We start from the raw sequence: 70,725 nt of genomic DNA, 5'->3' as shown, positions 1-70,725 counted from the left end.
AGCCGGGCTCACGTAGCAGTATTTTTGCCGATACATCTCCTAGGGCTAGAAAAACAAAGGAAAAATAAACAAGTGGGACTACATCAAACTAAAAAGTTTCTGCACAGCAAAACAAACCATCAACACAATGAAAAGGGAACCCACTGTGTGGGAGAACATATTTGCCAATGATACAACTGATAGGGGATTAATTTCCAAAAAATATAAAGAAATCATACAACTCAATTAAAAAATGGGCTGGGGACATTGGTAATACTGTCAACAATAAAATAAAATAAAAAGTCTTTTTTTATGCTGGCAAAGGACCTGAACAGACACTTCTCCAAAGAGGACATACAGATGGCCAATAGACATATGAAAAAATGCTCGGTGTCACTAATCATCAGGGAGATGCAAATTAAAACCCCAGCCCTAGCTGGTTTGGCTCAGTGATTAGAGGTCGGCCCAAGGCCTGAAGGGTGCCGGGTTCAGTTCCAGCCAAGGGAACGTACCTCAGTTGCAGGCTTCATCCCGGGCCCTGACTGGGGCTTGTGCAGGAGGCAACCAATCGATGTGTCTCTCACACTGATGCTTCTCTTTCTCTCTCCCCCTTCCACTCTCTCTGAAAAGCAATGGAAAACATATCCTTGGTGAGGATTAAAAATAAATAAATAAATAAAAATAAATAAAAATAAAACGACAATGAGGTAGCCCTGCCTGGTGCTGCTCGGTGGTTAGAGCATCAGCCTGTGGACTGAAGGATTTCCAGTTCAATTCCTGGCCCCAGTCAGGGCATGCTCGGGAGGCAGCCAATTGATGCAACCAATCAATGTGTCTCTTTCACATCGATGTTTCTCCCTCCCTCCCTCTCTCCCTCCCTCCCTTCTACTCTCTCTAAAAATCACTGGGAAAAATATCCTGCTTCAGGGAAGTAATTATCAAAAGAACAAAAGGGGCAAAGGTTAAATTTAAGGAACTGAAAAACAATATATCTCCTCAAATATTAGACTATCTATAGGTGTGTGTTATAGACGTGTAATATTTTTCTATCTCTGGATGGTATTGCCAAAATTAGTCTGTAAAAGAGCTGTATTAAATTGGGTTGAAGGGCCAAACTCTCAGAAATACAGAGACTTACCAAAACATTTTTTCAAATTCACGTGATTTAAAATAATCTCTTTAAAAAGTTGTTGTCAGCATTACGAATGGCCCTCATTTGACTCCGCTTTACCCCCCTTCACCTGGCCCTTGGCCCAACGAGGCTTTCACCATCCTGTCTGTCCATGAGCTATGCATATGTCTATATGTTCTTTGGTTAATCTCCTCCTGTTCCTCCGCCCCCTTCCCTCTGAGATCTGTCAGTCTGTTCCATGGCTCCATGGCTCTGTTTATTTTGTTCATTAGAGTCCACATATGAGTGAGATCATGTGATATTTGTCTTTCTCTGACTGGCTTGTTTTGCTTAGCATAATACTCTCCAGGTCCCTCTATACTGTCTCAAAGAGTAAGAGATCCTTCTTTTTACAGCTGCGTAGTATTCCACGGTGTGACTGTCCCACAGCTCTTTTACCCACTCATCTCCTGACGGGCGCTTGGGCTGTTTCCTGATCTTAGCTATTGTAAATCATGCTGCTATGAGCGTAGGGGTGCATCAGTTCTTTCTGATTAGTGTATCGGGTTTCTTAGGATATATTCCCAGAAGTGTGATCACTGGATCAAATGGCAGCTCCATTTTTAATTTTTTGAGGACCCTCCATACTCTTTTCCACAGTGGCTGCCCCAGTCTGCATTCCCACCAGCAGGGTACTAGGGCTCCCCTTTCTCCACCCCCTCGCCAGCATGTGTTTATTGATTTATTGATGGGGGCCACTCTGACGGGTGTGAGGTGAAACCTCATTGCAGTTTTCTTCTTTTCTTGTATTTTTTCTTTTCTTATATTTATTTTATTTAAAAATATGTTTTATTGATTTCAGAGAGAGGAGGGGAGAGGGAGAGAGAGATGGAAACATCAATGATGAGTCATTGATCAGCTGCCTCCTGCAAGCCTCTGACTGGGGATCGAGCCCAAAACCCAGGCAGGTGCCCTGACTGTGAATCGAATCGCAACCTTCTGGTTCATAGGTCGATGCTCAACCTCTGAGCCACACCAGTCCGGGTTGTGTCACATTTATAATCCAAAGGCATAGGGATAAAATGCAAGTTCCTTCAAGAAAGACCTTAGTTTCTCAAGGCCCACATATACAAGCCTTTTAAGATAAATGGTGGAGGTTTCTGGACTGGTAAAAAGGACTGGTGGACCTTGAATACTTTATGGAGCCATGCCTCTGGCCCTTTAAGACTAGATTTACAAAACAAAGAAGATTGTTTTCAATTTCTCAAAGAATTGAACTGCCACCCAAATATCAAAGGACTGACACTGCCATCCACCTACATCAGAATGTTTTCTTTTCCTCTGTGTACATTTAGCTTAGTGAAGAAGACCTGAAAAATCCAATTAAGCTTTGAATATCACCTTCCAATTTGGTCAAATAGATGACCAAGCCTTTGGAAGCCTCTGCATTCCAGTGTAAACAGGTGGCCCACTCTGCTTGTTGACTTAGTAGCGTTGCTTTTAAGTGCGCTACTTCTTTTGTTTTGTTTTTGTTTGTTTTTTATCCTTTCCGGTGGATATGTTTATTGATTTTAGAAGGAGAGGAAGGGGGAGAGAGAGAGAAATCTCCCGGCTGCCTCCTGCGCAGCTGGGAGACCTGCAGCCTAGGTGTGCCCTGGCCAGGAATCGAACCTGCAACCTTTGGTGTACGGATGACACTCCAACCAGCGGAGCCACCGGCCAGGGCTTAAGTCTGCTTCTCAAATGATCTCATCTATTTGGAATGTTCTTCATAATGGCCATGCTAATTCTAGGTTGTTTTTAGGAAAAGTTTGCCATTTTGCTAGGCCTCCGCAGCTTCCAGGAATACAGTTTTTAAGCATAAACAGGTGTGCTGGGGGTGGCACACACAACTCCCCGTAGATAAAGGATCCCATTTCTTTTAGATAGGCCTTTGAATTTCTCGGAGTCACACTAATAATATGGGGAGAGGGGAAAGGACTGAACCTGTAGACTCCGAAGAATGGGAACTGGGACTGATTCCAGACAAATGGGAACTGGAGCTGCCACCAGCAGTTCCCACTGTGGGATCTAGGGATCTAGGGATCTGGGGACAAAACCTGAAGGGCCAGGGCTTCCTGTTAGCTTCTGAGATGCCCACTTAGCAATAGCCTTTACTACACAAAACAAGACAAACATGCACACCTATGTATCAGCAATAACCAAGGGGTGTTACTGCATCCTGAGCACAAGAAACCTTGGGTGGGGAAAGAACTGGGTCAGTAAACCCCAAGGAATGGGGACTGCAGACTGATTCCAAACGAAGGAGGACTGCGGCTACACCATCAGCATTTCCCAGCACAGAATCCAGGGCCAGGGCTAAGGGCTGTGGTTTTCCACCCAGGCCGCTGCAGTCTCAGTGGCTAGGAGCCTGACTCCAGGATGGACTGTCAGCACAGCTGAGCTCAGGCAGAGATCTCTACCAACTCTGGCTCGCCTGCCTGTAAAGGAAAGCCAATTAAACGGAGAGACTGGACGCAAAAAGAGCGCACTCAACCGAGAGAAACTTACCAACGGTTCCTGGAAATGGTGGAAAAGACAGGAGACTGGGAGTGTTCATGGAAACCGCACCTGTGTTTCAGTTGTCACAGAAAGCTGTTCCAATCCCACTGCTGTCGCCAACCTGTTACAAAACAAAATTCGACCACATAAATTTGAATATTTAATTTAATTTATTAAATGACTCATGAATCACGAAGCATCTCAACTGCAAGCAGAAAGATACTCCAAGGAGTTCTATGAAATGGAAGGCTTTCATAGAAGGGGGGTAAGGAAGTCATTAGCAAAAGCATCATGAAAATTCACTGGAGGAAAGCAAGAGTTCAGGGTGATGGTGGCTGCTCACTGGCTGAGCTGTGGCATTTTGCATTGGCTGGGCTTGTTGTTGGGCAAGAAGAAAGTCTTTCTTCCTCTTGCCAGGGTAGTGAAGTAAATATACCTTCCTGTTGGGGACATAAAGTAGGTATATCGTTTCCTGTTTGGGATAATTGATGATGATTGGTAGGGAGCAAGAGCTCCCTCTGCAGGCCTTCTCGACTCCAATTGTAGTTGAGGTTTTCGTTATTTTCACATTTGGAAAAGTGGCACTGATGAAGAATGTGCACCATCACCATCTCTGGCCTGACCCCTTTAATCAGACATCCACATGGCTTAGCAAACAAGGCCAATGGATCTTGAGGCTGGTGCAGAGGGTCCATGGCCCTTGACTCCCTCAGGATCCTGGCAGCCTCTGCCTATCTCGGGCTCCCAAGAAGATTCACATGGCCATCACACATGCGCAGCTTCATCCTGGCCTCAGTGGGGCTGGGGCCTCTAACGGAGGGGGCTCTTCTTAGTGCTGTGATGGTCTCTCATGGCTGCTGAACACTCTGCATCCCTGACCTGACTGGTTCCACTGCCCTCCTCCTCGCCTGACCAGGGCTGAATGCTTCATCAGTGTTAGATTGTCAGCCTTCCCTCGGCCCTCTCCTCGGAGCTCCCAACCCCTGGCTCCTATGTCCTAAATATCCTGGGGGTGTTATCAGGAGAGGCCAGAGGCCGAGAGGGGAAATGTGGCAGCTTGGCCTACGCAACCTGTATTCCAGCTGCTTTCCATTCCAACATGTCAAATAGAAGGCTAGGAGCTACAGTTTCCAGCTCCCCTGCAGTTAGGGTAGCAAATGTGATTTAGGGTCACCAGGTTAGATGCACCTCCATAAGATCTGAATTTGGAGCTAAATTATGTGGGGAAAGAGGGTGTGGGACACCCATTTTCCAGGTGTGGATAGTTAACAGAAACAGCAACTGTAGCGGTTTCTTTTGAATTCAGCAGGTTGTTTCCTGACCTGTCAGTTTTCTTACTATGGCAGACGTGGTGTGGTTCTGGAACCAATGGCTGGGGGAAGCTTCCTGGTGGCGGGAAAGGCAACAGAACGGCAGTGACAGTCGCCCAGCTCTGCCTCAAGGCTTCTGGGATTGCTCCTGGAAGCTCAGCCTAGAGTCTATTTCATCAGTCCTCCCGACAATCTGTAAACTAATTCTGGTGGTAAATCCCTTTCTGCTTAAACGAGCTACAGAGAAGCCTGCTCTCTCCAGTGGCACCCTGGTTGAGGCAGGGAGCCATGCCTTCAGGTGGAGTATGCTCCTGCTTCTGGACCCTTAGCTGGAGGTGGCGGGAAGAGCTTCAGGAGCCCAGCACACAGGATTTTGGGGAGTCCTAAACGTCTGTGGTTCTCTGTAGGAGGTCTTTGTGCAGACAACTTACCGGTGGCAGGAGCTGTGAGCAAGCCCCTGCCTGGGGGAGGGAGCCGAGAGGGGCCTGTGGCAGCAGGAGCCCCGGACCAAGGGCCGGACAGAGAAAGGACTGAGCTCTGCTGAGCAGGGTCGGAAGGGCTTTTAGCTGCAGGTGGCAGAATCGTATGATTCTTGCTTAAGCAGAAAGAACTTATCGAGGGGCACAGATAGCGCACAAAAGCACTGGAAGATCCGAATAAGAAGTCTGGCTGAGCTTCTCAGAACAACTCCCAACATCACACCTCAGACCGGGCTGCCAGTGGAGCTGCTGCCTGTTGCTTCTGGAAGGTGCCAGGTCAGGAAGCTGCCATCAAATGACTGATGTCATGATCGACTCCCGTAAAGTGGACACCTCACGCCCTTCTTCCCTCCCCTCATAACTCTGTTCGAAATCGAAGTCTCATGTGAGTACATCAGACGGCAGGATCCCATCATATCTGGAACCCAAAGGAGTCTGGGAAATGTAGTTTGCAGCTTTCCAGCCTCCCAGTGCAGAAAAGAAAACACAGTGGAGAGTGGACATGGGGATCGAGCTAGCCAAGCCAATGTCCCCCACACATCCCTTCCACTGTCTCTTCATTCCCCGTCTGTCCTGTGGGGGGTTGTGAGTAGGGAGCAGGGTGCAGCTTCTCTGGCTGCTTCGTGTGATTTGAGCAGTGGCCCTGTGTACGTTGGTCATGTGATGAGGGCCTTGGGACCCCAGAGCCACTGCTAAGTAGTTTAAGCAGAAAGGCAACACATTATGGGATCACTGGTAAGTCGGAGTCACTGGGAGGACCAGGACCAGGTTTGACAGCTGTCCACAAGGAACATTGTCCAAAATCACTCTGCAAAGCAGAGACCCCTGCCATCACAGCAGCCCATCGACCCCCTCTGAGTATGTGACACCTTGGACCCTGGGAAACAGCTTTGCCTGCGGCTGCCGGCTCCCCAGCTGACTGCCCAGCTGCTGCCTCTCAGGTTGTACTTACGCTCAGTAGAATGTGGGTCACAGGACTGGGCCCTGGCTGCAAGGGAGTCTGGGAAAGCAAGTGTTGGGATTCCATCGTGGGAGACAGGGCGGGGGCGCCCCCAACTTCTTAGGGTCTGAGTGACCAAAGAAAATGACAAACATCACCTCCAAACCCCCAAAGTTTAGACCAGATGGGGGTTACACCAAGAAGCCTGGCCGCTGGGCGGGGGTGGCTCCTTTGCCCCTCCAGGCTGGCCTGTGGCCCTCCATCTTCCAGCCTCCTCTGCTCCCGGTGCCAGTGTATTGCCTGGCACGTCGTGGGTGTTGGCTAAATGTTTGTGAATGGAGCTGAATTCTGCGTGGTGAATCTGCCTGGCTCCTGTCAACACAACGCGGGCGTTTGCCTGGCGAGGGGGCCCAGCCTGTTTCCATCCAGACTCTGCGGAGAGTGAGATCTCGCATTTGCAAGCTTCTCACTGTCACCATGACCTTAAGACAAGGCGGCTCTTCAGGGAGAGGAGGGGAGGGGGAAACAGCGACACAGTACAAGAGCAGCGGAGGCCTATCAGGCACCCCACCGGCTGCGCGCACCCCTGGAGTCAGCGCCCCTCCGGAGCTCAGCCCTGGGCAAGCGCTCACCCTCGCTGTGCCTCAGTGTCCTCCCCGCGCCGTGTGGACCGCACAGCAGTGTGTGGGGCTTACTTAGGGCAAGAGGAGCCTTCGGGACCGCCCGGCTCTGAGAGAATAGGGGGCTGCCAAGGGCGTGGGCTCCTTTAACCCTCACCGGTGGGTGGGGTAAGTTTCATCATGAGCATCTCCCCTGCGTTGCCTGAGGTCAAAGGGTGAGTTAGTGGCAGAACCTGGGGTTAGGGGGCTGAACCAAGGTTTATCGATTCCAGAGGCTCTTACCCCGAAGCCAGAGAGAAAGGGGACAAGCTCAAGCTTGTGCCTGCTCCCCTGCCCATCGATGCCAAGGTACCTATGATGTGCTTGGCACCATGTGGGGGCCTGGCGGTCACAGGAAATGGGCTGCAGGCCACAGGAGGCAGCACAAGTGGGCATTTATACTTGTGGTAAGAGGTGAGCAGAGGTGGTCCAGGGACCTCCTGGAGCTGACCTCTGGGCACTTAGTCCAGCCTGGGCACCAGGATGGCTTTCTGGAGGTGAAGACACTGGACTGAGCTTTGGTTTAAATTTACTTTATTGGGGTTTAACTTATAAATGATTAAATGCACCCATTTTGAGTCAACAGTTCGATGAATTCTGACAAATGTATCTACCTGTGTAATCACCACCCACAGTCAAAATATAGAATATTGCCATCACCCCAGGAATTTCCCTCCTGCCCCTTTACAGCCAATATCTCCCACCCCACCCCAGGCAACCACTGCGGTTGAACTTTAAAAGTGAGTAGGAGGAAAAAAAGATGAGCAGGACCTTGCTAAGCGTGGGGGACAGCAAAGGCACAGAGCAGTACAGCGCCATCACAACTGCAGGGAGCTGCAGGCAGTCTCTTGTTAGAGTCAAAAGAGCAAACCCGGAGCAGCAGGTGATGAAGGCAGAGGTGTGAGGAGGGGCCTGGCATAGAAGGCCTGGCACACTCAGAAGAAGTTGGAGTTGGGCCTCATTCTCTGGACCAAGGATCACAAAACCCAAAAAACCCAAAGTAGTCATGTACAAAAGAGAAGAGAAAGCCTAGTGGTGCTAAGGGGCAAAAGGGAGTGGTGGGGACTGTGGCCCACTGAGAACACAGGCTCTAATGGGAGCCTCCCCTACTCAGTCCCTTTGCACAGTTGCCTGCAGAGATTTGGGCCCAATGGGGCTGCATCTGGTTTTGTTTTGTTTTTCAAGTAAAGCCAGAAACCAGATTCATGTGTGCAGCCTCCTGATTTAAAAGATGAACAATTTAAATTTCTCAGGAATACTGTGCAGGCCGGTGCTAAGAAGATCCTGACCAATCATGGCTGCGGCCTGTGTTCAACCTGTGGCCACCAGGTAAGGCTGTGCTGTGGGTGATGGAAGGGCTTTAACCAGGAGAGTAGAGGCTTCAACTTGTGTCTTATAAAGGGGGCTCTGGAAGCTGTAGGAATAGCTGGTTTAAGGGGTGCTGCCTGGTGGCTGGAGGTGCTGGAACACTCTAGCTGGGAGACAATAAAGATGTGACCAGTGGAGGCAGAGATGTAAGACGATGAGTCTGAATTTGGGGCTCACACCCCCATCCTGTGCTCGCAGGGACCTGCATCCTCCATTAGCCTCGGTGTGGGGACCACTACCCAGCACACGATCTGCCAGGTCATCCCCGGCTCCCGGTGTGAGATACCAGGCAGCGTGCAGCTCCTGAAGGGCAGGGGCCATGCTTCCCTCCCTGCTCTCAGGACCCCAGACAGGGCAGGCAGTAGCTGGCACACAATGCCTGGCACACAGTGGGCCTGCTCTAAACACAAGACTCAGGAGCAACTGCAGTAAATCCTGAGAGAGCCATACAGTCAGGCCGTTGACCGTGTGTGCCCAGAACCCCTCCTCTAGGCCAGGCTCTGGACTAGGCGCAGGGAACAGAGCAATGAAGACAACAGGTCCCAGGCCAGCCCCCAGAGCAGCCAGGAACGCGTAGTCCAGGTGAGGCGAGTGACTCGGTGGCCTGCCCGCCTGGAGCACGGGGGAGGGGAGAACTCGGGGCAGCAGATTCCTCAGACACAGAGGCGGGAGGGGTCAGCGCTACAGGAACGGAGTAGGTGGGACAGAGTTGGAGGCATCAGAGAAGCAGGAGGGCCTCCGAGAGCAGCCTGAAGGGACCCAGCCAGGGGGAAACTCAGGGGGAGAATGTCCCAGAGAGAGCGGCACCTTCAGAGTCCCAGCGTGGGAGTGTAGTTGGTGTGGTTGAGAAACAACAGGGGCGAGGGGGAGCAGGTCCTGAGGGGCCCTGGAGGCCAGGAGAAGGCCGACTTGGACTCCAGTGAGCGGGAGCACTGCAGGGTTTGGAGCGGGGAGTGGCATGATCGGGCTTGGTTGAGCACTCCGCTGAGTCAGGGCGAGGGCAGGAGCGGAGAGGCCACCTGCTGCAGTCCCCAGGGGAGACAGGGTGCAGCAGGACAGGGGGCGCAGTGGGGGTGCTGAGAGCTGGTCAGACCCCTTACCTTTTGAGCTGGAGCAGCGGGCTAGCAATTGATTGGGTGTGGAGTGAGAGGAGTCAAGGGCAGCTCCAAGGAGCAGGTCCAACTAGAAGGTGGAGCTGCCATTTAAGAAGAGGAAACTTAAGGTGGAGGGGGCTGTGGGGGCAGAGGGTGCAAGGACAGGGACAGTGATGACACTGGCAGGCAGGCACGGAGTACCGCATACACGTGAGGCCCACACCCGAGCCCTCTGCGTGCATCGTCTCATTTAATCCCAGCAACCTGAAGAGGAAGGTGCTGGTTTTGCTCCACATGGCAGGACGATTGCTTGGGATATTCTTCGGCATCCCTTCTGCCGGTCTTTACTCCCTACACACCCTTCCCACAAAGCAAAACAAAACAGGCAGCCTGATCCCAGGCAGTGGAGACAGAGAGCAGAAGCTGCCTGAAGGCCCAGCTTTTCCTGCCTTTTGTCAGAGCCCAGCTCAAAGAGGAGCTGGTGTCTGGTGGGGGTGGGGAGGGGACGCAGAGCCACTAGTCAGGCTGCAGAGGGGCTGGGAGAGGTTCACAGCCTCCCCTAGAGTCCCCAGAGCAGATCACAGCCGGGAGAAACCACAGGTTCCCCCACGTTCCAATGAATGGGGACACCAGACAATTGCACAGGCTTGGTGGGGAGCTCAAGCCTAACTGAGAAGGAAGTCCCATCTGAAACAGTGAGACTGGGTATGAAGGTCAGATAATTCTGATTACAAATGACAGAAAACCTGGACAGTGTGGCTTAAACCCAGCAGTGTGCAGGAGCTAGCCTACACGGATTTGTAAGAGCCAACTGTGTGCATCTCTTCCCAATTCCACGTTCAGTGGCATCCAGCTGGTAGCTTGAACCAGCCATGGTAGGAGTATTTACACTATGGGAATCGGCAAACACTGTACACCAGACTTTCCCCTGGAAAGCCTGTTGCTAAATATTTAGTAGCATACGATTGCTCAACACTTTTCCTCAAAGCATATTGTGACATTTACTAACTGACAGCACTGGGACATCCTGGGATAGGACTGACTGTGGGGCACCCAAATGTCATCATCAGGGTTCAGACTTCCTCTCCCCATATGTACCCAGGTCCTTTACCACCCAGGGTGGTAAATGGCTGCCAGATCCTAGAAGTCCCAGTTTAGGGTCCCTAGATGTCCCAGTAGAAGCCTGGTAACTGAGCCTCATGGGTTCTACTAGATTACATGCCCACCCTGACCCAATCACAATGACCAGGAAGGAGAACATGCTGATGGACCAGGCTTGGATCATGAGCCAGGTGTGTGTGTGTTGTGTAGGGGGACTCCTACACAAACTTACAAACTTAGAGAGGTAAGGGGCTGGTTCCTCAAAGGAAAACCTGCAGGTCGTGGAGGAAGGGGTATGGATGTATGCCCACTTTCCCTCTTGGGGGTTCTGGGCTGGCCACTGAGGTCCCTGTAGGACCAGAGCACAGGAAGGCTGCAGAGCTCTCGGGGCTGGGACCAGGGCAAGAAGTGCCTCTGCTGGAGTTTTCCAGAGGCCTCCCAAAGAGGTCCCAACCAGGATGAGGGCAGGAGTATGGGGCTTGGGGCTGAGGTTTGAGTCCCCACGCTGATTTTGGCAGAGGTTCACAAGCTCTGTACTGGGCACTCAAGAGTGGCTTAACTGAGACCTCTCCCAGGCAGCTGGGGACCAGGCTGCACCTTCCTCAAGCCTTGTTCCTGAGGCCAGCCTGGGTGTCTCAGGCCAAGACAAGGCTGAGGACAGAGGATGGTCAGTGGCATAGACACGATGCTGCATGGGGTCCCCAGTGGCAGGATCCATGTCCTTGTTGGGACACTGGGGAGGCTCTGGAGGAAGCAGTACAGGATCATTGAGCTCAGAGATGCTCGGGACCATCTCAGGCGGTATTTTCCAACTGTACATTGCCTCCAAGAATGGGAGAATTGGTTCATGGGTTACTACCAGCCATTTTTTAGAAATGAGAGAGAGAGAGAGAAAGCCCTGGCCAGGCAGTTCAGTTGGTTGGAGTGTTGTCCCATACACCAAAAGGTCCAATTCCTGGTCAGGGCACATTCCTAGGTTGTGGGTTCAATCCCCCATCTGGGCACATACAAGAGGCAACTGATCGATGTTTCTTCCTCTCTCTCTCTCCCTTCCTCTCTCTAAAATCAGTAAACATATCCTAGGGTGAGGATTGAAAAGAGACAGAGAGAGAGAGAACATAAAATATCGAGTAAAAGACATGTAGTAACAGAAAGCATCAGTTCAGAAAATTTTGGCTCAGTTTTAGGTTTTAAAAATACACATAACACGTGTATTTGGCTCAGAGGATGGGGTTGCTCAGACTGGGACAGGGTGGGGGGTTCCAGACACTGCCTCTCACTGCACACCCAGAAGGGCCTGGTCCCCTCACTCCCACCCTTGGCCCTGTCCTGAGCCCGGGGGTGCAAATTGGCCTGGCTTGTTGGGGGATGCTGGGCCCTCTCTTGCCCTCTCCAGTGCTGGAATACTTCTGGAATAGGTGGCTCCTACCTGGGGCGTCTACCAGGACCCAACCCTGTGTCATGTAGCCCAGGTGGGTGTGGGGGTGCAGGGATCAAGACCTGAGACACACAGGCAGCTGCAGATCCCCGCCACTGTGGGCTGGATGGCTGAGCCTGGGCACTGCCCTCTGACGAATGCCTGGGCATCCCCTCCCCACGGCACTGTCCCTGGCAGCTCCAGGGTCCCCTGAGGGCTCGGTGGGAGCAGAGGGAAAGCAAGTGTTGCTCCTATAACTTCGTCTTCCTCAACTGCCTCCTGAGCCTTCAGACCCTCTTGAGGGGACCCAGAGGCTCCTGTCAGCCACAGGTCCAGTTTACCCACCATAACAGCCACCTCCTTCCTGTGGCTTTCCAATGGGAGATGGAGTGGGCCGTGCGGGTGGGGGCAGCCTCCTGCTTCCCTGTGGGGCCCCATGCACACTTTTCTGTGCATTTCTGGCTGTGCCTGCTCCCAGAGCCGGGGCACCAGGCGCTCTAAGGATGCCCCAGATGCCCTGGAGCCAACCTGCTTCTCTGGAGATGGTCCCTCTGGCCCTGGAGGTCCAGGCTTGGCCCAGGGGCGGTCTGAAGTTTAGGCTACTCCTGCTCCTTCCCACCCCCACCCCCCACGCCCAAGCCCCAGAGCTCAGCTCCAGCCAGGCGAGCCTGCCCTTCCACAGCTCACAGCCGCAGGGATGCCTCTCTCCAACCACAGTGATCTCTCTCCAGCCTGCACCCGGCATCCTAGGGCTGCACTGGAAAGATGGGGGTGGGGGACCAAGAGGGAAATGTGAGCACAGGGCTCCGCATGGGGGCCAGGGAGGGGGTCTCCTACTCCTCCCTCCTGACCGCCTGGGCTACTGCCCTGTCACAGCCTCCCTAGACTACTAGGGAGCCAAGCAAAGCAAACTGGGTTGGGACTCCGAGACCTCAGAAATCTGCAATCCCTCTTCTGTACATCTGCAGGGAGTCTAGGGCTTCAAGGCATTTCTCATCCTTGATAACAGTTAACCCTCACAACAGGCTCCAAGGCCAATGGGGCAGGAGTGAACTAGCAACCTTCATTTACAGGAAACAGGCCCTGAGGGGAGACATTGGTGGCCTCTAGGCCCTTTCCTGACTCCCTGAGCACCTTCCCCCTCTGAGAGCTGCATCCTCCCAGCCCCTGCCAGCTGTGCTGCCTCAGGCAGGACTTCAGCCTCTCTGGGCATGTTCACTCCTGCCCCATTGGCCTTGGAGCCTGTTGTGAGGGTTAACTGTTATCAAGGATGGGAAATGCCTTGAAGCCCTAGACTCCCTGCAGATGTACAGAAGAGGGATTGCAGATTTCTCATTTCTGAGGTCTCAGAGTCCCAACCCAGTTTGCTTTGCTTGGCTGGCCCAGTGTAAGAACATGTTTGAGTGCCTTTAGGCAGAGCACTCGCCGCCCAGTCTGGCCCAGGCCTCCCCACCACCTCTCTTAGGCGGCCAGCTGTGTCCTATGGCTGACTTTGTGTCTGGCTCTGAGTCTGGTGGTATCAGAGTCCTTACTCCCAACTGGAAACTTCTGGGGGTCCTGCGGGTGCCACCCAGCAGGGAAACCAAACAGCTGAACCATGCAGCTGGCAGGGGGCCCAGCAGGCTGCCTCTGCTGCTTGCCCTCCCTGTATCCCCACCCCCTCCAATGCTTAGGTACCCAGCCTCCCGGGCCTGTGGCAGGAAGGGGCCACAAGTTTTGCCTCCAGCCACAGTTTATGACAAATTGCTCCCAGGGGTTCTGAAATGGCTGCACAGTTTTCCCCTTTTCCGCCTAGAAATTTGCCAAGTCTCCTCCAACCTGCCTCCCGCACTCCCTGCAGTCTATACCCTGCTGTGCTCCTCAGACCTTAGAGAATATTTAACCACCTGTTAAATGATTTATCCCATCGAGGCTCCAGAGCTCAGGGCATCTCGCAGGCCTCCACGAGAATTAACTAGAGCCATAAATCAAAGCGACATTTGAGAAATTTCCAGCCGCCCCAGACAGCAGTCAGTGGCTTGGGCCCAGACAGGGGAAATGGCATTTAGACAAGAATGGCACTCAGATGGAGAGACTAGAGCACTGGCTGGGAGTGCCCCAGGCCGGCTCAGAGGGAAGTGGTGGGCCAAGGACTTCTGCTTCTAGCAGGCTCTGTTGGGACTGCAGGAAAGTCCCCCTGGCTCTTTGTTAAGTGCAGGCAGCACCTTAACTCTGAGCACGTACAGTCGAAAAAAAGAGCTTTCCCACCTGTTGTGGGCTCTTGGAGTCATCCAACTTCAAAACAGCCCAAGGAGCCCAGCACCGGGAAGGAGTGCTGTTAGGCCACGTGGTGGGATTCACGGCACCTGCCAGCCAAGGCAGGGGTGGTCTTGACCTATGGAGCCCAACAGTGACAAGTACGGTGGGACACAGGGACCAGACAGTAAGTTGGGCTGAGGCATGCTGGCAAAAGAGGACCAAGCGAGGCTGTGTTCAGATTCTGGTTTGGGTTTGAGGAGGGGAGGGGAGGAGACGTCTCCCAGACTATGTCATCCCAAGAGCAGAACAAAAATCCCTTTTCAATTCATGAGTTTGTGATTTGAAAAATCTCAAATTTGGGAGGAGAGATGTAAAAAGTCTGCTGGAACCAGTGTGGCCTTCTGAAGGCCCCTGTCTGGCCACTCAGTGCAGGGGCTATGGGAAAGTGGCAAGGTAGGGCCAGGCACCCGCTGGTAAGGTGGCAGCCTCGCCCACCATATCTCCCCTCACCTTTTCTGAACCCCTTTGACCCTCAGGATCCTTTCTCCCCATCAGGAATGGTCTCTAGCTAGGGCCTCCAGACAGCTGGGATGAGCCAAGGTCCTTCCCGCAAGAGCTGTGGTGAGGTCCCTGCAGGTACAGAGACCCCACTGTCTTGCCTCCCACTCAGCAGCCTGACTAGTCATCCCACCTCCGCCTCACCCAAAAAGCAGAGCTTGGACATGCTCTTCCTCAATCTACCCCTTCCCAGAGTGTAAATTCTGCCAGGTTCACAAGGACACTGGCGCCCCCTAGTGTCTGCTCAGGGCACATCCCAGGCTCCCCAGGTTTGGAGCCACTCACCCTGGGGAAAAAGCACAAGAGACACCCCATGGGTCCCAAACACAGTGATGAGGAGAGTAGGGTATGTTCCCAACCCCACCTGCCCACCCTAATGCTGCCCTCTTACCAACCCCTGTCCCCTCTGAGCCCCAAACCTTCCACCCGACCACCCTCTCCCCTCCCCCATCAGATCCTTCTCATTCTGTGCCTCAGTTAATAGGCCAATCCTAGCTGGTCTTGACTCAGAATGTCAAGGCCAGAAGTGGCTCAGGGACTCAGGGACCCGTTGTCATTACAGATGTAAAGACTGAGGTGACTGCAAATGGCGCCAAGTTCTGCCTTCTTGGCACATGGCGAACGTTCAATGGCTGGCAGAGTCAGGGCTGCTTTCCAGAGACCCCCCTGCCGCTCTGCCCCCACCCCAGCCACCCCTGGTCCCCCAAAGGCCAAGGCGGCCTCGTGGATGTGGGGAGGCCGGCCTCTGCCTCTAAGGCCCCTGAGGGCCGAGTTGGGGATGGATGCGTGGGGGGTGGGGGGTGGAGGACAGCATTGCACCCGAGGAGCCCGTGTGCAACAAGCCTGGAAGCCGAGGTGCAGCGCATTCCAGGTCCACAGCTAGCCTCTCGGCAGGAGTGGGGGAGTGTGCTGGGCCTCAGAATGCGCTCTTGGAGTCACCACCCTGAATGACATTAGCAAAATGCTCCAATCAGACGGCAATGACTCAGAGACTTCCAGACAAGGGGAAAGGAAGGTCGTCCCCACACTAACCTGTGGGCCACATCGCCATGTCCCTGTCAGGAGAGGGGCAAGTCTAAAGCCTGGTGCAGAGGGGAATGGGGGCTGGGAGTAGGCATGATGCCCCTTAGACCTTGGACTCAAGGCCAACAAGAAAGAACCTGCCCCTCTTCATGGCTTCTGTCAGTGGAGCCCAGAGTCACCTGCCCCCAAGAGTGGCATTAAGAGGCTGACAGGCTGTGACACAGCTCAGCCGGCCTCTGGGTAACAGGCAGGTGCCATGAGCACGCCAGGAGCTGGAAGGGAGGAACAGGAGCCCAGCCCAGCCCCCGCACTCACTGCAGTCCACCATCCTGGGCCTGGAAGCCTCTCCAGCAGGGACAGCAGAGTGGCTGGGGTCACCCGCCCAACGCTTCCCAGGAAGAGCCAGGCTCTCCCAGTTGGACTCTGTGAAGGTCCCGTTTAACAGCTGCAGCAGGGCCTCTAGAGGCCCTGGGGGTGCCATGGAGCAGGGAGGTGGTGGTGGTCAGAGGGTGCTCCCCTCTGCCCCTCCAGAGACAGGGACTCAGAAAAGCTGGAGCAGCTGCAGAGCCTGCAACCTGAGTCTTGGGAGGACAAACTCCTGTGTTATTTGGGGGTGCAACTGGAGGGGCTGCGCCTCACAGAGCACAGGAGAAACTGATGCCTGACACAAATATAAGCCCCACATATTTTCTGGCTCAAGTGGCTTGTTGCTTGGTCACTGTGCACCGGCTCTCTCCTTTGCTTGTGGCAACTGAACAGAGTAACAGAACTATAGTGCAGAGTCACTCAAGGCAGGGCGGCTAGTAAGACCGCGGGGACACAGCACAGAGTGACGACCCTTGTTCCCAGATGAGAAGGCTGAGGCCGAGAGAGGCAAAATGACCAACCCAGGGCCCCACAGGGGGTCAGGGCGGAGCCAGGACCCGAGTCCAGACTCCTCACGCCCACTCTCCGTCCGTCCAGTGATGTCACAGCCCAGTCTTGGCCTTCACGCGGCAGTCTTTTCTCAGACCCCAAACAACCCCATCCCTGACCTCAGTCCTTGACCAAGCACCATTCAGAACACAAGTCCCAATCCTCCTAACTTTGAATTGACAGCAAGTTGGTTCCACTCAACCCCAAATCAAATTTCAGTCCCTAAAGCAACCCAAACCCTAGCCCTTACCAGTCCCAGCCCTGGCCCCAAGCACGTGAGTGTCCAACTGGTGCTCCATGCAAAGCCCTGCTGGGCTCTGCCTGGGTCCATCTCCACCCCTGCCCTTGGGCAGGCAGTGTGAGGTCCACAAGGTTAGGTCTAAGGTCATGCAGAGTGAGTGGCAGAGTTGAGCCTGGAGCCCAGGTCCCTGAGGCCCTGGAGTTTCCTGATGTGCGTGGATAACAGGAGTTCTGGAAGGTGTTTGGGGGGATGCACCTTAGGCCAGTGATATTGACAACCATCCACCCCATGCCTCTGACGGTGACCTCGTGGAGCCCCGCAGCATCTAGAGAAGTCAGCAGCCCAGTGATCATTAGTCTTTCCCAAGGGGAAAGCCCAAAGTCACCCACCAGGCCAGCGGCAGAGCAGGGCAAGAGCCCAAATTCCCTGACAGCCCACCCAGGTCCCCCACTGCCCCACACTCCCCTTTTCCCACTCTGTGGGGGCTGAACAGCAGAGACGGTATGGAGGAAGAAATAACACAGGAAACTGTACAAGATCACAGGTGGTGGACACCAGTTTCTGGTCCTCATACCTGGAGAAGAGCTGGAAATATTTCCCTGCCGCAGAACAGCCACTACAAATTCACAGGAGCCGTGGTTAACACTGATCAAATGAGCTAACCGCCTACACCTGCATTCCCACCTGTGCAATGGGACCACATAGCTACCTCAAGACATTGCATCCCTTTAGGATGGGGTGAGGGATGCCTGGCTCGGCGTAGGTGCACCCTGGCCTTTGTTCCCTCTTCTGTCTCTGCCACCCTGTCTCTCGGAAGTCACCTCGGGGCAGCCTCTCCCCACCTGCCTCTGTAGCCAGCAAACCCCTCAGGACCACGCACTCGGTTCTTGAATCTGGCCTGAGCAGGGGTCTCATTCACGCAGACAGTGGTGGGGGTGCCAATTGATACCCCGAGCCCTCAAGAATGACCAGAAGGCCCACCAATAGTGTTCAGCCCTGCCTACCTCTGGACCATTCTGGTGGACCCCTCAGGTGTAGCTGGCAAGGTCCCAGGGCCTTTGTGGAGACACCCAAAGCTAGAAGTAACCCTGAAGGCCAAAGAATGAGGAGTGACCCTGGGGCACAGGACCTGGCAAAGGGACCAAAGAGGAAGCCCCTAAGGGGGCGGGAGTAGAGGCCGAGGCCAGGAGCAGCCAGTCCCCAGGTGGCTGAGGGGATCCCGCCAGGAGAAGACAAACGGCCAGATGGCAGAGGGAAGGCACCGGCTGCAGCTTCCTCTGGGAAAATTAATTAAGCCTTCAATTAGCACAGGCCTGCCCTGTCTGCTCCAAAGGGCACCCAGGGCCCTGGCTGCCCTGCCCAAGCCAGAAGTTAATAACTCAGCCTCTAATGAACTCAGCAGAGAGACAGCCAGAACCACCCACCCACCCGCCTGCCTGCCAGGGCTCCAGGCAGGATGCAGGGTGGGGCTGCCTCTTTGGATCCCCTTATCCACCGAGAGTCAAGTCACATCATAGGCCAGCTGGAGACGGGGTGGCAGGGTGACGCTTTTGCCCCTGGGGACCTGTGTATCCTGGAACTATCCCTGGAAAGGAAGGCACTGGCACCCCAGCATGTCAGGGCAGAAGGCCCGAGAGGCTTCATTCTAACATATATTATGCCTGACACTGTGTGGTGCCAGGACAAAGGTAAGAGCTCAGCCCTGCCCTCCAGGAGCTCCTGAGGCTTTAAATGGGTGGGGAGTGGGGAGGAAACAGACCTGAGCCTCACCCTCACCAGAGCGTCCATGGGCTGTGCTGTCAACAGCAGCCCTTCCAAGAGGTTTGGGGATAGGGTCTCAACTCAGGGTTGGGCAGAGCTGCTCCGAGGTGGCCAGGTGAACAGAGAGATCTGAGTCATATAGTCTCACCCTTGGTTTTATGAGTGGGCAACCTAAGGCCCAGAAAGGCCAGGTGACTGGCCCAAGATCACACAATTATTCTGGGGCAGGACCAGAACTGGAACTCAGTCCCCCTGAGGCAGTAAACAATGTGACTCCCTACGCTGAACAAGGCAAACTGAGGCCCAGAGAGTCACGTAACTGGGACATCGAATGGAGCCCTCCTGACATCCACATCCCGCCCCAAGGAAGACTGTTCCCCCAGGGTCCTTTCACACGTCCCACCCTGGCCTGAGAGACCACACACTCCTTTCTACTGGGCGTGCTCTGGAGAGCAGCGGTTGCTCCAGCCTCCCTCTGTGCACATGCTTCCCCGACCCTTCCAGCCTGCCCTGCCTCCTCCCTGCCTCCTGCCCAGTCCCCTCAGCCATTCCCCCAGCACCTAAGGCTGACAGGCCGCCAAGAATGGCCAAGCGCCAGTTGACCCTCCCAGCGCTGGCCAAGGCCCTGCATAAAGCCTGCTGCTCAGACACAAACTGCCCCAGAATCACCCGGGGAGCTGGTTCATTTCAGACTCCCAGGCCCCCAGCGCCCCATGGTCAGAGTCCCTGGGAGTGGGTGATAGGAATCTGCATTTAAAATAAGCCATCGAGAGTGCTTTCCAAAACGTTACAAGTGGATACATGAACACAGAAAAGTGTACAAGCCATAAGCGAATTCCTCAATGCATTTTCACAAATCGCACATCTGTTCAAGATCGAGAAACAGAACATTAACAGGCCCCCAGAAACCCCTCACACCCCCTTCCCCAGAGGTGCCACTATCCTGACTTCTAACGGCTTAGGCCGTCTTGCCTGCTTTTGAACTTCACGCGTATGGAATTACACAGATCTCGCGTCTGGACTCTTCTGCTCAGCGTCGTCTGTGCGGTTCATTCACCATCGCTGTGAGCGGATGTGGTTTCTTTCCTCGCCGCGCCAAGTAGCATTCCAGCCCGTGACTAGCACAAGGGATCTGAATTGTACTGTTGCTGGGCACTGGGTTGTCTCCAGCTTTAGTACATCAAAAGAGGGCTGCTATGAAAATTCTGCTACATGAGTCTCCCGGACACTCTACGCATTTCTGAAGGGTGCATGTCTATGAGGGGACTGGCCCTTGTGTTCAGGTTCCACAGACACTGGGAGTGAACTTCCTTCCGAGGGGCTGCACAGTGAGACCACCGGCAGAGTCCGGCTGGTCCATTCCTCACCGGCAGCTGCTGCATTTCTCTTTTCATCCGAGCCGGTCTGGTGGCTGTGTAGTGGTATCATTTTATGCTTCAACTCGCATTTCCCTGATGACTAATGATGTTGAGCACATTTTCTTATGTTTATTGGCCATTTGGGCATCCGCATTTGTGAAGTGCCTCTTCAGATCTTTTGCCAATTTAAAAATCGAATTGTCTGTCTTTTCCTTATCGATTTATAGGAGTCCTGGGTATATTTTGGATTCCGGTGCTTTGTTGGATATATGAACTGCAAATATCTCCTTCAACTTGGTGTTCTGCCTTTTTACTCTACTGATGTCTTTTGGTGAACAGAGTTTTTCATTTGAATATAGTCCACATGATCATGTTTCCCCCTTTTGGGTAACACTTTTTGTGTCTGTGTCCAGGTGATTTTATGCACATGAAAGTTTGAGGGGTGGGAGTGAAGCTCTTCCAGATGGACAACAGTCCTTGTTCTTGCTAAACCACACTTTCTTCTCAGCCAGAGAGAGACACAGAATCCACTTAATGGTACCGGCAACACTTTCCAAGTACTTACCCTGCTTTCGGGCGCTGTACGTGTCCTAGCAGGCATCTCTGTCGGCGTCTGCTTGGCCTGTGTCCGCTGGACCATGTAATCTGAGAACTGCCCCTGGAGTAGATGGGCCATGGAGTGCAGCCATGGGTCAGGTTGGCACATGACCCCACTGCCCTGGCCAGATGATGGGACAGGAGCAAAAGCCACACTGAGCCGATCAGGATCTCTCTCCTGGGGGTCTGGAATCCGTCCCGAGGGGCACTACACTCAGTCCAGACTCAGGAGCTGAGGCTGCCATGGGCCTGGGGGAGGGCACATCTGGCCCCACCACCCTGGAAGCCACAAACACTGTCTGCAGAGAAGCAGGGGTGAAGGGTGGAGTGTGGACACTGCCAAGGTCACCCCTCACCTCCTGGTTCTTGGCCCTCGTGGTGCACTCCTGCCCTGGGGGTGTGCAGACCCCCAGCATCGTTCTAATAAATTCCCCTTTTTGTTTAACATGAATCCTGTCCTTGCTGCCAGAAGCGTATTCACTAAGATGTGACTATCATCTTGAATCCTCAGAGCAATGGACTCCTCCCTTTTTAGAGACAAAGAAACTGAGAACGAAAAAATGGCAAATTCCTTTCACCAAACCTTGCTGCCACTAAGAACCAGAGCCAAGACTCCAGCCTCTTCCACGGGGCTCAAAGCCTGCTCTTATTTCTCTACAGCACAGAGCCAGGAACGCTGGGCCTGAGATCAAAGTTTCGCAAAGTGTGTTCTGTGGACCCCCAGACTGAGGAAATAAGCCTGGGGTTCGGGGTGGGGTGTTTTGGTTCCCCGATCCAGCTTTGGGGACACATGTTGAACAGGCTGTTCTTCACTGCAGACCATCTCAGAGCCTTGGCTAGAAGGGAACATATTGGGAGTCTACCGAATGCTGAGTTTCTCTAACTCATATGACATTGGAACCCCCTTTTGTTAGGAACATTTCATGGGGTTAATGTTTTATGGAAAATGCTGCAAAGAACCAAATTTCTCCTCCCCATCCCGAGGTGGCCCCTGGAAGGGGTGTCCTGGGCAAATAATAGGACATACCCATCCCACTGGGTACGTGGCTTCACATCAGCTACACAGGGTCTACTTATAAGTCCACTTCCCGAGGGTTGGATGCGCCTGAAGCCACTTCCCTAGGCCTGCACACCCCTGGGCGAGCCAACAGTAACCGAACTTCTTCAAAATACTCCGAGTGGTCGGTGGGCCTCACCACACCCGCGGAGCCCAGGCCCCACCTACGGGCCGCTGCAGGTTCTACCCAGCCACCTCCTTCTCAGCAGGAACAAGCCCTGGGAGGGGCAAAAGGGAAAAGGGAGAGGAAGGGGACAGGACTAGAGAAAAGAGAAGAGGGCAGGAGAGGAAGTAAATGATGCACACGGCCCCTCAGACAGGGGATGCTCTGCCAAAGGTGCACACGGGGCCCTGGACAAAACCATCAAGGGTGGTGCCTAGCCGGGAGCTGGCAGCAGGGAGCCAGGAGAGCACGCCCAGAGCGGGTGGGCAGGAGGAGCTGCTCACAGGAGCCGGGAACACCGAGCGATTGTCCTCCCTCCCATCTCCTGCCATGACGGGTGGGGAGGGTGGGAGCAGGGCTGAGGAGCCGTTGGAGCTTGGCCGGTGCAGGGAGGCCTGGGAGCCTGGGAGCCAGCAGATGAAAACACAGGGCAGATCAAAAGGAGGGGCCTTGAAAGAAGGAAGAGGAGAGGGAAAGGAGCCTTTGAGGTGGAAGCAGCTTGGCTCAGCCCCTCCTAGAAGCATGGGGTCGTTGCCATGGTCCAAACCCCCAGATCTCTTAGTATCAGAACAGCCCACTCTGGGAGGCAGATGTGAGCGCAGCCCCACCCCCACCCCACCCCGAGGGACACGGCGGTGTCCTCCTGGCTCCCCCCGGCTCCCCCACACCCGGTGGGCCATCTGGTGGGCGGATGGTTCTCTGCTCAGCAGGCCCGCCTCTGATGTGCGCAGTCCTCCTTCCAGTGCCTGAAAGGTTGGGAACATAAATCAATGCCAGGCAAAGAACCCTCCTTGAAATTCACCAGGAAAACGCTTCACTGAGGATCCTAGAGTGACTTCCTCTCCACGGAGAACAATTGTCCCCCATTTGGTTTTTGTCTAAAAGCAGATGCTCAGACACAGAAGTGGTTGAAAGTGGACCTGCTCTGTCTAGAGGGTTCATCTGGGGACATTCTGGCCAGGCCGGACAGGTGATGCGATGGCCCTCTGCCTCGCTGGCCCTCACTCTCCCTCTCTGCTTCACCCTCCACGTCCTGGTGGCTCTGAGGAGGGGTGGGTCAGCACTGAGACCACTTGGGCTGCCAGTCGCCCAGCCCTGCCATCTGTGGGGCCCGACTCCCTCACCACCAGCTGCCTCCCTGGACCTGGCCAGGCAGGGACAGAGAGAAAGGCACCTTCCCCGTTCATTCCAAGCACAGAAGCACCAGCTCCTTTGGCAAGATGAAGCCAGTAGCACCGTGACCAGGCCAGGGAAAGTGATCTCCGAGGCCAGGAAATCCATCATGGAGAGAGGCAGCTGCCATAGATCAAAGCAGAGTCCTGGCTCTCTGTGCCTCTACATCATCATTAGCAGAGGGCAGGGGGGAGAGGCTGGGGGCAGGAGCGGGACTGGAGGAGAGACCTTTAAATCCACAGAGGCACCTGGTGGAGGTGAGGAGGCAGCTCCAATGCCCCTGAGCCTGGGGTGTGGGGGACCAAAGTATGGGCTCCAGGCCTAGGACTCATGCCAGGGAAGGCTTCTTGGAGGAGGAAGCATCTTGGCTGAGTCCTGAGGAGGCATTGCTGGCATCCAGGACATGCTTGGGTGGGCAGAAACCTATGGGGGAGCCTTTTCCTTTGGGGGCTGAACAGAAAAACAAGATGCCACTAGAATATTTGAATTCAGAGACCTTCGCCAAGTTCCCGTTGATGGGGTATATACAGGGTGGGATAAAAGTAGGGTTACAATAGTTCCATGAAAAATAACACAATAATTAATAAATAATAAAACAAGAACAAATTCTGTTTCGCATATACACAACTGTAAACCTCATTTCGCCCCACACTGTAGATGGGAAACCAAGGAAGGCTTACTGGAGGAGGTGAGCTTAAGCAGAGGTTTAAAGGAAGGGAGTGAAGGGAGATGGTAGGCCTGGCAGACCCCCGAGTCCATGCCCTCAGTGCTCCCGGGATCTTCCCTCCTCACCCATTGTGCCATGTGAGGGGCACATCCCTCTCACCGGTCACTCAGTGTCTGCCGTCCTCCCTGGACCGTGGTTTTGCCTCCACTGTAACCCAGTGAATGCTCAGTCAGCGTTTTCAGGATCCATGAATGAATGCACGGCCCGAGCTCTCATCACGGCCTGGGCGCGGAGCCAGTCTGTCCCAGGAAGAACCGAAGGCCGCAGAAGGCCCTGGAGGTTTCTAAGTATAAGTGGAGCAGGACGGTTGCGCTGGGCGGAGACAGCTGGGCCGGCAGCATAAGCCCAGGCTTGTGTACTTGTTTGGGGGGATGAAGGACGCCCGTGTAGGGAACTGGGCAGGGTGCGAGGTCAGGCCGGGGTAGAGAGCAGATCCTCTGGAGCCATAAGAATGGCTGGAGCTCACAGCAGGCGGGTGTGGAGGGAAGAGGGGGCCCCGGCATGGAGCCAAACCTTGTATCGTCGGCTCCCCAAGGCCCTCTCCCCAGCCCAGGATCCTCTGGGAGCCCCTGTGCCCTGCCTCCTGTCTCCCCGCCGCCTCCCTGTCTGATTGCACAGAGTGATTTGTGGCCCTGACAAGTTGAATTGTGGGTAAAGCGGCTGTCCAAATGGGGAGCAAATTGGAACTGCGGCTTCAGCCGGCGGGCCATTCATCACACGGAGAAAGGCTCCGTCAGCACCTCCCTGCCCCGGCCTGGCCGTCCCAGCTCCTCGCTGTGCCTGCCCAGGGGTGCCGGGGCTCTGCCTCCCTCCAATCAGGTCGGAGGGGACTGTGGGGGGAGGCCTGGGTTGGGGGCCCAGCTGGGGAGAGACAGGGAAGAGAAAGACTGAGATCACAGGGTTTACATTTACAGGGTCTCCTTCAGGCTTCTTCATAGCATTTTTAGGCTGATAAGTGTCACATAAGCCCCCTGAAGGTGTGTATATGCATAAATCAGGGAACTGAGGCACAGTGTACTCGGGTAAGAGGCCCAAACTCCCACAGCATTTAGCAGGAACTGGGGCATGAAATTTGCTGCTGGAATACCTGGAATTCTTAACAACACAGTTTCCTGCAACAGGGAAAAATTCAAGAGCAAATAAACATCCCATCTGGCAAAACCCCTAGTTCTTGGAGGTGATACGTCAGTGGCTCTACGATGGACCAACGAGGTAAAGGGACCACAAAAGCCCTCCAACCACAGGCCCTGCCTGGAAGGACCTGCGTCCCTGAGAGGAGCAGGATGCCCGGGACCGGGTGTGCCTGCCGTGGCCTCCCCTGTGCCTCCTTCCAAGCCTCCAATGCACGGCACCATGCCTCCTGCCACGGTCTCGACCAGGTGGTCACTGGAACCAAAGGCTGTCTCACAGGCTGGTCACTGACCTTGGCTTGGGGCCTGGCTGGAAAAGATGAGCTAAGCCAATCAGGTGGGAGGAATTTGGAACTGGGACTCAGCAACCCAACAGCAGCAGAATGAGCCAAGCTGAAAGGTCGCATGTGGCCTCGGGACTCAGCTGTCCATGTCCTGCTTACTCTCCCTCTGCCTCTCTCTCAGTCCGCGTCCAGAAAACTCTGGGTGTAGAGGGGAAGCGAGGAGGCGGTGGGAAGCTTGCTGTGTCATCCCACCTGCCCTGGCTCCTGCGCTGTTCAGCCACGTGAGTCACTTCTGTTTCCCCTGGAGGGCTGCGATTTTGGAACTCAAGAGCCGGGCCAGGACTGCGTGTTTCTCTTTTTATGCTGAGTCATCCCTTCCCTGAGACAACAGCTGTCCTGCGGCCTTCTGAATGAAACGGCCAAGGTCCGGGAGGGGTAGCACGGAATATGAATTAACGTTTCAATGTGTCATCCTGCCACAGGAGGCTATGTGTGGCCAGGGACCCTGAACACTGAAGCAGGAGGCAGGGAGGAAGTAGTGCCCCCTCTGCCTCCTCCCAGGGTGTGTGTGGGTGTGGGGGTGTGTGTGGGTGTGCACCCTTCTGCAGACTGTATTCCCAATTTCACTTTCTCTTGGTCCTTCCAGGCTGCCTTGGTCCTAGGGCCCCTCATGGCCTGTTAGCTTTGTGCCGAGGGTCTGACCTGTTAGCACAAAGTGCATTTGTGTCTGTCTCTCTCTGTGTGCAGTGCAGGAAGCAGAAGCCGTGCTGGGATTTTAAGTAGAGAGGGAATTAGGTGCTTACAAGATCATAGAACTGCATGAGGCAACAATACTGCTGAGCTGGCCGCCCCAAGAGGTGCTAATCTTGTGCAGCAGGAATCGAGGCCCCCGCTGGGACACAGGGCTGCAGCTGCAACCCCCGGGTCCGGAAGCTGCATCTGGGTCCTGCAAAGCTAATGAGTGGACATGAGAAGACTGCTGAGGGGAACATGTGTGCCATCAGCACATAGCCAAGAACCAGGAGGCTGGCTCCATTTCACCTCTGCTGTCCAGACCCCATGCAAGTGCATCCATTTAGCAGATCCTAACCCAGGAACTAACACTCTAGGTGCACGGGAGTCTGCGAAGCATAATCTTGAGCTTTGCAGCCTCTGCAGTACCAGAAGGAGTAGAATGGATGCTGAGTCCAAGCACATACCTGAGAGCCCAATTCCAGATGTCGCAGAAGCTGCACAGGGAGACGTGGCCCGTCTTTTACAGCCAGCAGGCTCTCTGCCTTTGGTTGAGGCCTGGCCCCAGGGGAAGCTATATAAACACTGGAAGGTTTATCTAGCAGCACAGGGTCAGGGCAAGGGACTGAAGAGCTAGGTGCACGTCTGTGAGCATGAGTGTGGGTGTGAGCGTGTTTGTGAGAGTGTGTGTCAGTGTGTGTGTGAGTGTGTGTGTACATGCATGCACACACCTGTCTAAGAAAGAGAGTAGAAAGCATCTCCTGGCCTGGGAGATGAAGCCTGGCTCCACCCATATTCTCAATGGGCCTCTGACTACTGAGCAGCCAAGGCAGTTAATTCAGGTATGGAAATCAGACGCAGGGCTGGATCGCATGCATTCCCAGGTCGTCCTCGAGCCCTGAGTCATTAGAGTCATATCTGCTAAGCTGACGTCTTTGTCTCTCCCTGAACTGCATTTGTTGGGGGTTCCAGCATCTCAAATTCAAAACCAGAGTGCCCAGAGTGTCCCTCTCTTCAAAATATAGTTGTGACACAAACATCCCAACCACAGATTTCCTAAAGGAACATATGCTGGGAGGAGGCACAGCAATATTGGTGCTCAGCACCCCTAACAGTGGCCACCTGTCTGCAGGCCCCAGGCCCATGGCTGTGAGGTGCCAGAGCCAGGAGCTGCACAGCCTCGAGTCAGCAGCCTCCTCTGCTGAAACCCTCAGCAGAACTGCTCTCTCTCCACACTCAGTGCCCCCAGAAAGGTGAAGGGGCCACTGCTCCAGAGGAGGGAGGTGTGCTCCAGGCTGAATGTAGGTTGCTGGAGGGAAGGGACAGCCCCCCAAGAATGGAACCTGCTATGAGGCAAACGGACCCTCGCTCTCTGCCCTCCACCCCTTGGGAAAGTGCTCCAGCCCATCTCACCACAGGGTGACCTATGAACAAGGAGAGACTCAGAGGTTAATGAAGGACTTCATCACCATCACCTCAACCCAGAAAATCCCACATGGAATAGCCCCTCCTACCTCTGCCCTCAAACTACCTCCTTCTCCCAACTGACTTGTCTCTATCCCAGGGACAACCAGGTTTGCAGTCTCTAAGACCTGCTGTTTTGTCCCCTGAGGTGTCTTTCAGATGTGAACCCTCCTTCTCACTCCACCCTTGGGCCCTCTTGCAGGCCCTCCACTCCATTGCTCCTATCATTGCATCAGCCAATTTGCCCAATCCTCCCTCAGCTCTCCTCTCTCCCATGCCCCTTAAAGCACTGTCTGGGTCAGGAATTACATTAAATTTATAAATTGCTTTGGGTAGTATAGACATTTTAATGATATTAATTCTTCCAATCCATGAGCATGGTAACTTCGTCCACTTGTTTAAATCTTCCTCTATTTCTTTTTTCAGTGTCACGTAGTTTTCTGCGTACAGGTCTTTTGCACCCTTGGTTAAGATTATTCCTAAGTATCTTATTTTTTTAGTTGCAATGGTAAATGGTATTCCTTTTTTAGTTTCTCTCTCTGAAAGTTCATTGTTGGTGTATAAGAATCCCATTGATTTCCAGATGTTGATTTTGTATCCAGCTACCTTGCCAAATTCATTTATCAAATCTAGTAGTACTTTGATGGAGTCTTTAGGGTTTTCTATGTACACTATCATGTCATCTGCAAATAATGATAGTTTTACTTCCTCCTTTCCAATTTGGATACCTTTTATGTTTTCTTCCTGTCTGATGACTATGGCGAGGACTTCCAGTACTATGCTAAATAAGAGTGGTGAAAGTGGACATTCCTGTCTTCTTCCGGTTTTTAATGGAAATGGTTTTAGTTTTTGCCCATTGAGTATGATGGTGGCTGTAGGTCTGTTATATATGGCCTTTATTATGTTGAGGTATGATCCCTTTATTCCCACTTTGCTGAGAGTTTTTATCAGAAATGAGTGCTGCATTTTGTCAAATGCTTTTTCTGCGTCTATTGATAAGATCATATGATTTTTGTCCTTCATTTTGTTTATGTGATGTATCACATTTATTGATTTGCGGTTGTTGTACCAGCCTTGGATCCCCGGAATAAATCCCACTTGGTCATGATGTATGATCTTTTTAATGTATTGCTGGATCCGGTTTGCTAGTATTTTAGTGAGGATTTTAGCATCGATGTTCATCAGCGATATTGGCCTGTAATTTTCTTTCTTTGTAGTATCTTTATCTGGTTTTGGGATTAGGGTGATGCTGGCCTCATAAAAAGAATTTGGGAGTTTTCCCTCCTCTTGAATTTTCTAGAATAGTTTGAATAGAATAGGTGTTAATTCTTCTCTGAATGTTTGGTAAAACTCGCCTGTAAATCCATCTGCTCCAGGACTTTCGTTTGCTGGGAGTTTTGTGATTACTGTTTCAATTTCATTAGTTGTTATCAGCCTATTCAGGTTTTCTGCCTCTTCTTAATTGAGCTTTGGAAGGTTATATGCTTCTAGGAACTTGTCCATTTCCCCTATGTTGTTCAATTTGTTGGCACATAGTTTCTCATAATATTTTCTTACAATCCTTTGTATTTCTGTTGGATCAGTTGTTATATCGCCTCTTTCTTTTCTGATTTTATTTATTTGGGTCCTCTCTCTTTGTTTCTTAGTGAGTCTGGCTAAAGGTGCATCAATCTTATTTACCTTTTCAAAGAACCAGCTCTTGGTTTCATTGATTTTTTGAATTGTTTTTTTAGTCTCTATGTCATTAATCTCTGCTCTGATTTTTATTATTTCCTTCCTTCTACTTCCTTGGGGCTTTTCTTGCTGTTTCCGTTCTAGTTCTTTTAGTTGTTGTGATAGATGGTTCATTAGATCTTTTCCTTGTTTCTTGAGATAGGCCTGTCATGCTATGAATTTTCCTCTCAGGACTGCTTTCGCTGTGTCCCATAGGTTTTGAGTTGTTGTCTGTTCATTTTCGTTACTTTCCATGAAGTGTTTGATTTCTTCCTTGATCTCCTTGGTAACCCATTCATTGTTTAATAACATGCTATTTAGCCTCCATGCGTTTGAATATTTTTGAGTTTTTTTATCATGGTTGATTTCTAGTTTCATGGCATTGTGATCCGAGAAGATGCTTGATATGATTTTAATCTTCTTATATTTGTAGAGACTTGCCTTGTGCCCTAACATGTGGCCTATTTTTGAGAATGTTCCATGTGCACTTGAGAAGAATGTGTATTCTGCTGCTTTGGGGTGAAATGTTCTATAAATGTCAATTAAATCCATTAGGACTGGTGATTCATTTAAGGTCTGCTTTTCCCCGTTGATTTTTTCTCTTGATGATCTGTCCAATGGTGACAGTGAGGTGTTAAATTCCCCCACTATGATTGTGTTGCTGTCAATCTCCCCTTTGAAGTCCCCAAGAAATTTTTTATGTATTTAGGTGCTCCTGTATTGGGTGCATAAATGTTCATAAGGGTTATTTCCTCCTGTTGGATTGATCCCTTTAGTAATATGGAGTGACCATCTTTGTCTCTTGTTATGGTCTTTATTTTGAAGTCTGTTTTATCAGAAATAAGAATTGCTATTCCAGCTTTCTTTTCCTTTCCATTTGCATGGAATATTTCACTCCATCCCTTCACTTTTAGCCTGTGTGAGTCTTTTGCTCTCAGGTGGGTCTCTTGTAGACAGCATATATTTGGGTCCTGTTTTCTTATCCATTCAGCTACCCTTTGTCTTCTGATTGGCCCATTTATTCCATCTACAGTTAAGGTTACTATTGATATCAACTTATTTAATGCTATTTTTCCCCTTTATGCTGATGTACCTTTCTCTCACTATTCCTTTTTTTCTTAAAGCAGTCGTTTTAGCATTTCTTGCAATGCTGGTTTGGTGGTACTGAACTCCTTTGGCCTTTTTTTGTCTGGGAAACTTTTTATTTCACCTTCAAATTTAAATGATAGCCTTGCTGGATGAAGCAATCTTGGTTGCATGTTCTTGCTTTTCATTATTTGGAGAACTTCATGCCACTCCCTTCTGGCCTGAAGAGTCTCTGTTGAGAAATCACCTGTCAGCCTTATGGGGGTTCCCTTGTAGGTCACTGCTTGTCTCTCTCTTGCAGCCCTTAATATTTTCTCTTTGTCCTTGACATTTGCCATTTTAATTATGATGTGTCTTGGAGTGGGTCTCTTTGGGTCCCTCTTGTTTGGAACCTTCTGTGCTTCCTGAACTTGTGTGGCTTTCTCCTTCGCCAGCCTAGGGAAGCTTTCTATCATTAGTTCTTCCACCAAGTTCTCCATACCTTGCTCTCTATCCTCCCCCTGTGGCACTCCTATAATGTGAATGTTGTTTTGCTTCATGTTGTCCCAAAGTTCCCTTAGACTGTCCTCATGCTTTTTAAGTGTGTTTGCTTTTTGCTGCTCTGATTGTGTGATTTTCTCTACCTTGTCTTCTAAGTCACTTATTCTATCCTCTGCTTCATTGAGCCTGCTTTTAATTCCTTCCAGTGCGTTGTTGATATCAGATACAGCATTCTTTATCTCTGCCTGAGTTTTATTTATGGTATGTATCTCTTTTTTCATGTTTTCACTAAGGTTCTCGATCTTATCATCTAGAGTCCTCTTAAGTTCCTTGAACATCTTCATCATCCATACTCTGAACTCCATTTCTGATAACTTGCTTAACTCCATCTCATCAACATCTTTTTCTGGCGATGTTTCCTTTTCTTTAATTTGGGAGTTGTTTCTTTGTCTCCCCATTTTGGTAGGTCTTAGTGCTTCTGTCTATATAGTAGATATATTTGCTGTCTCCCAGTCTTGTGGGTTGGGATTTCGTCTTGTGGGCCCAGTGGAGCCAAGAGGTGTGTTTTCCTTAGGCCTCTGAGCTCTTTGCTCTAGGCATATCCCTCTTGTGGGTGCTCCTTTTGTGGTTTCTTTATGTTCTCCTGTTGTGGTTGGGTCTAGATTGTTGTAGATCAGTTCTTGGGAGGACCCTCCTCTCAGGCTGGCTAACTGTGTCTCAGCCCCAACCTCAACATGTAAGCTGTTGTACAGGTGCTGGCAAGGCAGGACAATACACAACTAAAATTCCAGGAAACAAGAGGTATCTTACAAAATATCTTGACAGTCACAATGAAAACAACCCACGTGAAAATAGAACTGGGGGAGTGAAGAGAGAACACACACGCACACACACAAGAATGCTTAAAACAAAAGAAAGAGAGAACGAAAAGTAATGCTTAGAGAGAGAGATGTATATTGTTGACACTGGTGAAAATTTAGAAAATAATAATAAACTAAAATGTAAAAAATAGAGAAGCTGCTGGGAGATAACAGAAGCAGAGAAAAGATTCTGAAAGAAGGGACAGCAAAATTAAGGGAGAGAATAGGAATAGGATAATAGGTGAAAATGAGAAAACAAAAGTACAATAAAGAGAATAAGAGAAACTAACAATTGGACAGGAAGACAGAAAGGAGCATAATGAAAGAATGAAAGAAATGTAGAAAAAGAAAAAAAGAAAAAGAAGAAAAAAGTTATGCCAATGGACTGAGAGGAGAGAGAGAGATAAAGCCCAGGCAGGCAGGGAGTCTGATAAGAGATTTGGGGGAAACTATAGAGGAAAGCAGTAAACTTGGTTATAATGATAAAGTCCCAGTCGTCAAGCAGGGATATCAAGAATGTCTTGATAGTAGAAGCAAGGATAAAACAAAACAAAGCAAATAACCAAAACAAAACCAAGAACAAGCTAAGCAAGACAAAATTCTTTTATAAAAAAGAAGAAGAAAAATTTAGTTAAAAAAATGTTTTTTAAAAATTTTTTAAAAAATTATTATAAAATTTAAAAAAGAAGAAAAAACAAACTTTCTCCCCTATCTCTTCTTCCTAAGGAAAAAAGAGAAAAAATAAACAAACCCACACACACACACAAAAAAAAAATACCCCAAAAGCCAAAAAAAAAACAAAACAAAACAAAACAAAACAAAAAAACAGCAAAAAAAAAAAAGGTAGTCAATCAGGTGAGTTTTTTCTGGGCAACTTATGTTGTCTGAGGGTGACTGTTTTTTGCGATTTCAGTTCTCCTGGGAGGTGCTTGTGTATCACCCCAATGTGAGGAGCCGTCTAGGTCTGGCTCTGGTGTCCTTAAGTAGATGGTTGATCTGAGTCTCTCCGTGGGCCACCTCCTCTTGTCAGCTATTTTGCAACCTTGTAGTTGCCTGGTCTTGCTCCAGAGTCTTCTGTAGAGTCTTTAGGGTGCAGGGTGGCTAGTGTCGCTCAGGGTGTCACTCCCCTTACAGGTGTCGCTGTCAGGCGCTCACTCTGCGGGAGTTAGTCTCTGCTCGACAGCCAGCTCCTCAGTCCCTACCCTGTCCTCTGATTCTAGTTCCCCAGGCTCTGTCCTGCTGCAGCTTCAGATTGATTTCAGCCTGTTGCCTTTTCTGTCGGCCGTTTCAGCAGCCTGGGCCCAGTGGGTTCGAATCAGAACATGTTCCGGTGAGCCCTTTGCCTGCCCAGCCCCCAGGAGGGGTTTTCAGCTTTTCCTCCGGTTCCCAAACAACAGTCCCCAAGAGTCTTTTCTTGTAATATCCTCCTGTGAGCTGCTCTCCCTTCCCCCTCAGGACTGTGCCCTGCGGGGCTGTCTGGGGCTCATTGAGCCGACCCGCCCCTTTCCTTTTGGGGGCGGTGCTCCCAGCTGCAGGACAGGCCTGCGGGCTCCGCCCCTCCCTGCTCAGCTCTGGTTGGCTGGTCGCTCCAGGCCTGCCCCTCAGACCGTCTACTGCGCAGGCCCCAAGGGCAGCCCCAGCTGGTCTGTCCCCCAGTGCATGTGGGTAGGTGGGAGCCAGTTCCCAGATCAAACTTGAAAAAGCACAAAGCAACACACAGGCAGAGAGTCCGCCCTGCAGGGTCCAGCTGCCTGCATGCCACGGCCCCCAGAGGGAGGGGACCCAAAGTCAGCTCCACGCAGCTATACACACCGCTGGTCTGAGCAAAGCTGGGGCGGCTTCACAGGCCACCACGGGCCCCTCAGGGCTGGTCGCAGGTCCCAGATTCCCGGCTCCGGGGACGCAGGGCGGGAGGGCTCCTCCCCTCCCCCACGCCACGCAGATTCAGCGCTTTCTGGGGCTCAACACAATGCCGCACAGGGAGGCAGAGGGTCCCCGTGTCCAGGTGCTCAGCGCAGTCGTGTGGTCCCTCACCACTTGGGTGCCACAGGCCTTGGGACAGCCTTCCCTATGGTCGGCACGCCGAGCAACGAACACCGGTCGCAGCCGCCATTAGAGGCTTTGTTTCCTAGGAAGGCGCCGTCCCCTCCCGGACTCACCGCTCCCCTGGGTCCCTCTGCCCTGTGTGCAGGGCGCTCCTTCCCCTCTCTGCTCGGGGTGTGGGGTCCCCTCTATTGGATGCCTCCAGGCTCGGAGCCCAGCACAGGCTTCAGGGGGACTCCCCTTCCTCCGGCCCCCCTTTCTTACCAGACTCCGTGATGTATCTTCAGTGCTCCCCACTCGCACTTCGTCCACTCAGGTATGTTTCTCTGTTTTTTTCAAGCTGGTCACGCAGGATTTTAGGAGGAAATCAAGTCCGTGGCTGGGAGCGGGGGCGCTGCTGCTTCTCACAGGGCCGCCAGCTTCCCTCTCTCCCTATATACTTTTGTTACTGGTGCTTGAGCCTTCAAGTGACACGTGTCCTCTGCAGTCACCTAAGCGTCTCGGGAGCGCAGCGCCCTTCCCGCAGCCTCCGACCTGCCTGTCCAGAGGGGAAAGTGGCTGACGCCGAGACGACATCCTTTCCTGTCCCGGGTGTGACCCGCGACACTCACAGCCCCTTCCCGCAGCCAGAAGTAGTTTCAAAAATAATTTAACTCTTTTGCTCGCCTCTCTCAAAATATGAGCAAAACTTATTCAACTCACGATACTGAGCCACCTCCCATCCTACCCCCTTTCTTTCATCCTGCGGTGCATGTGACATTTCCCTTCCCATGTGCTCGGGGGACTGCTGAGCTCTTTCCCCGCAGCCCCTTTATTCCCTCCCTTGGCTGAAAGCCCCCAGCGGCCCCTGGAGTTCCAGGGACAGTGTCTCTGCTGTTTCTCTTATTTTCTGTCGCCGAGTCCAGGGACATGACTTCCTAAAGCTCCTCAGTCAGAAGCCCGGAGGGCGGGGCCCATGGCAGGAGGAACAAGGCGACAATTTCTTTCCAAGATGATCAGGTTCCCAGGCGGCACAGTGACGGCGGCCCCTCCGCAGGCCAAGCGGACAGCTGTGGTGCAGACAGTGACAGGGGACAGGGCCCAGCCTGTGACCTGTGAGCTCCAGTCCATGCAGGTAGACAAGCCAGCTCCGGCTCCCACGATGCCACCGGCACGTTAATTACTGTCACACGGATTCTGAAACACAGGCCTAGTTTCTTAGTTACATAAAGAAAGGGCATTAATTGACCAGGTTGTTAACTGAAATTCTTAAAGTATCACTTACAAAAAAGAGGGAGAAAGTCTGTTTGTGAACTGATGCCTCGTTTGGCAAGTCAGGCTACTTGAGGAAGTGATTGAACCACCAAGGGAAAGTCACCTTCTTCCTCCAACAGAGTTAAAATGAGTTTTTAACCTCACTTTTGGTGCTGAAACCATCAGTCACACCCATAAATATTTTTAGAATCTTTTATACTTTTATAACTTAACATTATTATTTTATTCTCCAAAGAGCAAATTATGAATTATAATACGGTGGTAAGCTCGTAAGACACATATTACTCATCACATATTAAGAGCAGAGACCATCGGGCAGAGGTCAAAGCCTGAAACGATAAAGACAATCTTATCTGTGTGGGCTGCTGCCTTACGGTTGGTACTGAACTGGTTCAAGCCATTCGATCTTTCCTGCTGGCAATATTCCAGCACTAGGGGAGGGGTCCACAGGGCCTAGAATGTGGGCAGGAAGCGCTGTAGGGAAGCGATGCAAACGTTTAACATCCCTGTTTTCACTTCTGCAAGTGTGGGAGCTCTGTCGACACTGTTTCTGTTATTTGGTGATCACTCTGGAAAAGGCACCATACATAAGTCCAAAGTGAATCAGTACCTTTGGGTAACACGGGGATCTTAGGATGATTTCACACTTACACTCTCTCTAATCATGTTCCTCTTTGCGGGTATTTGGTTGTGTATGACTTTCAAATCCCACAGGATAATCTTGGTATTTTTTTATAAGTTGATAAGTTTTAGAAGGGTCCACATATGTGCTACACCCAGGTTACGCGAGACTAATTCATACAGAGACCCAATTGCTTCTTTGGAGTTTTTATTATTATTAGCCAGCTGCTGGGAATGGGCTCTTGCCCTAAACAAGCTCGCAGCCCCGAACAGTTTTTGCAGGGAGAATATAAAGGCAGAAAAAACAAACAAACTACATTGTATTTGGTGAGGGGGGAGCAGTTCGGTCAAGGGGATGCAGGCGGTGCAACTAGACAAGCAGTAGACAGAGGCTAGGGTAAGCGTTCCTGAACTTTCTACAGCTGGCTGTCCTTGGCATTCTGTGGGCTGCCATCCTTCCCACAGCGCCGGGAAGGGAGGGGAGGTCATTGCTTCTACGTAATAAATGTGGTTGCTCCTGTTTATCTTAAAGTGGCGGTTGTAAGGGTAGAAGATGGGGTGCTGTACTTCATATGGACACGCTCTGTTCTTCATTTCTCATTTCACCCCAGGCTTTCTTCCTGGGGCGACTTTCCTTCTGCCTCAAGGGCATCCTTTAGAATTTCCTTCATTAAAATCGGCTGGTGACAAATGATTTTTATTTTTATCCATCTAAACACGTTTTCTTCATTCTTGAAAGATCTAGTCACTGAGTCTAAAATTCCAGGCAGACAGTTCTTTTCATTGGGCGCAAGGAAAGCATGGCAGGGTTCTGGTTCTCATTATTGCTTCCGAAGGTCAGCAGTTGGTCTTGTTTTCGCTCCTTGAAGACAATCTGCATTTTAAGCCCTCTGGCTGCTTTTAACATATTCTCTTTGTCCTACATGTTCTGCTGTTTCGCCGGGGTTTGTCTCGGGCTTTCCCTTTTGTTCGCACAGCTTGGGTATTTTGAGCTTCTCGAACAGGTGAACTGGTGTTTCATCAGTTCTGGAAGCTATTTTCAAGAAGAGGCGGCGGGGGCATCGTGAAGCGTTCTTCAGCATCTCGGTACCTGCCACCAGCATCGGTACCTGCCACCAGCATCGGTACCTGCCACCAGCATCTGGCTGGCGGGCCGGCTGTGACATAGCTTCCGTTTTCACTGGAGGGACGGTGACCCCTAACCAGCTCGTGGCTACCGTGTTACTCCAGCGGATCTCTGTCCCTGCTGGCGGGTGACGATTTCACGTGGCCGTAGGCTCTCTGCGCAGCAGGTTCTCAGGCCTCGGGGATGGCTCCTGCCTCCTGGGTGGAGGGGGTGCTGCAGGGGTTAATGGCACACAGCAGCCCTTCGGGATAATGGCTGTTCCATTTCATGTTTGCCATGGGTGCTGCTGTGCAGGTCAGGGCATTGTGACCCTGTTAGTTTGGGCAGTTTTATAGCATAAACATTATGAAAATTTTTTTAAATATGTTTTCATACTCTTCTTTAGAGGGAGAGGAGGGCGAGACACAGAGAGAGAGAAACATCAATCGGCTGTCTCCTCCACGGGCCCACAACCCCGGCAGGTGCCCTGACCGGGAGTCAGACCAGCTACCTCTCGGTGCATGGGACGCTGCTCCACCAACTGAGCCACACTGGCCAGGACGACATTATGAAATTTTTGATGTCCCAGGTGCCATATCTGAGATGGGAAAATGAATTGAAAATGATACTAACGGACAAAGCTTAACTTCCGACTTTCCAAGGGCACTGGGATCCAGGGCTGCTTCTGGAGGCACTTCTAGGAAAGGTTCCCTTTTCCATCAGCCTTCTCACCCCAAGAGCCCTTCGTCACCGCCCCACTGACAGTCTCGGAGATCATCTTTTGCTGAGTTCGGAGATTACATTTGCGCACAGTTAGGGGTAACAACATATTTAGCAAGGGTATTTTTCATCTGGTCAAGATCTATGGCAGGCTGATATGTGCTGTCTATTGAACCCTTGCAGAGGCCACTATAAGGCACCTTATGGAGGCGATGACAGCCACCTGCTTTCCAGTGGAACCCAATGTGTTACCCGACAGGGAACCTGGCCCTGAGTGGGTCTGGTGTGTGGGTCCTTGACTTAGTGCAGGAAGGATTTCACGGCATGCGTCCAGGTGATTTTGAGAGTATGTGTATTAAAGCTGGCGGCAGTGGGACAGGAAGGACTGAGGGCAGAAGGAGCAACAGGGGAGCCTTGGCGGGGCCGCTTACTCCCTGGGAAGTCGGAGACAAGGGGGCCTTGGAGACAGGCTCAGGGGGTTGCCCGGGACAAGCTGCCGCCGTCCCCTGCTGCCCTGGTTGCAAGTCTCCTGAGGTCCCTCAGAGTTTCGGAGATGTGTGCCTGTGGGGGAAGAGGAGGGGAAGGGGAGGGCCCGGACCTGCTTCCAGGAGAGGGAGTGCCCCTGGGCCCTTGGCCTTGAGGCTTTTCTCTCTCTTGCAAGTAGGAATCTTAGGGGCGGTCTCAGGGCGGCTTTCAGCAGAATATTCATCAGTTTTCCAGGTGTGTTCTTTCAGGGTGTTGGTCTCCACTGATTGGTGACTGTCAGGACAAGGTCATTAGTCCTGGCAGCTGGTCCTGGTGTCACCCACCTGGTTTTGCTCCTTTTCTGGGCCGGAGCTAAAAAACAACTACGACCCGATCTTATCTGTAGGAGGTAGCCTTCATCTGGCTGTAAATTGCTCAGCCGTCTGTCTCAGTTTCCCCATTCTGCTTGCCAAGGACTTGCCAAGCTTCTTACTCTTCTGCCTCAAATGCATCTCTACGCAGAGGTCAGAGGGTCGTTAAGATAATGGGAGTTTTGGCGTTTTAAAGACTTTTTCTCTGAACTGTTTGGAGACTATATCAAACTGCGTTCTGGAAGACTTCTGAGCTTCCACCCGGGTGTAAACTCCAATCTGGAGGCCAACATGGAGAGGACGAGCAGGTCGGCCTGAATTGTACCGTTTCCTGATTTCATTGTCAGCTGAACGACAGTGACATTGCAGTTAAAATTGAATCTGAAATTCTAGTTGCAATTTCCAAATCTTCTTGGTTAGGAAAACTTTGGAGAGTCTGAGTATGTCTCTTTATTGTCCCAAGAAGTTTCTATTTAGACTTCACAGATGATATTATAATGGATATCTGCCAGAGGCATGCCGAAGGTTCCCGTGCGCCCCAAATTTCTCTCAGTATTTCATGACCAACTTGAACATGCTCAAACCCATCTAGAAGGTTACGCCTCACTTGACACTTTAGATCTTCATCATGGCAGTGGCTCTCTTTAACTACCTGAGAGAGCAGCTAGAGGCTTCCTTAGCCACCTATCTAGATAAACACTCAGTGAATTGTCCACATGGGAGGACATGGTCTTAAGTCACGACTATGAAACTATAGGCAAAGGGACCACGGTCAAGATGAATGACAGTGTAATGAGATCAGCAATAGCTTAAGGGAATGTTGACAGTAAAAAGAATTTAGTGCTCAGCCTGACCAGTGTGTGTTGGTTGGGTGTCACCCTGTGCACCACAACACTGCCAGTTCCATTCCTAGTCAGGGCCCATGCCCAGGTTGTGGGTTTGATCTCCGGTAGGGGGTGTGCAGGACGTGGCTGGTTGATGTTTCTCTCTCCCTTCCTCTTCCTTTCTCGAAAAAAAAATTAAGCAAAAAAAAATTTTTTGTTAAAGAATTTAGTGTTCAACTTCTGTTCTGGAAGGAAAACAAACAAACTGCAATGCATTTGTCTAGTGAGAGGACCGATCACCTATGGGACTGGTTCTTATCATACTTTGTGTTTTTCAAAGCTTAGAAATTGAAAAGGCAACGGGATTCCTCACTTCGGGAAAAGCCTAAAAATTCTAAGAGGCCTCATGTAATCTTCTACTGAGGTTATTAGAAACCATTTCCCCTGGTTAGATGCAGCCATGGTTTAGATAATTCCTTGTTAACTATCCTCTTTGCTCGTGTTTTAACTACTTACCAGATCCCCCCGAAAGCTTTTTCTTTAAAGTCCAAATTCGGAGCTATGGAGACTGACAGGGTACCTTGGCCCAGATCGTCTTCGGCATCTCTAGGTGGACCTGTCACAGCACCCAGCTTTGCTCCTTCGCCCTGCCTGGGTAACCTAAGGGGGCAGGCTAGGGATCCCTGCGGTCATTAGTGAGCGGTCTCCTGGTCATTGCGCAGGGTTGGGAGGGGCCTCCAGGGGCACAGGGTGAAGAGAGGCCAAGCCAAGGGAGGGACTCACTCTCCTCCTGGGGAGAGGGACCACTCGGAAGTTTTTCTCTGAGCAGAAACTTACTTCTCTACAAGGATGGACTATTAGAAAACAACTGGTAAAGATCGTATTATTTATTTGGAGTAAGAGAAGCAACATTCCAAGCACAGACCTGGAATCATTGGGCAGTGGCTAGTGGAACACAAAGTGGGATTTTAAAAAATAATCTGGCCGGGATGTGGAAAAGCTTGGATTCTTTGCCTCAGCACAATTCACGCAAGGTCTGGCTCAAAGGGAAGGAAAACTGAAATGCTGTCTGCTGGCAATGTTACCGGGCAGGCCCGGAGAGCTCTCTCAGTGACCACTCAGCACAAACATTGTCCTTCTAAGAAACATGCTGTGCTAAAGTGTGACAAAACACAGAAAATGAAGTCAGAGAATGAACTTCAGAAGTCGAAGGAGCCCTGTCGACTGGCTTAGTGTAAAGACAGGCCCATCTGAGTTACTGCGGGGACACATCGCGGACCTCTCCATGGACGGGTCCTGTCAACCGTGCTGAGCGCTAATGCGGCCTGTCAAAGGCACAGTCTATCCATTTCCCCCTTAACTATAGGGACCAGTCAACTGCTCCTCACTTTAAGTTCCAAATTAGTGGGGTCAGCTCTCTGGAATCTGTGGACAATATTCTGAAGCAACTTGGACTAGAGACAGACACTCCGTGCTGACTGTGGCTTGTGATAAGCAAACGCCCATTTTCCCAGATGTGCTGCAACCTCTCAGGCTCCCTAAGGTGAGTCCTTTGAGTGACAACGGGTAGGACTCAAGAAGCAGAGTGACGCTGCAGACTGCAACCTGCCTGGTGTTCCACCAAAACCTGCGCTCTGGTTTTACTCATTTCTTCCCAACACGTTGTGATTTGTTTTCTTAAACACAAAGCTATGGTCCAAAGCACGAAGATCAGAGACTGTGAAACTTCTGAACTGAGGACCATTTTCTTCCAGAAACCAAATTAAGCGTCTTTCCTCGGGCCTGAGCCCTAAGTTGGCAGCTCCCCCCACAACGGAGCTGGCAGGGCTGCGTCTCCTCCTGCATTCAGGGGACAGGGTCACCTGGGGCCCACCTGCAGGACTGACAGTGCGGGGACAGTTGCTGCATCGCTTTACCTGAACTCTTCTTCCATTGAATTCACACTGAAGAAAAGTGTGAGATAGAGAATATTAAAAGCAGCACTTTTAGTCACACACAACTGTGTTCAACATACAGTATTTAAGTCATAGCTGTTGGTCACCTCTTTCTAAAAATAAATGGGTATGGTGTGTAAGTTACTTGTCAAATTCATATAAACAAGCTTTGATAGTGCTCTCCCTGACTATTTCAGTGAGTTCTTCATATAGAATTGCTTCTGTCTGTCACCCTTTTACCCTAATCTAATGCGGCCCTTAGCTTTGCTTTCCCAGATTGTCGCACATCACAATTAGTGAATTTTTAGTCAAAGGAAAAGTGACATTGTCCTGGTTGCAGTTGGACAACTGCCTGTGGTACTAAACTATCACTGGGGTCTAGGGACATAGTTTCTTCACGAATCCAGGGACGACGGATTTCCTCCCAACCTCTCTGAGAAGCTTCGATTTTGCCGCATTAATAGCAATCTATTCTTCCAAAGTAACTGAAATAAAACTTCTGTTCTATTTTTAGATGCTCAGATTTGCACTTCCGATGCTGAAGAGCCTGAAATGCTGAAAGTGAAGTAGATTGGGTTAGGAATTTGGGGCCACTGTTAACTGTAAGAAGGAGGAGGCTTGTGTGGGAGCTCTGGGTGTCATTGCATAAGATAAACACAAACTTTGTCGGTTCCTGAGAAGGGTGAAAATGATGACATGGGAACCTTTGCAAGGAGCTGGAGTTGCGCTGTAGCTCCTCAGCTCGCAGAGGTCGCCGTCGCTCAGTGGCAGGCGTTGTCTGAGGGCCGTGCGGCCCTGCGGTCGCCGCGGTGCCAACGCTTCTGCCAGGACACTGCTCTCCAGCAGCTGAGCGCGAGGCGCATGACGCAAGGACTGACCCACGACCACCTGGCTCGATTCGGAGGGCACCGTTTAATGGCCTCGTGTCCTTGCAAAGGTCATTTAACCTCCACCATTTATTCTCTCTAGCTGCAGGGGTGAAAAGGGTACTTATCTCGCCAGGACGACGTGAGAATTAAATAAACATATGATGCAAAGAAAGCCCTTGCACAATCCTGGGCGCAAGAGTAAAATGCTCAAAAATTCCTGCATACATTTGACTCCCTTTTTGCATTGAGGGATAACTGACGTGTGGCCTTCTATTGGTTTCCCGTGTACAGCATGACGATTTGAGATGTGTATGTATCGGGAATGACCGGCACGCGAGTCTGGTTAACATCTGCTCTGCCCGGCTGCAACTTCCCCTGTGCTGAGAGCCTGTGAGAGCTGCTCCCTGGCTGTCTGCTGCACCCTCCTGACTTCTTTCTTTCTCAGCTGGATGTTGTGCCTTTCGATCCTCTTTTCCCATTTCACCCACGAGACTGTAGTCATTTCGCTGCCGCTGGCGCGTGTCCCGTCCCTAGAGGTGCGCGGGCGTGGGAAGGGCTGCGCGTGGGAACGGCGGGCCGCGCAGCGGTGAGGGATCCAGGCGGAGAGAGGCCCGGGCTGGGCGCCAGGTCACAGCTCCGGGCGCTGGTTACATAAAGCAGAGTCAGATGTTCTAAGCTATGTGGTTACATCAGAGGAGGTCCCTCCCAGTGTTTCCTAGTGTCCCATTGCCTGAGCGCTGTAATAATCTCATCACAAAGTCTTCTTATACCTTTTCTTAGAATAAAGTCGGAGAATTTGACTAAATGCGAGGACATGTCCCCAGGAAAATGAGAGAAGCATAATGGGGACCGGGTGTAAAAGGTGGAGTTTTTCACGTGAACTCTTAGTTCTAGAGCAGAGCTGTGTCACAGGCTGACTCTGAGCCTTTCTCAGCCTCTCAGCCCCCGCACCCCTTGCTCTGGGCCGTCGGCTTCCCCCGTTGTGAGGTTAAGTGCCGTCCAAAGGGGCTTTCCCTCCATTCCCCACACATCGCCTCCTCTCGGCCCCTTTCTCCAAGGGCATCCTGCAGGTGCCGCTAAGCTTGGTAACAGCACCAGGAGACAAACCTGAAAAGCCTTTCACTCAGGTTAAATTATTAAGCAACTTTCAATCTCCTTCAGGCAGAGACCTTCCTCCCTGTAAAGAGGGACCGGCTGCGCTCTCCACCCAACAGCTGCGAGCCTGTCTCGGCATCAGTTACTGGGGAAGCTGCTCCTCCAGGTGTCCCCAGAATCTAAATTTTTAATGCAGGAAATTTTAAGTTTCAGAAGAGGAACTTCATAGCGAGTCTCAGACCAGCAACTGATGATGCTCTGCGAATACGAGGCTGATTGGTTCTCAACACTGAGATTACCCAGGAACAAAGAAACCAGTTCCTTAGCTTCTGTTTGTGGGGATGGGGTAAAGGGGAATCCTGGTCCTGACTCAGTGAGACTTGCCTGCTCCCTGCACCGTCCTCTGTCCTCCAGCATGGTGTGTCTGTGGTTTCCCGGAGGCTCCTGGATGGCAGCTCTGACAGGGACACTGATGGCACTGAGCCCTTTCCTGACTTGGGCCAGGGACACACCACGTAAGTGCTCCTTGGGGGGTGAACTGTTGCCGGGTGGGGAAGAAAGAAAATTGGCTTTGTCACTGTGTCCAGACCATGTCCATTAGAAAACTGTGACATTTTCTTCAGTGGCCACCTACCTTTATCACAGGGACCCCCAACTCTTTCCACAGGAAAAGGAGCCTGGGTGGCCGCCACTATGGGGGCTGTGAAGGGGCTCCCTGAGTATAGGCCGTTTCCTCTCAGCTCTCCTCCAGTCAAACCTCTCCAGCCCTGTGTCCCACTCTCTCAGGGCCTTGCGAGGATTTAGAAATAATGATTTCAGACTGCTTTCCATCCAGTGGTTCCCTTTATTTTATTGAGTTATCCCAAGAAAAGGAAAGTTTTTCTGAAATTTTATGGGGAATCAAAAGGAATTCCAAGGGTCTCTTTTTGAAGATCCTGTGTTATGTCCTCAACAGAATCTGTGAGGTTGGTGCCTTCCCCTACTATGAAGGGGCCTCCCCCACTATCTCCTTTCCTTTCCCCCTGAACCCCAATGTTGGTAAGGCCTGTGTCCCTGTAATGAAGGTTCTCCGAGAGAAGTGGGCTAGTGCTCTCTCTTCCCCCTGCGGAAAGCCCCCTGGAGCTGAAGCAGAGGTTCTTAGTCCTCGGAATGACCCTGCAGATCAGGAACATCTATGGGGTTCTTTGCTGCCTTAAGGAACTGATGGCATCTTCTGAACACCTGGCCAGATTAGTGTTCGTCGTGGACCGCTTTCATTCTATCGGTTCCTCCTACGTCTCCTCCTCTTTGACCTGAGCCCACAAGTAGGGATTCAACCAGTAGAGATAAACTGTATGAAATTCTGTGTTCTTAAGTTAAAACAGTCAAATACTAGCAATTTCATAGGTTCAGGTTATACGCCTCCAGCAGGAGTCTAGAGTGTGAAGGTTGCTTCCTTCCCACGGGACTGAAAGTCATAATCAAGTCAAGGGAACTCATGGGCCTCCGGGAGTCTTGGCCCCAAGGTCGCAGGTCCATTCAACCTGCCCTCGGCTTCCCTTCATTGGACAAGTTTGGTGGCCTCTGCTCCCAGGTCTCCCTATTCCTTCCCAGCAGTGTGTCATCACCATTCCTGAGACCTCAAAGCTCACACAGGCCTCAGCACTGGAACAGGTCCATAGTCAGGATAAAATGTCGTGATATTTTCCCTCTTTCTTAAAACCACCTTTTCCTTACCTGTGAAAGTTTCTTCTAGCAACAGAAAGAGTATAGGAGTTTGAGCCCCTGCTGCTTTCCAGGGTCCCCACAATGGTCAAGTCCTAGAACCTGGGTTCATTCATTAGACCACAGATATTTATCTGAGTGACAGTGATATACTGGGCTCTGTTCTAGGATCAGAGAATCCTATTTGAACGATAGAAAGTTCCCTTTTACCGTAAAACTTGGCTAACGTCGGGAGAAAGACAATAACCCAGTAATATTTAAGAAAGAAAAAACTGTCAGAGAGCAATAACTGCTCTGAAAACCACACAGCAGGGTTACAGGGCAAAGAGGCTTGGATTCGCCTGACATCAGTCCACGGGGTTAGGGAGCTGTCCCTGAGAAAGTGACGTTCAGAGGCATTTGAGACCTGAGTGATGAGAGAAGCCACCATGTGAAGATCTGAGGGACAAGTGTTCCGGGGGGGAACGGGGAAAGGCCGAAGTGGGGGACCATGTTTGCGGCGTCTAAGCGACAGGAGGAAGGCCAGAGCGGCTGAGGCACAGCGAGCAAGCTGGGGAGTGACACTGACACAGGAGGAAGTTGGGAAGACGGGAGACAAATCATACCGGGCCCTGGTGGCCATGGTGAGAAATCTGAATTTTATCTGAAGAGAGCTGAGAACTACTGGATGGTTACAAGGAGAGGAGAGTCCATTTATATTTGTTTAAAAAGTAAGAATTCTAGCCACCTTGTGGAGATTGGGTTGGGGGTTCACAAGTGAGTGCGGAGGAGTCTCCAGGGCAGACGTGCCCGGGCCCGTTAGTGCGCTGCGGCCAAGGCGGTGGTGAAGCTAAAGAGCAGATCTGGGCGGATCGCTCGATGCCGTGTTCAGGGATCTGATGGGTCGGGGAACACAGTCAAGCTCATCCCTAAGGATTTTGTGTGAACAATCTGAGGAAACTTGGAGGAGCCGTTTATTGAGAGAGGGAAGACTGTGGGAGAGAATTATTCAAGTGGGTGGTTAGGAATACATATTTTGTTTAAGTTGGAAATAATTTTCTGACATTTATGTGGAGCTGTCAAGAGGTCGGTTGAATACGGGAGCCTGGAGTTCAGGGCCAGCCAGGACTGGAGGTGTCTGTGTTGGTGTCAGTGACACATGTGTTGTGTTATATTCCAGGGAGGTGGAGGCCACACAGTGAGAGTGTATAGCAGACAAGACACAACAGACGCCGAGCCCAGAGGACCAAGGGCCAATGGGTCAGCAAAGCGGACTGGGAAGGGTGCCAGGGTGGTGAGGAAAACCTGGGGAAGGTGATGCAGGGCAGTGAAGGGAGGCAGATTTTTCCAGAAGGAGGGGGAGGCCGGGCGTGGTGAGAACAGGCAGAGAAGCGAGCACTGGGCTTGGTGGACGTTAGCAGTGGGTGGAGTGCACGGGATGGAACCTGGACTGGACCGTTTGAGGAGAGACTGGGAGCTGAAGACGTGAAGGATGATTACAGGTGACGGAGCAGTGGCCTCGGGGAGAGACTGTGCTCTGGGATCGAGGAGCCCGCTGGGCCCAAAGCATGAGAATAAAAGAGTCTGAAAAGAAGCTGGGAGGGCTTGAGAAGCAGAGATGTTCAGTCACCAGCAAGGAGCCACTGGGGTGACCTTGAATGCAGAGGTGACCGGTTATGCAAGGGCCATTAATTATACAGCCAGTATTTATTAGTGACCCAGAAGAGGCCAGTTGTCACCCTGGGAGAGGGGGAGGGCGTCACCAACAGGATGGCCCCACCAGCATGGAGGCCGCAGCATTTTGCAGTTACTATGACCCAGGCCTAAAGCTGAGTATGTAACTCTCATAACTACCCTATCTTATCTGCAGCAATTAAAACTGGGATCATCTATGGGATCTAATTCAGAGACTTTAAGTAACTTACCCCGTCACGTAGTGAATTGTAGAACCCAGATGACATGGTCTGGGTCTCAGCGTCTAGAACGTCCCTCTCTCCTGCGTCAGCACAGTCCTTTCACACTAGGTTCCTGTCTGTCCCGTTATTACACACAAACCAGTGTTTCTGTGCTTTTGTTCAAAATGATATTTACTTATAAAATTAATTAAAGACAAATGCCAAATGCTAATGAAGATACTATTTGCTTTAGGAAGTTAAGGAATAGAAAGATCTGTGAGCTTGCATTCATAAGGGTTATAAGAATTAAAATAGCAATGCATTTATTACTTATTTGATCAGCACTAGGAAGAATCGCCATTTAATTCCACACTTAACAATATCTTGTGAGGAATCCAGTGACATTAAATCTATTTTAGAGATAAACCAAAAAGGCCCATGGGTGTTAATATCTGACCCAAGTGAAGAGCTAATGTTCAAATTCAGATTTCCTAGTTCTAGAGCTAGGGCTTCAAACACCACTAGTGAACAGGGGCTCGGCTGGGTCTGGGTTCCTGCTGGAATTCCTGATGTTCACATGGGCCAGTGTGGGTCTTCGGGTTGGGGCGGGCAGATGCTAGGGCTGCTCGTTCCAACATATAGGAGAAATTTACATGTATGTTACATTTATAATTTGAAAAGTTGCTTAGGGGCTCACACTAGGGACAGACCATCGTGGGCACAGGAGGAAGAACATGAAGTTTAAATAGTCTCCTCTGTCCCAGAGTTTGTCAGCAGGCCGGCTAGGGTTACTGAAGGAAATACAGAGGCCCGATTAAATCTGAATTTCAGAGAAACAACAATGATTTATCTAAAATCCAAATGTAACTGAATCCTGCGTTTTTATTTGCTAAGTTGGGGACCTTTACCTTGGGCACATGAGCGTGGACAGATGGCGCTGACCTTGCAGGCGGCAGGGAACAGCAACTCCACACGTTTGTTTCCGAACCTTCTCATGTGCCCAGAAGGTCCGAGAGGGTCTGAGTGGACCTGGTCTGGCCAGAGTGCCCTCCTCTCTGCCGTCAGTTCCGAGTGAAGGTCGGGACCTGCTCATTTTGTAAACTGTCTATATGAGGGTGTCACCTCAGCTTCTCCCCTTCTGCGGGGACCTGCCTCTAGAAACGAGAGTCCACACCCGGCCCGGGCGGGTAACCCGGTGCCTGCCGCTGTTGCTGGGAGCAGGGGGCAGCTAGAAATGGATCAGTTGGGACACTGAGCAGGATTCAAATGGCAGCGGCCGTAGTTTTCTACCGCGGATGAGACGTGCACCAGTGGAGAAGTTAAGAAAGATGACGGCGTGGAGGGTAAATTAAACGGCCTGGTGATGGATTGGCAAGGGTCAGAAACAGGTACATCTTGGTTCTGAGCAGATGTATTTTGCTGGAAAATTACTCTGCGTGGGACCGGATTCCTAAGATAAACATACAGGACCAAGGCTTTCAGCAGACACGACGTTGGCAGAATGCGTGCGGGAGGTCTCCGCTGCGGCTTCATCGACAGTGTCATTTTCACCACAGATTTTCCAGATGCTTCACGGCCGCGGGGCTCCCCTGAGAAGGAGGGTTCACGGCCCCTTCCCCGCCCCACCCCTGGAACATCTGGCAATACTGAAGCCGCGTCCGGTTGTCACACTGCGGGTTTCTTCTGACAGCTGGCGGGATGAGGCCAGGGATGCGGTGCACAGCCCGGAGTACACAGCAGCCAACCACCCCGGCCCCAAATGTCACCCGCGTTGAGGCCGAGGACACTGCTGTACACGGGCTGTTTCCACAGCCTCCAGACGCACGCTCTGAACGCACGCTCGCCTCCCGGTTCAGTTCTTCAGGGTTTACTTTATGTATTTATAGACAGTTATACAAATTAGCCACCTCTTGTTGAATCCATTTAGTCTATTGAAGTTTAAAACCTTCAGTTTTATTTTTTGTCTTATGCAATGTTTGTGACAATGTCATGACTTCGCGGTCATCTCATCTGTATGGACTTTCAACAGCTGGTCCCCTTAAGTCACAAGCATGTCTGAGTGAAGGGTCCGCCTGTCTGCGGTAATTGGCTTCCACCCGTCCGTCCCCTTTTAGCCACAGGTGGGCCGGGTGTCCTGCGCCTGCTGGGCTTGGACGCGCAGAAAGGGGACGGGCCCTGTCGGGTTGCGGTTTCATCTCCGCAACACGGGCTGGGGGAGCCCAGTGGACCCCGGGGCTTAAGGTCCCGGGGCTTAGGGTCCCGGGGCCTCCCCGCCCTCGGCCTCCCCCCAGCCCCGACGACAGGCGACCCCTGGGCGCTGGCGGTCGGGTGCCCGTGTCCTCGTGTCCCCACCGCCTGGGGCGGCATCGCCGTCAGAGTCTAACCAGGGTCACTGCTCGCTCTGTCCCCACAGCACATTTCCTGCAGCAGCTTAAGGACGAGTGTCATTTCTCCAACGGGACGGAGCGGGTGCGGTTCCTGCAGAGAGTGATCTACAACCAGGAGGAGTACGCCCGCTTCGACAGCGACCTGGGGAAGTTTGTCGCGCTGACCGAGCTGGGGCGGCGGTTCGCCGAGTGCTGGAACCGGCAGGAGGACGTCCTGGAGTATCGTCGGACCGCGGTGGACTGGTTCTGCAGAGTCAGCTACCAGGTGTATGGATTCCTGGTGCATCGGCAAAGTGAGTGGGGCGGGTTGGGAGGGCCGGTGTACCCGAGTGTTCCCCGAGCATGTGCCCGAGTGTGTGCCCGAGTGTTCCCCGAGCGTGTGCCCGAGTGTTCCCCGAGCGTGTTCCCCGAGTGCTCCCCGAGTGTTCCCCGAGCGCGCGGGTGTAGGGCTGCGAGCGAGCACACTTGGGAGGGGACCCGTGAGGCCTGCTGTCGGGGACACTGGGGTTCTGCCCCGTGGGAGGGACGTGTGGGTGCCGTCTGTGTGTCTAGTGGGGGCAGGTTCGGGGAGCAGAGGTGGGGAGTGGGGGGGACGCGGAGTCGCAGCCTGTGGGCCGCCCCCTTCCTGTCCCGAGCCCCTGGAAGAGGCCGTGGCCTTGGGCAGAGGGTCAGCCTGGGGGGCTGGGGCGCCTCTCATCCTCCCCAGGCTCCTCTTAGGTCTAAGTTTCTTGCTTTTCAAAAAAAAAACTCCCTCCCTCCTCCTCCCTTAGTGTATCTATTTTTACGTAGCTGAAATGATTGTGAAACCACGGTTTTGAATTATAATTTTGTCACTGAGCGTAGTGAGGTCACTGCCTTTACAAAGCTAAAGCATAGTAATTACATGTTATCTTCTTACACTTGTGACCATTTACCTCACATTCTGAAACTTTGTCAATATTACCAAATGCTCAGTTGAAAATTCGCTAATTATTTTTAATTTGTGCTGCTTTGATTTGTAAGGTTCTTCAACAGTTTCACGCACTTGCTGGTTAATTGTCGCTCCGGCTCTAACTTGCCTGTTGTCGGTCCTCTCTGGGGTCCTGGCGTTTCCCTCAGTGACTTTATGGCTCCTCTGTGCAGCTAGATGGACCCTGCTGACGGGGTTCAGCACTTTCTCCTGCTCCTGGTTCGCCTTCTGATTCCGGTTTATTACTTTCAGTGTTAAGAATTTAAACATCTTTAATGTAATGAATGTGCGGCAAAGTTGTTAGCAATGATTTACCCTCAGTTGTAAGTCTACGATGTAGTGGTTTAGCAGCAATGATTTCCCAGGGTGCTGTTCTCCCCTCCCCTGCTCTCCTCTTCCTCCCCCTCACCCTCTGCTCCCCCTCACTCCCCTTACCCCTCTTCCCCCCCCCCATCCTCTCCTCCACAATTGTGTATTGAGCCTGGTCTCAGGCAGGAAGCACACATGTTACTGAGTCCCAGACCCTGCGCTGAGCTCAAATGTCAGCTTGAAGAGAGATGGTTATGAAACGACAACAATTCCAGCACTAGATTTTTGAGGAGAGGGGTTGCTCAGCCAGTGTAACTAAGTATTTTTAACGAGTGACTTTCCTTGGTCCTTCCCTCTCCTGCAGGACTCGTGCTCCTCTGGGACTCGGCTCCCCGAGTCAGAGAATCCCCCGTGTCCTTCCCGCTTCCCAGGTAGAACCACTTCTGTGGTGGTCTCAGGTGCTAGAGCCGCATCCCCGATTTCACGCCCTGTGTCCCCATCTTCCCCAAGCTGTCCCCCAGTTTACCCACACTGCTTTGAATGACATTTTCTCTCCAAGTGGAGGAGGATAGTAAATAGCTAACACATAGTGAAGCCTAAGATCCAGCCCTGGTTTTACATATTTTAGGTCCACCGATCCTCATGTATCCCTAAGAGGCAAGTTAGTATTATTATCTCCTTTGCAGGTGAGAAAGTTGAGCAGAGAGGAATGTAAAATTGTCCCAGGTCACCCAGTAAGAGGCAGAGCCTGGATTTGAACCCAGACAGTCCCTGTTCCAGAAATCACACTTTTAACCAATAAACTACATGCCTTGCAAAGATCTCTAAACACTCCAGTTCAACAGTGAATAACTGTTTCAACATATTAAAAAGTCCCACAAGTTTCCTCTGCATCCCAAATCAAGTGGGCGCACGCTGGAGGGTTAGATTCAAGGCTCATGGCAGCAAGTCCTGCTGGGCCGCAGGGCCGGCTCTGAGGGAGGCCTGCCCGAGCCTGGAGCCTGGGACTGGAGCCTGGAGGCAAAAGGGAGCCAGCCAAGGAGCCTTCCCTGCCTTCCTCACATTGCCCCTTTTCTGTCCTAGCTGCGCCTACAGTGACCGTGTATCCCGCCAAGACCCGGCGCCTGCAGCACCACAACCTCCTGGTCTGCTCTGTGAACGGCTTCTATCCAGGCCACATTGACGTCCGCTGGCTGCGGGACGGCCAGGAGCAGGAGGCGGGGGTCGTGTCCACAGGCCTGATCCGGAATGGGGACTGGACCTTCCAGATCCTGGTGATGCTGGAGACAGTTCCCCAGAGCGGAGAGGTCTACACCTGCCAAGTGCAGCACCCAAGCCGGACGAGCCCGCTCACCAAGGAATGGAGTGAGATGTGCTCGGACTCGCCCGCCTCACCCGCCACAGGGGACTTTGCTTATCCCGGGGGGCAGGGCTCTCCCCTCCCCAACCCCACTATCCTTTGCTTGTATCTCTCCTTCAGCACAGGCCACCGGGGTGGGCCTGTGATCACTTCTGTGGATACCTAGAGCCTGGGAGGCCGTCATTCCTATCCCTGCTTTGACGTTCCCCACAATACCTCAGGTCTTGGTCCCCTTGGCCCTGGGCACCAGTCCCCTGCGTCAGCTGGGCTGGTACTTCTGCCTGTTGCTCTGAGTTGTCCACTGTGATCTGAGAAGAGGCTCGTCCTCTATAACTCAGGGACCTTCCTGACACAGGAGAGTCCAGTGTCCGCTCTGCCATCTGTGAGCTCTGTCACCCTGGACCAGTCCTGAACCTCACTGAGCCCCAGGCTCCGCATCCATCAGATGCTGAAGCGGTGGCCTCGTGCCAGGGCTGGGAGGCTGCAGGGGCCAGTGCCTGCACCGCGTACCCACCAGTGGGACCCAAGTCTCTTCTCCAGAAAGGGCCGACTGTGCTGGATCCTCTGGATTCCTTCTCCCCCCCTCAAAGCTGTCAGTCCCAGTCTCAGGGAAGTTGGCTTTGGGATAAAACCCACTAAAACCGGCTTCTTCTCCCAGGGGCACAGTCTGGATCTGCACAGAGCAAGATGCTGAGTGGAGTCGGGGGCTTCGTGCTGGGTCTGCTCTTCCTCGGGGCAGGGCTGTTCGTCTACTTCAGGAATCAGAAAGGTCAGGGGCCGCTGGGGTTCCCCGCAGACTTCATGGGGGGAAATTAGGACTTTGCTCAGGTTAGTCCTCTGTGTATCCATGGCCCATATAAGCCTTTCCCTGGACGAGCTCAAATCTCCTGGAAATCGAGAAATAAACGGTCCGTGGTTCCTTATGGTTGAAACATAAAGAGTTATGGCCGGTGGAGGTGGCAGAAGGGTTATCACGCCCGGAGCTTTGGGTCCAGATCCTGGGAGATGCAGGAGCAGACCCGACGGTGCATAAGATTACACCGGACGTGTGACAGGGGTCAGGGGGCCACTGCTCTCTGTTCCTGCTCTCCTCTCTCCTCTGGTGTCATGTGAGGTGGGTGTGGCAATCGAGAAATGTCAGGGGGTCTGGGCGGGGACCTTGTGTTTGGGGACAGATTTGCCTTCCTATCTTGAAGTGTTTACCTTCCTTCTCTTTCCCAGGACACTCTGGACTTCAGCCAGCAGGTAATGCTCCTCAGTCCCCTTTCAGAGACACACTCGCTTTCCCCAGAGCAGGATGTGGGGGTGACGGACAGGAGACAGAAACCCTGGGAGACACTGGGTCTGACCTCTGGCCGGGCCGTTTACACCGAAGCTCCTGCTCCCCACTTGGTCACAGGCCGGCCCTGAAGGCACTTTGGGGGTGACGCAGAACTTCTTCCTGCGGAGCTGAAACAGGAGGCCCGGGAGGGGACAGCGTCACTGGTTGGCAGGGTCTGGAAACAACACTGCCCTCTGTCCGCAGGACTCCTGAGCTGAGGTGACGATGGTGACAATTGAGGGGGAAAGAGCCTTCTGTCCTGGCCTCTTCACAGCATGAAAGGGTTTCCTGCTCGGCTCTTTAGTGCCTCCTGGCTGCCCTTTGGTCCTGCTTCAAGACCCTGCGGGAAACGTGCTCCCCGCTGGCTTCCTCAGCCCCCCGACCCAGAGCCCCCAGGCTGGACGGGGAACCTCATCTCCACCCGCCCGCTCCCTTTGTACTCGGCCCTCGCTGTGCACTGGGCCCCTGAGCTCACCTCTCCCACGTTTCTGTATAAAATTTCCCTCCATTAAATACGGAGTGAAGACCATGTGCTCCTCACGCCTCATGACAAGAAGTAGAGAGAAAAGAGAAAGGGGATCTCGTCTCAACACAACAGTCACTTTCATTTCTTTTCCTGAATGCTAGTCACCTGGGGATCTGGAAGGCTCCCTGTTCCCTCGGTGCGTTTTCATGGGGTTTCCATTCTGTAACCAGGCCTGGCTTCCTGAGGCAGGAGAAAGCCTGCAAGGAACCATGCCCGGGCTCTCCTACGTCTGTTTCTCAAAGAGAGACACAGGTTCCTTGCCCCATGGGGACAGAAAGGGGACATGTCTAAGAAATGCAGCTCACCTGTAAGGATGTGATGCCTTCACAGTTTCTAGAATCATGTTCTTTTGTCTTTTTGTCTCTGATTTTTTAAAAGAAGGACCTAAACCCCGGTATCTCTTGAAGTCCCCTTTTATTAGACTCATGGTGGGCTTCCACACTTGAGTCTTTTCTGTCTCTCAGATAAAAATCAGCACTGTGCTGACTCTTTGCCCTGAGATGCACCCTTCCCCATAAATAGGCCTCAGAGGCCCTCAGGACAAAGCCTCAACTCTAGTGGAAAAGATGCACTCCTGAGGCCCTCCAGGTTGTGTGACAAACTCACTGTCACAGGAAAACCCTGTGTGGGTCGTGTTTCAGCATAAATGAGGGACAGTGCTCGGAAACAAGGGGGAGTATGTGAATCCACTGACATGCAACCTAACAGCAAAAAACTCCGCAATGGAAGAAAGGTGGGAAGACTCTGTGAGGTAACCTCCAAAATGTGTTGGGGTCTGGAACAGGAGAGTTTGTGCACAACATTCTTTTTAATAAGAAAGAGAAGAGCAGGAATATATAGCTGAATCCGTTCATTTTATCTCCCTTTTGTTTACCCGCCATCTATATTTATCTACCATCTATCTACTTACATTTGTAAATAGAAACAATGCAAGGATATTTTTAAATGGTTGTCTGTGAAGCAAAATGAGGGAACAGGTTGAAGGAATCTTCACTTTTCTGAATATATATCTTATTTAATAGTTTTAACTTGAGTAGCATTCAAATATTTTATGCAATAAAAATTTGAATCAAAAGTTTTAAAAGACAATAGAAACAAACTGACAAGAAGTACATGATGGGAAACAAGCTGAAAATGGAAATGAGTCGAGGGTTTCCAGTCCAGGACAACAGTATAGGACAACCCTGACCTCACCTCCTCCCGTGTCACATGAACTTTACACCTGCAGACACAGCAGTTCCCCTTGAAGAAGAAATGAGGGCCAAGGGACCAACACAAACAGGAGAGATGCCACACAGGAACAGGAAGGAGAGACAGGCACATGGCAGCCTGGGAACCCCACCCCCAGCGCACTGACCTGGAGCTGGAGGGATCACCGAAGGGCATATGTGCAGACTCACCCACTCTGGGGTAAAGGGAGAAACCAGTGGCCTAAAGGTACTGAGACTAAATGGGAAGGCAATCCATTTGCTAACCCTAGAGTGTCTGCCAAGTGGGAGGGGAACTGCAGGAACTCTCTCTGGTGTCAGAGGCACCAGTCATTCATTGGCACTTGCCCTCCCTTGATCTCATGGGCAGGACACAGTTCAGGTGCTTCAGCCAGCCATCCTTGGTTGTCAGGCCCCAGGCCCACACCAGCTCTGTGGCTCGTCCCCAGGACTCCCCACAGCCCACTCCCGCTCCAGGTCAGGGCCCCTTACCTGCAGGTTTCCCTGTGTCCCACTCCCACTCCCGCTCCAGCTGGCCTGCTAAAGACACCTTTGGAGCACACGGTCTACAAAGGAAAAGCTCCTAAACAGGTCTACTCCTTCAACACTGGGAGACGTTGCTCTTTCACCTAAATCAGAGAAACAAACACAGAGAGACAGCCACATTGAGGAGTCAGAGAAATGTACTCTTAAGTAAAGGAACAAGAAAAAGAAAAAAGAACTGAAAGAAACAAGAGAGAAGCAATTTACCAGACAAAGAGTTAAAGGTAAACACTAGTTATAAGTATGCTGAATGAACTAGGGAGAGAAATAGATAAACTCAGTGAGAACTTCAACAAATACTTAGAGCAACCAATCAGAACTGAAAAATGCAATACATGAAATGAAAACAAAAATACCCTAGAGGGTATCAACAGCAGATCAGTTGATGCAGAAAAATGAGTCAGCAAGCTGAAAGACACGGTAGTGAACAGCAAAAAGAAAAATTTTCATTTATTTTATTTATTTAAATAATATTTTTTTATTTCAGCCAGACGGAGAGAAAGATAGAAACATCAATGATAAGAAAGGCATTGATTGGCTGCCTCCTGCATGCCACCCACTGGGAATCAAGCCTGCAACCTGGGCATGTGTCCTGACTGGCAATCGAACCAGAATCTCCTGGATCCTAGCTCGATGCTCCACTGCTGAGCCATGCCTGGCCGGTCAAGAATTTTTTTTAAATGAAGATAGTTTAAGGGACCCCGGGGGCAACAGCACGTGTACCAACATTTGAATCATAGGGGTCCTGGAAGGAGGAGAGAGAGAGAAAGGGAAGTAAAACCTAACTAAAGAAATAACAGCTGAAACCACAATGAGGTATCACTTCACACCTGTCAGAATGGCTCTATCAACAAATCAACAAACAACATGTGCTGGCGTGGGTGTGGAGAAAGGGGAGCCCTAAAACACTGCTGGTGGGAATGCAGACTGGTGCAGCCACTATGGAAAACAGTATGGAGGTTCCTCAAAAAATTAAAAATGGAGCTGCCGTTTGACCCAGTGATTCCACTCCTAGGAATGTATCCTAAGAATCCTGAAACATTCATCAGAAAGGATATATGCACCCCGATGTTCATAGCAGCACAGTTTACAATAGCTAAGATCTGGAAACAGCCCAAGTGCCCATCAGTACATGAGTGGAGAGAAAAGCTGTGGGACATTCACACCATGGAATACTACGCAGCTGTAAAGAAGAAGAATCTCGTACCCTTTGGGACAGTATGGATGGTTCTGGACAATATTATGCTAAGTGAAATAAGCCAGGCACAGAAGGACAAATATCACATGATCTCACTTATACGTGGAATCTAAAGAACTTAATAAACTGATGAACAGAATAGATTCACTGACATGGAAACATAGGTGAGACTGACGAATGTCAGAGGGATGGAGGAGGGCAGGTGGGTGGAGGGGGAGAGAGTAACCAAAGAATTTATGTGCATATATACACAACCCAAGGACACGGACAATGGTGGGGAGAGGGACTGGGGAGGGGGAAGGAATGGGGTGGAACGGGTCATTGGGGAGAAAAAGGGACATCTGTAATATTAAAAACAATAATAAAATTAAAAAAATAATAATAATAAAACAACCAATCAATAAATACTTTTTTTAAGTTAAGAAAAAAAAAATTTTTTTAATGAAGATAGTTTAAGGGACCTCGGAGGCAACAGCAGGTATACCAACATTTGAATCATTGGGGTCCCAGAAGGAGGAGAGAGAAAGAAAGGGATGTAAAACCTAACTAAAGAAATAACGGCTGAAAACTTCCCGTAACCTGGTGAAGAAACCCGACATCCAAATCCAGGAAGCACAGAGAGTTCCCAACAAGATGAGCCCAAAGAGCCCCACACCAAGACACATCATATTTAAAATGCCAAAAGTTAAAGAGTCATAATGACAGCAGGAGAAAAAGCATTTAGTTATGTACAAGGGATCTTTCATAAGACCGTCAGCTGATTTTTTCACTAGATACTTTTCAGTTCAGAAGGGAATGGCACCAAATAGTCAAAGTGATGAATATCTACAACCATGATTACCCAGAAAAGTTAGCATTCAGAATTAAAGGTGAGATAACGAGTTTCCCAGACAAGCAAAAGCTAAAAGATTTCATCACCATTAAACAAGCTTTAAAAGAAATGTTAAAGGAACTCCTTTTAATGGAAAAGACCAAAACTAAAACTAAGAAAATATTGGAAAGAGAACATTTTCACTGATAAAAGCAAACAATTGTAAATGTGGTGGATCAACCCATTATAAAGCTAGTAGGAAGATTAAAACACAAGAGTAGTAAAAGCGTGTGTAACTACAGTAATAATGGACACACGCAAAAGAAGTCAAGTAGGATGTCAAAAACACAGATGTGGGGGTGAGTAAAAAATGTAGTAGCTTTAGAAAGCATTTGAACTGAAACAACAATCCACTTAAAATGCACTGCTATAAACATAGCTTGTTATATATGAACATTATGGCAACCAGAAACCTATTATAGATCCAGTTAAAAATAAAGAAAAAGAACCCAACGAAACACTAACAAAGTCATCAAGTACCAGGAAAGAGAGCAAAAGAAGAAGAAAGTAACAGAAAAGAACTACAAAAGCAACCAGAAAACAATTAATAAAATGGCAATAAGTACATACCTATCAATAATTGCTTTAAATGTAAATGGTCTAAATATTCCAATCAAAAGACAGAGTGATTGGCTGGATTTAAAAACAAGACCTGAGTGTATGCTGCCTATAGGAGACCCACTTCAGTTCGAAAGACACATACAGACAAAAAGTATAGGGAGGGAAATAGGTATTTCATGCCAATAAAATTGAAAAGAAAGCTGCAGTAGCAATAGTTGTATCAGACAAAACAGACTTTAAAACAAAGACTATAACAAGGGACAAAGAAGGGCATTTCATAATGATAAATGGATCAATCTAACCAAAGAATATAACACTTGTAAACGTCCATGCACCAAACATTAAGAGCACCTCAACATTTAAAGCAAATATTAGTAGACCTAAAGGAAGAGTTGACTGTAACACAATAATAGTAGGGAACTTTAACACTCCACTTACATCAATGGATAAATTATTCAGACAGAAAATCAACAGGGAAACGATGGTCTTAATTGACAAACTAGAGTAGACGCACTTAACAGATACTTACAGAACATTCCACCCAGAATCAGCAGAATGGCATGTGTGGGTGGTCAAAATGGGCGAAGGTGATTAAGAGGTGCCATCTTCCAGTTACAAAGTAAGTCATGGGAACATAATGTACAGCGTGGCGACTATAGTTAATAGCACTATCTTGCATATTTGAAAGTTGCCAAGAGAGTAAAAGTCCTCATCACAAGAAAAACATGTTTGTACTTCTGTATGGGGACGAATGTTAACTAGCCTTCTTGGGGCGATCATGTCACAGTGTATACAAATATCAAATCATTATGTTGTGTGCCTGAAACGAATACAATGCTACATGTCAATTATATCTCAAAAATGCTGTTTTTCATTTATTTATAAATTTATGAATTTCTATTTCTAATTTATTTATACACACTTGGCAGGAAACGTTCGGCTGTGGCGCTCTCCAGCCTCCCCGTCCCCAGATCCGCATTCGCCTGGGGGCAGTGAGAGGAGCGAGGTCAGGGCTGCTGCACAGACGCCTTCTCAGCAAACACCCAATTTCGAGGCCGAGCCCGGTTTGCGCCTTCAGTGCTCCCCTCGCCTCGCTGTACCTCTAGGAGCTACTCGAGGTTTGACCTTGATCCTGTCAGCGTCGGAGAGTTTCCTTCCACCTCTTGCTCTTTAATAACTTTGACATTTTCCGGGCCCATGAGCCCTGCGCCCACCGTCCCCCCAACGGCAGCTCAGATGGTATCCTTTCTTTCCATGACTTCATTAAATCGCCTTTTAAATGGGTTCTTGGTATTAAAGTTACATCTTCGGAGAAGAAAGAGCTGGCGTGTGGTTCCCGGGCCCCATCTTGAACAAGAATACTTTGAAAAATTTTAGATATAGGTTGACAGGTTTATTTGGAAGGATTGCCTGCAAGTTCCCGTTTTCATTCCCTTGTTTGGAATTATACACTTTTTGTTTAATGAAGTGGCCTTTCTTAATATTATTTAGGATATTTGCTATTACAGTCTTCTTTGGAACAATTTGCTCGCGTTTAAAGTAGGGACTTTGCATTATGCTTGTGGGCAGGTCTCCCTGAGGCGCGGGCCTGCGCCCCGCCGGCGTCCGCTGCTCCGCGCCCGCGCCGCGCCGGGGGCCGCAGAGGTGAGCGCGGCCGCGCCGTCGGGGCCCTGTGCACACGGTCTTCACGGTGGTCACGGCCGGCCCCAGGCTCACACCGTGTGTCCGTCACTCGCTAGGGACGGGAGGGCGACGCTGAGCCTGTGCCGGCTGCCAAGGGTCACTTGCTGTCAGTACTTTCCGCGTTTTATGTAATAGATGAAAGCGACCCCTTCTGTGTTCTGGAGCACCCGGTGGCCGATGTCCTATGAGAATTATTTCTATTCTGAAAGAAGGGAGGAGAAAACTATATGAAATGAGCCTTAGAGGTAACTTAAACTAAATATATATATATATTTCATGGTTGAATCTTTATCCTATTCCTGTTGTTGTCTCCTGTGAACTTAGGCAGCTTTTCTTACAGCACAGAAGCAGTCCGACATTAAGGTTTTGGGTGTAATAGTTTCTGATTTTCTCTGTACTCTCTGGCATCTCTTATATGTCTGTTATGTCTCTTCTTAAGCACATATTCTATACGATTTTATATTTTTGATGCTCATCATTTGTTTTTATTATAACTTTTATATTCAAAGCTGCTTAATTTCATTCAGTTGGCTTTCTTTTTTTAACTGTAACAGATGAATAGTTTATTATTTTCACGTTAATTTTTTCAAAAAATAAATTATTTTAAGATGATGCATTTACAACTGAGCTTTGGTGGAATCAGAAAATATTTTTAAATATAAAACATAATTATATGTAAGGTTGTCCATTCAATTATTTGCTAAATATTTAACCTAGTCAAATTGGGAGAAATATTGTTTTCTCCTGTAAACTTTGTTGCAGATCTCATTACATTTTAAAATAATGCTCAAAAAACATGCAGGCATCTCGTTTGTAATGAATTGGAGTTTCTACTGTGATTTAATATGAGGTTAGTACAGTATTTTATGAAAACTTGGGGAAAATTTAGTCTCTTTGCCTATAAGGAATATTATGTCATAGATACGGTATAACATTACTCTATAATTTACATGCAGATTGTTTACAATGATGCTATTTTAAAACATATGCTTTTTCTTGTTTCTTGGCCTAACTTAGAAATGTATGATTTTATAAAGTCTCTGTCTGCAGCTTGGTTTGTCTAGTTCCTTGCACTTATTTTAACTAAGAAGAAAATATTAACATTTGGGCCGACTTACCTGGTCATGACAGGAAGCTGTGGACATACAGAAAATTTTGATGAAGAATTAGAAGTAAGGCCACAGTCTGTCAGCCGAGTATTGCCAAACATCTCAGGATATTTAATCTATTTTGACAGAATTTTGTTTAAATCATTAAGTTTCATTACTACTACAACGATATTATTATGAGGATTTTGTGGGTTGTTGACATACATTGTAACTTATGTCACATTTATTGTTTTGGATGAATTTGATATTTTACTGCTTCTGCATTTCTTTATGCTTTTTTTTTTTTTTTTTACTTTTTAAATTTATCTTTATTATTGAGAGTATTACAGGTATCCCAGTTTTCCCCCCAATTGATCCCCTCCACTACCCTCCCACCCCCTTACCAGGCCTTCATCCCGTTATTAACTGTGTCCATGGGTTGTGCATGTAACTTCTTTGGTTAATCTCTTCCCACCCTCCACCCCCCTTCCCTCTTTCCTCTGAAATATCATCGTCTGTTTGTGGGGAGCCGCTGTGGCCCCAGGCACGGAGGAGCTGCCTGGGTGAGCTGCAGATGTGCTCCCCTGCTCCCAGGGAGATGTGGGTGAGCTGCTGTGGCCCCAGGCACGGAGGAGCGGCCTGGGTGAGCTGCAGATGTGCTCCCCTGCTCCCAGGGAGATGTGGGTGAGCTGCTGTGGCCCCAGGCACGGAGGAGCTGCCTGGGTGAGCTGCAGATGTGCTCCCCTGCTCCCTGACCCAGACCTTGAGGCACCAAGGCGATACTAATGTAGCTTGCAGCCTTAGATTCTAGAAAGGCTTTTTAGGAAGTTGGCCCCGGCCTGAAGGGTTAAGGGACAGTCAAGCCACATACCAAGCCAAGGACTTAATCCCCCCCAAAAGTTCCTATTAGAAGCCGAGACAAGGTTAGTTACCAAGGTTGGAGCTCCTGCAAGAGGCAGGATGTTTACTCGGGAACAACAGTCACGGGGCCTTAAAGGAATGACTTTGTATCGGGCAAGGGGGAGGAAAACCGGATGGGGTGCTGTTCAGCAGAAACAACAGCGATGGTATAAAAAGAGCTTGGAAAAGAAACTCGGGGCTGGCAGCTGGCAGCAGGCACAAGCTGCAGCCCTCCCCATCCCATCTTTTTTGTGTCTGTCTTCTCTTCATCCTCACCCCTTCCTCAGGACCGTTCGATTCTGCCAGCGGGCTCTGGCATGTCTTGCATGTGTCAATGTCTCTGGATCTATTTAGTTCATCAGATTCTTTTGTTCATTAGCTTCTTAAAGAAGACCCTTCAACTTTTGCTGCAGTGCTGGTCTGGTGGTGATGAACCCCTTTAGCTTTTCCTTGTCTGAGAAGCTCTTTATCTGACCTTCAAGTCTAAATGATAGCTTTGCTGGGTAGAGTAATCTTGGTTGTAGTTCCATGTTTTTCATCACTTTAAATATTTCTTGCCACTCCCTTCTGGCCTGCAAAGTTTCTGTTGAGAAATCAGCTGACAGTCGTATGGGTGCTCCCTTGCAGGTAACTAACTGCTTTTCTCTTGCTGCTTTTAAGATTCTCTCTTTGTCTTTAACCTTTGGCATTTGAATTATGATGTGTCTTGGTGTGGGCCTCTTTGGCTTCCTCTTCTTTGGGACCCTCTGTGCTTCCTGGGCTTGTAAGACTATTTCTTTCCTCAGGTAGGAGAAGTTTTCTGTCATTATTTTTTAAGTAGGTTTTCAATTCCTTGGTCTCTTTCTTCCCCCTTCTGGCACCCCAATAATACGAATGTTGGGCCTCTTGAAGTTGTCCCAGGGGCTCCTTATACTATCTTCATATTTCTGGATTCTTTTTTCTTTTTGCTCGTCTGGTTGGGTGTTTTTTGTTTCCTCATGTTCCAAATTGCTGATTTGATTCTCAGCATCCTCTGCTCTACTGTTGATTCCCTGTAAATTACTCTTCATTTCAGTTTCTGTAGCCTTCATTTCAAAATGGTACTTTATTATGTTATCAATTTTCTCAGTTATTTCCCTAACAGTCTGCTTAAAGAACCTTATAACCATTATTCTAAGCTCTCTATCTGTAAGCTTGCTTGGATCTATTTCACTTAGTTCCTCTTCTAGAGATTTCTTCTTTTCTTTCCTTTGTGATATGTTTCTTTGCCTCCACATTTTGGCTGCTTCCAGGTGTTTGTTTCTATGTATTAGCTAGAGCTGCTATGTCTTCTGGAATTGGTAGAGTGCTTTGTGTAGTAGGTGTCCTGTAGGGTCCAGTGGCTCAGCCTCCCCAGTTGCCTGAGCTGGGCCTTCTAGGTGCTCCCCTGTGTGGGCTGTGTGCACTGTCCTGTTGTAGGTGAGCCTTGGTTGCTGTTGGCGTCCCTGGGAGGAACTGACCCCCAGGCCAATCAGCTGTGAGGACCAACTGCAACTACAGCCAAAGAGCCGCTGTGCTGGACACACCCCTATGGAGCAGGACTTACCTCAGTGGGCCTTTGGTGTTCACCAAGCGCGTCCCTTGAGTGTTTCCCTTGAGTGTGTCACTCGTGGCTGTGGTAGGGTTGTAATCCATCATGGTCGAGTCTGAGCACCAGGTGCACTGTCCCTGGGGCCTCCTGGGAGGTGCAAAGTCAGCCTCTGCCTGTGCCCTGCCCAGGGCCACCCAGCATGAGCTACACAGAAATCTGTAGTTGGCTGCTCCTTGTGCTGGGCTTGGAAGTGCCCAGGAGAGGCCAAGCTATGAACCAATGCAGGCTGCCGCTAGTGCCAGGCCTGGGGCCGCTTATCAAGCCGTATGGGGCAGCTCCTGCTTGTTTGAGAGATTTTAGGAAAGTCCTAAGCTTGAGGCTGGAGAGGCCACTTGCTCAGAAAAGCCGCTGGAAATGTCCTGGATGAGCTGCAGGTGGGGAGGGGCGGGGCCTCCAGGAATCACGGGGCGGGGCCAAAGGTGTGAGTCAGGTGCTTGCGACTCAAATATGGCACCTGTCTGCCAGCTGTGTGGGGGGATGACTCGCCAAAGGAGCCATGGCCTCCGCCAGCCCTTCTGCCTGGGAGGAAGCGGCCCCCCCACCTCTCGCCCGGACCTCAGGCAGGTTAGTTCCTCCCCGAGTGTCCCGGGTCCTTTCAGGCTGCTGCCCGGCGTTGGGCTCAGAGGGAGCGTCCGAGTGAGTCCATACGTGGTCCTTTAAGAGGAGCTGCTGGAGCTCCCGCAGCCTTCGCGACCCTCAGGGACAGTCCTTGCTGGTTTCACATCTGAAGTTGTGGGGACTCCTGTTCCTGGCCCTGGAGTCCTGGGCTGGGGGCCTGCTGTGGGGTTGGGACCCCTCACTCCTCCCTCCTCCGGGAAACCTCGGCCACCGAGATTCCCTCCCAGCTTTCAACCCCGGCTCCGGGTGTGAGCCCGCAACCCTAACTCCGCCATCCAGCCCCGATCCGCCAACGTCTCCGCCCCTCCTACGGTCTCGGTGCTGCTTCAGTTGCCTGCTTGTGGGGCTTCTGTGCAGCCAGATTTCAGGAGGCTCTGAGTGATTGTGGTTCTGTATTTTATTTTATTTTATTTTATTTTATTTTATTTTATTTTATTTTATTTTATTATTATTTTTTAAATATATCTTTATTGATTTCAGAGAGAAAAGGAGCGGGGGAGAGAGAACTAGAAACATCAAAGATGAAAGAGTCATTGATCGACTGCAGCCCGCAACCCGGGCATGTGCCCTGACCCGGAATGGAACCCTGATCGCCTGGATCCTAGGTCAACGCTTAACCTCTGAGCCACGCCCAGCCGGGCTGGTTCTGTATTTTAGTTGTAATTTTGATATATGCTTCCTTTTTTAATATAATATATCTTTTATTGATTTCAGAGAGAGGAAAGGAGAGGGAGAGAGATAGAAACATCAGAGATGAGAGAGCCATTGATGGGCTGCCTCCTGCACGCCCCCTGCTGGGGACCGAGCCCGAATCCCGGGCCTGTGCCCTGCCCCGGAATCGAACCTCTCTCTCCCAGGTCCCAGCTGGATGCTCACCCGCTGAGCCAGGCCGCAGGGCGCTGCTGCCTTTTTCACCTCATTCTTATTCTTACAGTCTTAACAAAGGTCCCGTTTCATTGCATTCGCATTGCACATATGGCTAAATGTTTTAACCCCTGGGCTTCCTTACCCTTTTGACTTTCCAGTTCTGCCATCTGTATTTTTTGCCACTCACAATATTTCTTATCTTTTTTACTATTTTAATTTTTCAGGGCTCTTTTTTTGTATTGAATTTCTCTCCCTTCCAGATTTAATGGATTTTATCCGTTGTGATAAAAGACTATACACTTTACTGCATTTAATTCTGTGGCTTTAATCATTAAAATTATAAATATGACACTAAACATGTTATTCAGTTGAAGGGAAAAAACTACCACATATACAAAAGTGGATTAGAAGTATAATGCTTTTGTTTTGCCTTTCCCACTCACTTCTAGATATTTAAAAATGTAACCAAGGTTCATATACGGTGCCAATTAGGAATTTAACTCACCTTTACTTAAGTAATCTCAGGCATGAAAGCCAATAATAGTTATGTTTTAAAATTATATAGTCTATGGAATGGTTTTGCTTAGAATCACATTAATTTTCCAACAATACGCATGCAACATATTGTTGATAATGAAGTATTATCAGAATTTATTTCAGAATCAAAGTAGTTTAGTAGAGGCTGACACACATAAGCATGCAAATGTGACAGCTTTAGATTTTACTTAGGATTTACTCGAATGACATCCATCTCCTCAGTCTAGCCTAATTCATTTAATATAGTCAGGAAATGTTATGACCGTAGAAGGTGATTCCCTCTCGGGCTGGGATGACGGGAGCGCTCGGGCACATCTTCACCCGGCTGCGTTTTCGTTTCTCACGCTGGCCTTTCGTGGAGGGTTAATAAAAGATAGAGCCATTTTCAGGTGGTTCTATTCCTTCTGGAAAACGGGTGTGTGGCTCTTCAACAATTGTTTATTACTCACTGTGACTACCACATGGACTCTTGAAATTGTCACTGGACACGTCAAAGCAGCCCTTGGAGAGCTAAGACCTTTCCTGGAGAGAGAAGAGAAGATTCATGATCCATAAGCATTTCCTGTTTCACTTGGTCCCCAGAAATTTCAGAGCTAAAGGCAAGGTCCCCACAGTAACTCTGTTATCTTTATTCCATTGTATTTATTATTTCCTCCCTGATTCTTCCTATACACTTTTTAAATTTTATTATTGTTTAAAATATGACAGATGTCCCTTTTTCTCCCCGATGACCCATTCCACACTGTCCCTTCCCCCTTCCCAGTCCCTCTCCCCACCATTGTCCGTGTCCTTGGGTTGTGCATATAGGCATATAAATTCTTTGGTTACTCTCTCCCCCTCCACCCACCCGCCCTCCTCCATCCCTCTGACATTGGTCAGTCGAATCTATGCTTCCATGTCACTGAATCTATTCTGTTCATCAGTTTATTAAGTTCTTTAGATTCCACGGATAAGCGAGATCATGTGATATTTGTCTTTCTCTTCCTGGCTTATTTCACTTAGCATAGTATTCTCCAGGTCCATCCATACTGTTTCAGAGGGTACAAGATTCTTCTTCTTTACACCTGGGTAGTATCCATGGTGTGAATGTCCCACAGCTTTTTATCCACTCATCTAGTGATGGGCACTTGGGCTGCTTCCAGATCTTAGCTATTGTAAATTGTGCTGCTATGAACATTAGGGTACATATATCCTTTCTGATTAGTGTCTCAGGATTCTTAGGATACATTCCTAGGAGTGGGATCACTGGGTCAAATGGCAGCTCCATTTTTAATTTTTTGAAGAACCTCCATACTGTTTTCCACAGTGGCTGCGCCAGTCTGCATTCCCACCAGTAGTGCACTAGGGTTCCCCTTTCTCCACACCCTCAACAGCACATGTTGTTTGTTGATTTGTTGATGGAGCCATTCTGACAGGTGTGAAGTGATACCTCATTGTGGTTTTAATTTGCATCTCTCTGATGATTAGTGACGTCGAGCATTTTCTCATGTGTCTCTTGGCATCCGTATGTCCTCTTTGGAGAAGTGCCTATCTAAGTCCTTCCCCAATTCTCAATTGGGTTCTTTGTCTTTCTCTTCCTGAGTACTATGAGTTCTTTGTACACTTGGGAAATTAGCCCCTTATCAGATTCATCCCTGGCAAATATGTTTTCCCAGACCGTGGGGGATTCCTTTGTATTTTGAGGCTGTTTTCTTTTGCTGTACAGAAGCCTTTTAGTTTGATGTAGTCCCATGTTTATTTTTTCTTTTGTTTTCCTTGCCTTAGGAGATGTATCAGTGAAAAGTCCACTACGTGGGATGTCTGTGACTTTACTGCTTATGTTTTCTTCCGGGATTTTTATGGTTTCGTGACTTACATTTAAGTCATTTATCCATTTTGAGTTTATTTTTGTGTATGGTGAAAGTTGGTGGTCTAGTTTCATTCTTTAAGATGTATCTGTCCAATTTTCCCAGCACCACTTATTGAAGAGACTGTCCTTACTCCATTGGGTACTCTTGCCTCCTTTGTCAAATATTAACTGACCATAATGGTGTGAGTCCATTTCTGGGGTCTCTGTTCTGTTCCATTGATCTACATGCCTGTTGTTGTACCAATACCAGGCCGTTTTGATTACAGTGGCTTTGTAATATAGTTTGAAGTCCGTTAATGTGATCCCTCCCACTCTGTTCTTTTTTCTCAACATGGCTGCAGCTATTCGGGGTCTTTTTTGGTTCCATATAAATTTTCAAAATGTTTGTTCTAGGTCTGTGGAATATGCTGTTGGTATTTTCATAGGAATTGCATTAAATTTATAAATTTCTTTGGGTAGTATAGATATTTAATGATATTAATTCTTCTGATCCATGAGCATAGTATCTTCGTCCACTTGTTTAAATCTTCCTCTGTTTCTTTTTTCAGTGTCACGTAGCTTTCTGAATACAGGTCTTTTACATCCTTGGTTAAGTTTATTCCCAGGCATCTTATTTTTTTAGTTGCAATGATAAATGGTATTGCTTTTTTAGTTTCTCTCTCTGAAAGTTCATTTTTGGTGTGTAAGAATGCCATTCATTTCCGGGTGTTGATTTTGTATCCAGCTACCTTGCCAAATTCGTTGATAAATCTAGTAGTACTTTGATGGAGTCTTTAGGGTTTTCTATGTACACTATCATGTCATCTGCAAATAACAACAGTATTACTTCCTCCTTTCCAATTTGGATACCTTTTATGTTTTCTTCCTGTCTGATGCCTATGGCGAGGACTTCCAGTACTATGTTGAATAAGAGTGGTGGAAGTGGACATCCCTGTCTTGTTCCGGTTTTTAATGGAAATGGTTTTAGTTTTTGCCCATTGAGTATGATGTCGGCTGTAGGTCAGTCGTATATGGCCTTTATTATGTTGAGGTATGATCCCTCTAGTCCCACTTTGCTGAGAGTTTTTATCAGAAATGGGTGCTGGATTTTGTCAAATGCTTTTTCTGCGTCTATTGATATGATCATATGATTTTTGTCCTTCATTTTGTTTATGTGATGTATCACATTTATTGATTTGTGGATGTTGTACCAGCCTTGGATCCCCGGAATAAATCCCACTTGGTCATGATGTATGATCTTTTTAATGTATTGCTGGATCCAGTTTGCTAGTATTTTAGTGAGGATTTTAGCATCTATGTTCATCACAGATATTGGCCTGTAATTTTCTTTCTTTGTAATATCTTTATCTGGTTTTGGGATTAGGGTGATGCTGGCCTCATAAAAAGAGTTTGGGAGTTTCCCCTCCTCTTGAATTTTCTAGAATAGTTTGAATAGAATGGGTGTTAATTCTTCTCTGAATGTTTGGTAAAACTCGCCTGTAAATCCATCTGCTCCAGGACTTTCGTTTGCTGGGAGTTTTGTGATTACTGCTTCAATTTCATTAGTTGTTATCGGCCTATTCAGGTTTTCTGCCTCTTCTTGATTCAGCTTGGGAAGGCTGTATGCTTCTAGAAATTAGTGCATTTCCCCTATGTCGTCCAATTTGTTGGCATATAGTTGCTCATAATATTTTCTTACAATCCTTTGTATTTCTGTTGGATCAGTTGTTATATCGCCTCTTTCTTTTCTGATTTTATTTATTTGGGTCCTCTCTCTTTCTTTTTTAGTGAGCCTGGCTAAAGGTGCATCAATCTTATTTACCTTTTCAAAGAACCAGCTCTCGGTTTCATTGATTTTTTTGTATTGTTTTTTTAGTCTCTATGTCATTAATCTCTACTCTGATTTTTATTATTTCCTTCCTTCTACTTCCTTGGGTTTTTCTTGCTGTTCTCGTTCTAGCTCTTTTAGTTGTTGTGTTAGATGGGTCATTAGATCTTTTCCTTGTTTCTTGAGATAGGCCTGTAATGCTATGAATTTTCCTCTCAGGACTGCTTTCGCCGTGTCCCATAGGTTTTGAGTTGTTGTCTGTTTATTTTCGTTACTTTCCATGAAGTGTTTCATTTCTTCCTTGATCTCATTGGTAACCCATTTATTGTTTAATAACATGCTATTTAGCCTCCATGCGTTTGAATATTTTTGAGTTTTTTTAGAGTGGTTGATTTCTAGTTTCATGGCATTGTCATCCAAGAAGATGCTTGATATGATTTCAATCTTCTTATATTTGTAGAGACTTGCCTTGTGCCCTAACATGTGGCCTATTTTTGAAAATGTTCCATGTGCACTTGAGAAGAATGTGTATTCTGCTGCTTTGGGGTGAAATGTTCTGTCAATGTCAATTAAAGACATTAGGTCTAGTGATTCATTTAAGGTCTGTGTTTCCCTGTTGATTTTTTGTCTTGATGATCTGTCCAATGGTGACAATGAGGTGTTAAATTCCCCCACTATGATTGTGTTGCTGTCAATCTCCCCTTTGAAGTCCCCAAGAAATTTTTTATGTATTTAGGTGCTCCTGTATTGGGTGCATAAATGTTCATAAGGGTTATTTCCTCCTGTTGGATTGATCCCTTTAGTAATATGGAGTGACCATCTTTGTCTCTTGTTATGGTCTTTATTTTGAAGTCTGTTTTGTCAGAAATAAGAATCGCTATTCCAGCTTTCTTTTCCTTTCCATTTGCATGGAATATTTTACTCCATTCCTTCACTTTTAGCCTGTGTGAGTCTTTGGTTCTCAGGTTGGTCTCTGGTAAACAGCATATATTTGGGTCCTGTTTTCTTATCCATTTAGCTACCCTTTGTCTTCTGATTGGCCCATTTATTCCATTTACAGTTAAGATTACTATTGATAAAATTTATTTAATACCATCTTTGTGCTTTATGCTGATGTACCTTTCTCTCACTATTGCTTCTTTTTCTTAAAGCAGTCCTTTCAGCATTTCTTGCAATGCTGGTTTGGTGGTACTGAACTCCTTTAGCCTTTTTTTGTCTGGGAAGCTTTTTATTTCACCTTCAAATTTAAATGATAGCCTTGCTGGATAAAGCAATCTTTGTTGCATGTTCTTGCTTTTCATTACTTGGAGAACTTCATGCCACTCCCTTCTGGCCTGAAGAGTCTCTGTTGAGAAACCAGCTGTCAGCCTTATCAGGGTTCCCTTGTAGGTCACTGCTTGTCTCTCTCTTGCAGCCCTTAATATTTTCTCTTTGTCCTTGACATTTGCCATTTTAATTATGATGTGTCTTGGAGTGGGTCTCTTTGGGTCCCTCTTGTTTGGAACTGTCTGTGCTTCCTGAACTTGTGTGGCTTTCTCCTTCGCCAGCCTAGGGAAGTTTTCTATCATTATTTCTTACACCAAGTTCTCCATACCTTGCTCTCTTTCCTCCCCCTCTGGCACTCCTATAATGCGAATGTTGTTTTGCTTCATGTTGTCCCAAAGTTCCCTTAGACTGTCCTCATGCTTTTTAAGTGTGTTTTCTTTTTGCTGCTCTGATTGTGTGATTTTCTCTACCTTGTCTTCTAAGTCACTTATTCTATCCTCTGCTTCATTGAGCCTGCTTTTAATTCCTTCCAGTGCATTCTTGATATCAGATACAGCATTCTTTATCTCTGTCTGAGTTTTATCTATGGTATGTCTCTCTTTTTTCATGTTTTCACTAAGGTTCTCAATCTTATCATCTAGAGTCTTCTTAAGTTCCTTTAACATCTTCATCATCCATACTCTGAACTCTGTTTCTGATAACTGGCTTAATTCCATCTCATCAATGTCTTTTTCTGGCCATGTTTCCTTTTCTTTAATGTAGGGGTAGTTTCTTTGTCTCCCCATTTTGGTAGGTCTTAGTGCTTGTATCTATATATATTAGATATATTT

The 70,725-nt window shown here is 49.5% G+C and overlaps 1 protein-coding gene across 1 annotated transcript; it reads left to right on the top strand.

The window, feature by feature from the left end:
* Nucleotides 1-43,266: 43,266 nt before the first annotated feature.
* LOC148093026 (DLA class II histocompatibility antigen, DR-1 beta chain-like) lies at nt 43,267-53,133 on the top strand. The gene is made up of 6 exons (XM_087817090.1): nt 43,267-43,375; nt 48,852-49,118; nt 51,167-51,448; nt 52,102-52,212; nt 52,665-52,688; nt 52,969-53,133. The coding sequence occupies exons 1-6, from the start codon at nt 43,276-43,278 to the stop codon at nt 52,980-52,982; spliced, it is 798 nt and encodes a 265-aa protein (XP_087673216.1). The 5' UTR covers nt 43,267-43,275; the 3' UTR covers nt 52,983-53,133.
* The last annotated feature ends 17,592 nt before the right edge of the window (nt 53,134-70,725 follow it).

The sequence above is a fragment of the Miniopterus natalensis genome, chromosome 5 (assembly GCF_054644295.1).
Source record: "Miniopterus natalensis isolate mMinNat1 chromosome 5, mMinNat1.hap1, whole genome shotgun sequence".
NCBI classification, from domain to species: domain Eukaryota; kingdom Metazoa; phylum Chordata; class Mammalia; order Chiroptera; family Miniopteridae; genus Miniopterus; species Miniopterus natalensis.
This window is presented reverse-complemented; position numbering and strand designations above follow the sequence as displayed.

Bases quoted from the DNA above. Each gene is read 5' to 3' on its own strand.
- LOC148093026 (XM_087817090.1), top strand. From the start codon at position 43,276: ATGGTGTGTCTGTGGTTTCCCGGAGGCTCCTGGATGGCAGCTCTGACA. The intron at 43,376-48,851 runs GTAAGTGCTCCT...CTGTCCCCACAG, and splicing joins TTGGGCCAGGGACACACCAC to CACATTTCCTGCAGCAGCTT. The intron at 51,449-52,101 runs GTGAGATGTGCT...TTCTTCTCCCAG, and splicing joins CCCGCTCACCAAGGAATGGA to GGGCACAGTCTGGATCTGCA.